General features: G+C 42.3%; 3 protein-coding genes across 3 annotated transcripts in view; 2 read left to right on the top strand and 1 right to left on the bottom strand.

Annotated features, from left to right (window-relative positions):
* Window positions 1-7958: 7958 nt before the first annotated feature.
* On the bottom strand, window positions 7959-20156 carry GABRD (gamma-aminobutyric acid type A receptor subunit delta; the record flags this gene model as incomplete). Its single annotated transcript, XM_079545443.1, has 9 exons — window positions 7959-8258; window positions 8822-9033; window positions 9627-9782; window positions 10693-10830; window positions 12382-12464; window positions 12745-12965; window positions 13796-13863; window positions 14317-14429; window positions 20089-20156. The coding sequence occupies 9 exons, from the start codon at window positions 20154-20156 to the stop codon at window positions 7959-7961; spliced, it is 1359 nt and encodes a 452-aa protein (XP_079401569.1).
* Window positions 20157-23498: 3342 nt separating this feature from the next.
* CFAP74 (cilia and flagella associated protein 74) lies at window positions 23499-61093 on the top strand (the record flags this gene model as incomplete). Its single annotated transcript, XM_079545562.1, is given in 41 exon segments — window positions 23499-23604; window positions 23607-23689; window positions 24626-24634; window positions 24636-24831; window positions 25723-25813; window positions 27080-27226; window positions 28247-28345; window positions 30158-30262; window positions 30643-30816; window positions 31344-31454; window positions 32622-32724; window positions 33488-33645; window positions 35392-35599; window positions 36522-36707; window positions 37751-37921; window positions 38323-38441; window positions 39642-39708; window positions 39793-39882; window positions 40110-40268; window positions 40440-40602; window positions 41442-41554; window positions 42622-42744; window positions 43844-43965; window positions 46639-46767; window positions 49646-49733; window positions 50559-50732; window positions 51619-51752; window positions 52320-52596; window positions 53039-53146; window positions 53653-53807; window positions 54372-54506; window positions 54911-55020; window positions 55395-55450; window positions 55770-55889; window positions 56192-56344; window positions 56764-56893; window positions 57397-57551; window positions 58528-58666; window positions 59115-59242; window positions 59724-59858; window positions 60986-61093. Coding segments are annotated over 41 exon segments (5337 nt in total).
* Window positions 61094-65356: 4263 nt separating this feature from the next.
* TMEM52 (transmembrane protein 52) overlaps window positions 65357-65485 on the top strand; it is a gene marked incomplete at its 3' end in the record, with an annotated part of 2339 nt that continues 2210 nt past the window's right edge. Inside the window, exon 1 of the mRNA XM_079545384.1 lies at window positions 65357-65406. Within this exon, the coding sequence (XP_079401510.1) occupies window positions 65375-65406 (32 nt within the window). The 5' untranslated portion in view covers window positions 65357-65374. The remainder of the gene's footprint in view (window positions 65407-65485) is intronic.

Raw genomic sequence — 65485 nt, 5'->3', positions numbered from 1 at the left:
GGAGGCAGCGCACACACGGAACAGCTTTCGGTTCACCTTCGCTTCCAATTTCCCCGATAAAAGCACGAAGAAAAGCTCTAACAGCCCCAATAAGTTTTCTCCGCCGCTTCAACCCCTTCGCCCCAAGTTCCCACACGCTCCTCCCCCCCCCACCTCCTCACCCCCACCTGTTTACCACACAGCCCCGCCCTGTCGGGGCCCAACCAGGCGGGCTCTGCCGCCCGCCTCCTGTTGTTCGGAGCTCCCCGCGTCCTGCGGGCCCCCGGTCGCGGCCCGCCCCGCCCCACCGGGACCCGGCTCGCCCCGCCGCGGCCTGAAGTTGTGTAAAGTCCCGTCAGGAAGTTCGGAGCCAACTTTCACGCCTCGCCTCCCATCCGGCTCACAGCTCCCGGAGCGCGGCGGCAGTCGCTGCCTCACGGAGCGGCGCGCGGCAAAGCTCGCCCCGCGCTCCCCTCAGCCGCCCCGCCGCCCCCCCGCCCGCCGGCTCCAGTAGCAACGGCGCCACCGCGCCGAACATGGCGGACTAAGAGGACTAACCCCCACAGCCAATAGGATGCCTCCCGCTTTACCTGTCAGCCAATAGCGAGCCTCGGCTCACCTGGAGCCAATCCCCAAAAGGCTACCTTCTACCTACCGCCAATCGTAGGCCAGGAACCATTACCTGGGAGAGTAGTGGCTTCCCGACCAATCAAAAGCCAGGATAGAACCGGGAGCCGAACACCTGCAGCCAATCAAAGAAGCAAGCGGCGGGCGTACCCCTCCCTGCGCTGAGGTGACAGGTGTGGCGCAAAGGAGGCGGTAGGTGGCGATCTCTTCGCGGTGGAGCCGTCCCACCCAGCTCCCCTCGGACACTGTGCCTCTGTAGCACCTCCGCGCTTCGAGCCGCGGCAGCGCTTGGCAGGAGGCGGGCTCAGACCGGTGAGAAGAAACGAGTGCGAGCGACACCGCGCCGGGAGGGCTATGAGCGCCTCCTGGGCGCCCTCGCGGGGCACGGCGGGCAGCCGCGGCTCAGAGCGTGAGGGAGCAGCGGGGCGTGAGGAGAAGGGCGGGCGGCCGTCTGAGGGGAAGCGCGGGAGGCTGAGCTGAGCGGCGGGCAAGCGACGGCTCAGAAAGTACGACAGAGAAAGCAGGGTTCCATTCGCTGCTCTGGCACTTCGTGCTTCATTGCTGTTAATTTAACTGAGTATGCCTAGGATTAATTATGAGGGAGGAGGGCCTCCTTAATTTTCAGAATTTAATGAGGCGTGTCGGGCTCAGGTTCGTTCAGGACATCCGGAGCGGCGGGTCCTGTGTTTAATTTCCCCTCCTTTTGCTCGTCGCACCGGTGTTTCCGACAGGAACACGCGCAACACCCGCGTGCTTCCAGCAGGTGGCGCAAGGCTCCCAGGCAGCGCTCAGCCGAAGGCAGCTGAGCTGCGCGGAGCTGCGCTCTCCAGCGTTCTTCTAACCGTGGCTCCTTACAAATTCCAGCAGAAAGATACAGCTGTGGTGTTTAGGTCTGATGATGGAGTTGCAGGACCTGCGGGTTTTTTTTGCCTTTTCCTTGGTGAAATCGGTTCTTTTAGGTACAAAGTCTTTGTGTGAGCCTTACGAGATTGGAGCAAAAAAATCCAATCCTTCATCCTTTCAAATGTTTGAATTAAGACACCGTTATGACAAATAGTTCCTAAAGACCATTTTTTGGGGGGGGGGGAAAGTACCGTTTGGTACGACTTTTACCTTAATATAAGGAGAAGATTGCTGTCCTGTTTTTACTTCAACTAGTGACTCAAATCTTCAGATATTTTAGGACCGCCAACTTTCTGAGCTTTTAGGGATTTAGTAGGGATCAGAACTGATGGTTTCAGGCTATGAACAAAACAACAGATACAAGAGGACAGAAAGCTGCTATCTTCACACAGACGTGAAGTGTGAATAATCAGTTCTGTGTCACTCAAGAATCAAAATGCACCTCCGCAGAATTTCTTCTTTAGCAAATCAAAGCAGCTGCGCCTGCAGACAGACAGCAGGCTGCCTCCAGCCTACTGACTCTCTTCTTCCAAAGAAACAGCCAGGCTGTATTTTCTGTTGAAATTGATGGCAGTGGAATCATTGGATCCAGTAGGGGCAAGTATGGGCTAAATAGCCCTGAGTTTGGATTAAAAAAATATTACGGAAAACACCGATATATTTTAACATAAACTGGAAGAAGGCATATATCCTGCTTGACACCAGAAATCACTGTGGTTGTTCTTTATTGATTTTCTCACTTGTTGGTTAGCCTCTTAAAATAGACAAAATGAATGATATTTCAAGGCTGCTTTAAGACAATACCTCCTTACTTGTCTCTTTCATGCAAAATGGAAGCACCCAGAAGCTAACTCACTTTTCTTGACCTGGAGTTTCAGGAAGGATTCTATGGGTAGACCAAGCTACATGCATTTAAAATAAACTAAACCAAACCTGTATGCTTCTATATTTATTTTTCCAAGATATTTCGACAGCCCGTCTCTGTGGAAACATATTTTTAACCTGTCTTCCTTTTGCGTGTGAACACCAGCAGACACTGTACTGTAAATCTTTTTTCTCACTGCATACCCTGATCCTAATCCTTCAGAAACAAATTCCCCTTCTGGAAGGTGACAGTGAAAGTGTAGAAGAAAGGAAATGAGTGTTTCTGCCACTGAAGACTTGGAACTGTTGATTCAGAGCATGGAAGAAAATGGTAAAAAAAAATTTTAAGTCAAAAAAACAAACCCTGGGGATCAAATTTTCACCTTGGTTCTTTTAGAGTCTTATTTTGTTTCACTTTTCTTGGACCAGACTAATTAAGCTTTTCTGAATTCTCATTGTTGGTCCAGCCACCATTCAGTTGGAATGAAAGGCGATCGCTCTTAATGCGGTGTATTCCACATCCTGAAAGTGTCTGATGAATCCCTCACTAAGAGTGCCCAGAAACACCACTGGAGGCAATCTAAAAATACTTGTAGCAGACTTGTTAAATGTTTGTTCTTTGTAAAGGAGAAGTTCACTTTAAAAATATGATATGTGATATGGTGTACAAAATATATGAAGAATCCTTCTGGCTTCCAAATATTCAAGCTCATATATGTGTATATATATTAGTTGTACATATAACCTGGAAAGATAAGGGCTGGGAAATCCTACGTAGGTATCTAAAAACTATGGTAGGATGTACAGAAATGGATCTTGTGTGTTTGTCTCACTCTGAAAGAAACAGCGACAAAGGAAGAACAGCCTGGATGGAGAATCGTGCCAGATGTTTTACAGATTACTCTGTATTCCATCCTTCAATCTTTATTTAATCTTAGAGGACTGTGGTAATTCTAATACTGGCATAACCCAGTGGACTATGTATTTGTTTGCAGCTTCCAGCCATGTCTGTTCCCAGCTGGCCAATTATTTATTATATTGTAAAGAAAAATGTCCTCTTCACCCCATCTGGTTACCCAGTGCATGAAAATTCAGGACTTCATGATATTTATGCTAGCAAAGGTAATTCCAGCACTCTTTTTATCTCAGGAAAAGGTGAAGGTATGTAGGAGATCCATGACAGGCTTTATACCAAAAGATGGAGGCTGGACCTGTGGGCAGAGAAGTCTTTGCTTCAATAGCATTAGTCACTGCTGTGCGTTGGCTGGTCCTACATCTGCAACGACCAGAAGTTTTTAGGTACCTGAGAGATCAGGAATGTTTGGAGCTCTTTTTTTGGACCACCATTTTGCTGAACAGGGAACTCCAGTAACATCTGATTAGTTCTGTTGGTGCTGTATTTTCTGACAGAGCGCACTTTGCTGTCTTCTCAGATTTGTTTTTAACTGTGCATGACTTAGTAAAAGGAATAGCCATGACATAAAGCTTGTATAAGGAGAGGACAGATCCTTAATGCATTATGTAACGATGAGCTTAGGTCTTCAAAGTCTTTTCATTTAAGACACAAGCTATAACAGCAGAAAGAGGCAGTGGCTTGCATTTCAGCTGCCAAATTTTTCCAAATAGATACACATCCATTGCCAGAATTGTTCGGTCTTCATTAGGAAGAGCTAGCTAGGTATGCTTGTACCACATTGCACACAGTGTTACTGTATCATCAAACAACCTTTGCAAGTGTTTTAAGCCTTACAACCAAGAGAGCGCAGGGGAGACCGAGGTTTTTTTTTTAATAAATATCCTAAGAAACTTTCAGTAATCATTTGTTATCTGTTCTGCTGCACAGGCAGATCTGCACAGGGTGCTGTTTTCCTCTTAATGTGAAGTGCTTTCTTAGGTTAATGACTGAATATTTAAAATGAGAGTGTTCATATTAAGTGCTTTGTTGTACCAACAGCAGAAGCCTCATTGAGTTAAATTGGTTTCGCTACATTATCTGTTGGATTAGGAACCCTGTTAAGAACTGATGTGAGAGCTTTTACTTTACCTTGAATAAATGCTTCCTTCTTGCCCAGAAACAGGACAGGCTTATCTGTATATTAACCTTTTAATAGTGCTGTCACTGCAAGCATGTCTTTCAAACTAATGGTGCAACGCCTTGTTCTTCTTGTGCCTTCTGTTTCTTTTCAACCTCTTTAGGTAGCAACAGCTATTTTTTAATATAAATTCAGTAGTCTGCAGAAGAGCCCCACAGAAAGCACTCATGAGTACAGAATGGTCCTTTCTCTTCTGTTGTCGAGGCCAAATGAGAGTTTTATGAGCCTCTGGGTGCTGAAAAGGCAAGACTTCATTATGGGATGAAATCCCTGAGGTTATTTTGATTTTCCTTGTAATGTCTTTTATCTTTTGGTTCAATAGCTGGAATGTCTGCTTTGTCCATTTTATGGGAGCTACAACTTCTATACAAACTATGCTTTATTAACACTTCACATTGAGAATGATTACATTAATACGTATCCCTCTTTCTTTCTCACAGACACACCAGGATTTTAGAGCAGTACTCTACTTTGATGAAAGGAATACCAATTCTTCCAGGTACAGCCCTCATATATATATTATATATATATTTCCTTCCTGATATTAGCACAACCCATCCAAAGCTTGCTAGCCTTCCAGTGACATCAGATTTAGCTTATTTATTTCTGTTTATTAAGTGTGCCATAAAAATAGAGTTGATTAGGGCATTGTCCTCAGATATTAATAATGTATAATGGTTTTCAAATGGGAAAAAAAAAATCAAAAATGTGGAACAATCTCAAATGTACAGAAGCTTCAGTTTAATTCAAAATTCCAATAATGACACAATACTCCTGTACTAACATCCCTCCTGTAAAAGAATCTGGAAGGCATCTGTTTTATTTCTGGCTTTGGAAACACATTTCAAAAACTGTAACTTCACAATGGAGGTGTTCTGCCTTGTGCTGCTCTGCAACTGCAGCAGCAGGGACGCCTGTTCTCCCCTCTGAGTCACCTCATTCCTGGAGTGGACACAGCTGCCACATGTATTCTCACATTCTGACTTCCTGAAATATTCTGAGGTTCCCCCCCCTTTTTTTTTATGCTTTTTTATGTGACAGCCTGGCATTCTGGTTTCGGTTTTGGTGTTCTTTGTTTTGTTTTGTCCTGGGTGGTGGTTTTGGTGGTTTTTGTTGTTAGGCTTGTGGATTTTTATGAGGAAAAGACCATAGCCACCCTTTACCTTGATCAGTCACCAATAGCTGTGCACCTTGAAGGTCTGCAGACAAATACAGAATAATGCATTGAATAAACCTTATGAAGAAGCCAGCAGGGTGTGCAGCTGGTGACTGGCACCCAGGTGGAGAAGCAGCTAATTTTGTCCAATAACCCCCTGTGATTACCTCAGTTGACTTCAGGGTAAGGACTTGTGTCAGGTGCACAACTACAGACTCTTACTGCTGAAGTAATTAGATTAGACATTGCCTTTAGAATGTATGCAGCCACTTTCTCACTAATTACCCTGAATAACCAGCCGCTGTACACTTTGAGTGCATGTACCTAGTTGGAACCTGACAGTTTCTGTGTCTCTCCAAAGGATTTTACTTCTGTAGATCTCAAAGACTTAGTAAAGAAATCAGTGTAATTATACCCATCTTGCAGATGATGCAATGAAATGACTCCAGGAAGGTTCATCCTCACATCAGTGGCAAGAACTTAGTGCAAAATCCAGATGTCTCAGTCCAGGGCCAGACTGATGAGAACTTTCTGGAAAAAACATAGCTGGGTGATGGTTTGCACCTTCCAGCACATGGCTGGCAGAAAGTGTTTCCATTAGAACAGAAATAATCCACGTGATCCTCAGCCTGACTTACGATGGGATCATAGTTCATATCATAGCTCAGTTCAGGATCATTAATTTTTCTTCAGTGCATTCTCTTACTTCAGTGATATTGAGCAAATCTCTTTTGAAGTCATAAATTTGCCTTAAAATGTTCTTTCAATTCTGGTCATATGAAACTGAGCCGTGTGTCACAGATAGGTAAGGTGGGAGGGATACGTGAGCCAATGCTTGTTTCCTCCTCCTTGCAGTTCCATCAGCCATGCCCATCTTCCAAGCCCAGCACTGCTCTTCTCTCATTTACATCTTGTGTCCTATTTCATCTTGCACCTCCCCATGCTCCCTTCTACAGCTTTCAGCCATCTCCTTAGCCTCACTCATTCCCTCCTTCTCTCATGTAATATTTTCTGTTGCATCTTCTTTCTCTAGGTTTGGAACAACCTTATCTTTCAAGGCACCAGAATCCCCCCAAAAAGGAAGAAAAAAAAAATCCAAAAAAGTGCCTTAAATACGTCTGTTGTTTTGATCTATATCCCAATCTATTTACTGTGCTTTTTTGATAGAGATTAACTATGAAACTTGTATTTGCTGTGAAAACTGCCTTCATTTGCCAGATCCCTGGAGTTACTCACAGAACAAAGTGTTATTTGTATGAGCGTGGTGAGAGGATCCAGTCTTGAGTTGAGGGGTGCGTCTGAGTTCTCATACATTTCACTGTCAAACAGGGAAGTGAAGAAGCCTAACATTATGTCAGCCATAGAATAAAAACTGCAAAAATATCCAAAGCGACTGAATGACTTAAAGCCATTTATGACACCTTTGAACTTCGCTCAGCTATTTTGTGCCAGGTGCAAAAAGGAGATTTTCACGTAGGGCAGATTGCCACTGAAACTCATATAGGAAATTCTAAAATCCTTCCTGAAAATGGAGTTTGAGTTCCTTCATTACCAAGCTCCTCTGAAATTGTTAGTGATCCAATGCAGAAAGGCTGAGCTTTCCCTGTTTCTGAACCACTTTTGCCTGCGTTGGGGCCCACTGAAGTACCAAAGGTTACTATGCTTGAGTGTTAAATCTTTCATTAGCTTAGATCTGAAATGTAATGCTGTCATTATTAACAATTCAGAAGAACTCCATGTAGTGTATTTTATTTCATGCTGTGACTAAGAGCACTGAAATGTTTTCAATACTTTATCTAAGACAAAGGAAAATTCAATAAACCCCCACTCGCTTCTATTTTTACTTTTACCATGGGATTTTTGTGATTAAAATTGCCAACTTTGCCACTTGCATTGAAGTTAGACCATTCCACAGAAAATCACTTGTGTGGAAGCTGGGAATTAGCTGTTCCACTATGAAAAACGAAATGCTCTGAGCGTGAGAGGCTAAACCTTCATTACTTACCAATGCTTCAGGTGGAGAAAAAACATGGTAGTTCAAGATTTAAACTTCTGCTGTTATGTACATATGAAATGTTTTCTCATGGTAAGAGAGGAAACAAAAGGAGCTGGGATTGTTGAGCAGAGTACAGTCCTTAATGTATCAAATCAGATTGGTAACAAACTGTTTTTCTTGCTGCTTTAGTAGGAATTGATTGCAGGAGTTTCTTGACTAGAAATGTCTCAATGTCACTGGAAAATATTTTGAGAAGAGATGGCACAGTACAGTTTCAGCAAGGACTGTTTAGTGTGTAGGTACTGTTCAATTCTTGGCTCTTCACAAAGTTCTGGGCTTTTTACATAGTGTAGGCAACCCAGTATATAACATTGACTGCTGCAAAGGCTGCTGGGAACACTGCTCTGGCATATATATCGATGGTGTCAGCATCAATGGGCTTAAAGAGGGATTTCAGACCACTCTTTTTATCCAGTTTCATCTCTTGCTGCTGTTTAGTCTCTCCAGTCTCTATTTCTATTGTGCCATATGATCCAGGCAGACTTCTGGGGATTCGGTGGTGCCTGTTGGAAATGGCCAGCTCCTGGTTCACACCAGCGATGGAGAGGGAGAACAGAACAATGGCATTCTTCACGTTTATCTGCAGAGGAAAGAGGAAAATATGTAACAGCAATTTATAGCAATTTGTACTTCATCCAAACTATCCGTGATGCTGACATGGTGAAATATATGCGAGAGTGATAAATGGTATTTATTGCTTGCTTTGGCAAACAATAGAAAGACCTCTGAAAGCTTCTGTGCTACCACATCTGAGCTCTAAATATGTTTTTGAAGTACAAGTCTTGAGACAGACTTTACATCTCCTCTTATTTGTTCTCCTTTATTCTCTATTTCCCATCTTAAACACAGCAACCAATCATGCAAGGCTATGTTGCAGTCGTTGTAGTGCTAACTGAGCATTGACAATTACATTCAATTGTTTGCTATAATAACAAAAGTATCAGAGAATTGGAAAGGGTGTTAGATAACGTAGGCTCTGTTTTCCTATGAAGAGCTGGACCTGATGGCCCTTCAAGGTCCATTCCAACCTGGGCTGTTCTATAATAGCATTTCTATAAAAAGAATTTACTTCCATAAGGAGAAAACTTTGCAGTGCAGAGCCATTGCTTTTGCAAATCTTTTCACACTGCTTGGCTTACTGACCTCTCCACTCTGCCTTCTCGCTTTGATCTTGTTCTTCTGCTTTTTCATGTAGTCAGCATTGAAATGTGCAAAAGCGTATTCTACCAGTGCAGCGAAGACAAACACGTAGCATATCCAGAAGTAAACATCAAGTGCCTTGATGGCAGATGCTCGTGGAAGCGAAGAGCGGGCACTGACCATCAGTGTAGTCATTGTAAGAACAGTGGTTATGCCTGCAGCGCGGTATGAGAAAGCTCCTTTAGGTCTCATAACACACCTTCATCAGCGCGTTTACTGATCTGAAACTGAGGAATACTTTTCACAGCAGAAGACCCTGAATAGTATGGTTTCTGTTTTTCCAAATGGGATATAAAGAGATTGTAAGGACTGTACGTTTGCATGACTAAGGCAGCTTTGAACATCTTATCTTTGGTTTTCTTCTAGTTCTGGATTAAAACCAGAAGACTTACACTCAAAAACTTTTGGGTCTGGACTTGCAGCCCTTACTCAGGCAAGCAGACTAACAAGCTTTAGGAACATCTTTTTGTCATGGTTTCAGTTTCTCCAGATCAGTTCTTTTATAGGACTGCCTCACCTTCGCTATTGCTTTTAGCCATCTTTAGTGGCCCGTGTTCTTTATTGAGGTAACTGTTTTGATAGCATGGCAGAAATTAAAGCAGGCAGGAAGGATTTTAAAGGACACTCTCTTCCGCACACTTAAACACAGTATTCATAAATGCATCTGAATGGAAAACGAGACAGTAGAGAGCATAGTTACACCATCAGCATACCCTTTCCTGTTAGATCCCCGTTCTGTCTGTCTTACCTAAGGACACCCTGGCAGGCACAGCTGACTGGCTGATCCAGAAGGACACCCAGGACATGGCCACGAGCAAGATAGAAGGGACGTAGGACTGAATGATGTAAACACCTCGATTTCGTCGGAGGTGGAAGTGGAGACTCAGCCTGGGAAACTGCCCTGCTGACAAAAAGTGGAGACAAAGAAAGATTCCGACTGTGTGAGCTGCAGCTCGACTGATATGCAGAAGAGCATTTCCTACAGAGATGCAGATTTACGTTCTCAAACAACATTCTTTTGGCCAGGGATCACAACAAGCTTTTATGAATCTTTTTTGATTAGTCCTCATAAACTCTGCATGAGGGTTTACGCAGTTCTCATCAGCACAGTTAGCTAAGAATAGGTCAAATGATTTGTCTCAGGTCATATCAATGCCAGATCTGAAAATAAAATCATGAGTCTTCTCAAATAACAGTATTGCTTCAAAATGTGTACTGTCTTATCATCTGCTGTAGAAAGTCCTCCAGATACTAAATTTAGATTTTTTAAAAGGCCAAGTTAATTTCAAACTCAAAAAAGAGCTTAGAGGAGATGTGCAGCATAAATGAGGATCTGAGTACATGAAAGAGGATGAAAAATCAGCAGGAAAAAAATGACTCCAATCTTTTACAAACACTGCAATAAAGCCAGTGATGTATGTACACACCACTGACTTCTACTGGGTGGAATTAGAATGATTTGACTGTACGTCATAAGCCTCGTAACATTAGGTCTAATGGAAATTTTCCTTATCCAAAGTTGCAAATTAGGTCAGGAAAATTTGAGTTATACCTTATCAAGCACTGTCTGACTATTCCACGCAGTATTTTCTCAAGCATATAGAGCTGAAGAACATAATATGCTATAGTGTGACTACCTGAAAGCAAAAGGTTACCATTTTTGCAAACATGAGCTACAGAAAATTCATGTTAGAAACCTGACAGATTGTTTAAATTAGTTACTGAGGAGGAGGGATTCTCTATTATAGAAATAGATTTTCCTGTATGAAAAGAATAACAGATACTGTCCCTGAATTGAAGACAGATCCTGTTACCAGATTTGAAGTTCATCAGTTCTGTTGTAAACTGGTAGTTAGTAATTGTGAATTGAGCAAGCTGCAGCTTATCCAGCCCATGGATCTCATCCTGGTTTTCTGACCAGTGGTAGACAATGTCCTCTGAAGAGTAACCATCTGCCAAAAGAAAGCAGATTAAATGCAAAGCATGGGGAAGAAATTAAGAACCTAGAGGGCTCATTGGGGAAGTGCTGTAATTCCTCTGCTACACTGATTTTCATTGGTCCCATTGCAAACATGCTGCGATTCACTCCAGATAATTCACTATCCTGGCAACATCAGTGTTTCCAGGATCCCATCAGGGGTAGCTTTCCTACAGGGAGAATAATCCGAGTTGATTTGCACTGACTAACAGTATGTGGTATGGCACAGTGCACTTCAGTGTCATGAGAAATGCCCATGTGCCTGCTCACAGGAGCAGAATAACTGCTGTTGTAGTGCTCAAACAAGGCTACCTGCTCCAGTTAGAGAACAGCAGCACAGCACAGACCCGTGTCCATCCTCAAATGAAGTCGCTAGCTTCACAATCACCATGTATATCAGGCTATTAATTGCTGTGGTTTGGCATGGGTGCCAGCTGGAAGAGAGGCACAGGGCACCAGGGTAGGAGAGAAGGATGGGAGATGCATGAATGAATTTATGTAACATGCAAATCCATAGGAAATCAATCTTTGCTGGTGTTGTTGTTAATGCACAACTTGCTGCAAAACCACCTTGTTTCCTTAAGGAGTCTTGCTTCTTACTTGTTTGTTGCACTGACATCAAAATCCTCAAATTCAATTAGAAAAACTCAACCACCACCAAAATTCCCTGCAGAAGGAAAGAACTGATTGCTGGTTCAGTGTCTGCTGCCTCTACAGTTGGTGATTACATAAGTAAAACTGTAGATTGCTATTTTTGACAGGATAAAATGGTATTGTGGTTAATTGCCTAGAAAACAAAGTCAGGGCTAAAAAATGAAAAACAGAATCTTAAATCAATAGGGCAAATGAATCTTAATATATATATGAATAAATGAATCTTAAATCAATAGGGCAGTGCTGCTTAGAAACCACTACTCATATACCTAGAGCCCCGAGCTCCTCTAGGTTTCAAAATATGCATTCATTCTTCACTCACCTTTTTGAGCACAAATGAATTTAAGCCATTCTCTGAAATATTCTGATTGATTTTTGTGTAGCAGATGGCTATGCAAAGGTTAGGCACAATCACATTCATTACAAAAAGGGAAATCTTTCTTTTTCCTGTGTTTTTGGGTTTGTTTTTTTTTTTGTCATTTTTCACAAAGCAAAAATAGCACACCAAATTTTGCCCGTGGGCTTCTTTACATCTTGCTGGACTTGATGGAAACCTCAGTAATGCTAATGAAAAGACTGTCACAGTGCCACTAGGCTTTACATAAAACACAAAGTTCTGGACATTTGTTCTCAGCAGGACTGCAGGTTGTTCAGCTTCACTGAATTAAATCCCACATCTTTAAACTGGAGCTGAACGAGTCCATCTCTGGCACATAGAGTAAGGGATGTGTTTTGTACCCTTTCTTTCTAAACCTGTTACATTTCACCGATTAAAGCAGAATCACTCCAGCGAGTTCCCTCAAGCTAAGAACCATGCATGCAGGCTTCAAGCAAAATACAGGTTAGATGAAGTGCTGCACTCAGCCCTTACAGCTCTCCAAGTCCAACATGCATTCCTGCTCATCCATCGGGTACTTGGAGAGGTCCATGTCACATGCCACCGTTGAGGTAATTCTGTCCAAAGCAAAATGAACACCAGTTAGTGGTGTGCAGACAGAGCTGTGGACTTGCTTTTTCCTCAGAATTCAGAGACTGAATGGAAAATGTTGAAAACTTAATATTACAAGAGACATAACATTAATATAACATTAACAAGAGAAAAACATTTTCTTTGATTTAAATTAATAATTATTTTAAGAAATTTTCCAGGGGCAAAAAAAAAGAGCGATTATTTTTATGGTCTGTTCAGCAGGTGAACACATGGCAGAGGACAGTGGCCCCCCGTCCTGCTTACCTTATGCTGTATAAGATGACTCCATCTGGCTGGAGCCTGATCAGTTTGTTTTCCACAGTCACGTCATGGAACCAGGCAGACTTGGCGTTTACTATGAAAGTATCTGGCAACCAGAGCTTGTCCACAAAGCGGCTGTCCAGCCCCAGGGTCTCATTGGTGTGGTTGTAGGACAGGCGGTCGTCCCGCCAGCTCTGGTGCAGAAATACTGTCATGGTGTATTCCTGTGACAGGGAAATCCCAGTTAGCAAGAGACGCTAAACAAAGAGGGTAAAGCCTCAGGACTTGGTCAAAAATAACCGAATTGGTTTAGAAATGTCCCCTGTGCACACAGGTATTTTTAGCCTCTGCCGTAGAACTGTCCGTGCATCTTAATTTGTTGTATGCTTTTACCTTGGGTGGTCCCAAGGTATCAAAGAATTACTCAGAGTCAGTGGTACAGATACATGTCAGGGGAATTGCATCTGTTGTGCTGGGGAAACCTGTTCATTTATCTCTGGAAGCACTGCCTTTGGTTTTGGAGGATTTTTGTAGCAAAACTAAAAAAAAAAATCAGGTGAAGTTTTATATCGGTAGTAATGGGAAAGGATGGAGGGAAAGTTCTGGATTTCAAATTCAATCTGTTGTGTTTCAGGAATGCAATCAATTCATACAATGGTTGGTTGTGAGATTTCTAAGTTGTTATATTCCATTGCTTTACTGAAAGGTCTTCATGTGGAAAGGAGGCACATCTCACAACCAATGCTCCCCTTCGCTTTTCAAGGGAAGTATGTGTGGTGAGAAGGAATGTGAACAGCAGTTGGAGCTAAGGCTTAAAATCAGGCTGTTAGTGTGCAGAAGTCTCAGTGACTTACACCTATCTAGAGTCTTTTCCTTGCCAACTTCTGCCCAAACAGAATCTGCCTGTGTCTTAAGATGCAAAGTTTGTTCTTTGTGGTATCTTCTGACAGTCTTTCCACTCCAGACACACAAAGGATCACCTGTCTTTATTTCACCTTCTGCACCTGCTGTCACCGCACTGCAGACATTCCCAACTAAGTGTCACTCAACGTACCATGTTCACTTCTGAGATGTGGTCAATGCTGGCTACTTCAATTGCAAGAGCAACGTTAACAGGAGGACCTGAGAAAACAAGTTTGAATGACATGATTTACATCATAGCAAGATGAGTATGGAGATGACCAAAGGCTGTTGACTTTTGTATCAGTGATAAAATCAATCAGTGATAAAGGAAATGAAATGCAGTCACAACTACTGAAACTTATGTGATCTCTCCCAGAAAACATGACATCTCGTTTCAGACAAGATGCTGTGTCTTCAAGCAAACAGATATTATTGCCACAATGTGAGCCAAAATGACTTCAATTTAGGTATCAGTGGTTTAAGAACTGTAGCAGCAAGAAGGCTGCAGTGCTAATTTGTGTTTCAAATGGCAAAATAAACACATTGTTTGCTACTGTTTTCAGAATCAAGTATAAGATTAACACAACTCTTGAATCAGAGGATGAAGTTCAGATAAACATCAGAGGGTAAAATAATCGTAAGAAATAAAAGGCATAACTCTCAGTTTCTCACCTCCAATCCCAGGCCTGAAATTACGTGCGTAGCCTTTCATCAAATCATCCAGGTTGGGTAACCAGGATATTTCGATGTTGGAGCCTATGTAATCTCCAATGTCAGTCATAGCTCTAGGTAAAGAGAATTGGAATCTTTTAAAACTTGCCCACATTTACAGACATGAAAATAACATCAGATGGAGACATTTTCCTCTTCTACTCCCTGACCACCGACAGTCAAACCAGTAAGCATGAGTGGTACTTCAGAAGAGCAGTGTTGTTTATGGTAGAAGAGCATTTCAGATTTTTCTGTTTAAATCAAAACCTATTCCAGGAAATCCTGCGGCTCCTGTCTGCAGTAAAAGTCGTTACTTTCAAAAGTATTTTTTTTTTCTTGAAGAGAAGAGTTTTAGAAATGCAAGGAAAGCATAAGGAAAACCAGGATACTTTGTATACTGCATGAAGTGCAGCTATCTGGGTAGCTGGATTGGGTGGAGAAAGTGAGGACCGAGGAAGGATGGATCTTCTCAAATGTGATGAGAAAAAGTGTAAAAACTACTGAACTGGAATTTGGATTGAACATCTTTGATGCTGTGAAAAGCCCTCAGATAGTGAAAAAGCAATGCTCAGTAGGTGTGTGGATACCTGTGTGATGCACGTACATGGACTGAAAGGAATTTTAAAAGTGAAAACAGCGAACCATTGAAAGTGGCATCCCTGCAGTCTTAAGTAACGCTGTAGATATTCCATAATCTCTTACTAACAAGGCAAGCTCAAATTCTCTTCGAAACTGAGCTGGCAGGCTTCATTTGCAGCAGATCTGCGCCTGCTCACATAATCCCTCTTGCCAGCGCTGTGATTGACACAGAAGGAATAGATAAACAGAGGACTGTGACAACGTCTGCCACAACTGTTTGCAGAGAATTGCCAGTGGTTGGGAGAGGCATCTGAGTGCAGGTACTGAATCAGAGCTGTCTGAGCACTGTTTGAGCATCTCCACCTGAGGCCAGCAGTAAATTTGAGAGATCCATGTCACCAGTAACAGAGGAGAAGGTTGTTAAACATCGACAAAAGACTGCAGAGTAATACAGCATAAATATATTCTGCCTTGTACTTACATAATTTTCTTAGAGTGTTCATGTGACATTGACCCAAATAAAGCACATGGTTTTTCTCTCCAAAACATGCCGGTCCGGGCGTTCAGCTCTGCAGTGCCATTACTTCTGCTCTTCTGAGTAAGGATCGTGGCATATCCTTCTGAGTAAGGATCAGAGCCATATAATTTGGAATAAAATTTAAACAAAGGCTTTGAAGATTTATAATAGAGGGGGTCATGTTTCTTTTGTTCTGTATCACATCTCACCAACCACATAAATGCTTCTTTTCACATTAGGTACACGGGTGCACCCCCAGATAACTGATCTGTGCTCAGTCACTTGCTATGAGGTAATGGCATCATAAGGACTGCCAGGAGCCTCGTCTTTTTTATTCAAAAAGCATTTATAGTGTGCAGCAATTACCCTGTGTCAGTATTGTCTTGTAATGGCATTTTGGAGAGTCAGAAAGCTAAAAGGAAGTTAAAATGACAGAGTTGGGTTAAAAAACTGTGGACCATAGCTTGCAGTGTTTTAAGCAGATTACTATCTAGAGGGAGTTTTACTTAAATATCCATGACACAATTAAAAAGAATCTGGTTTCTATTATTAATAAAGCCTTAAGGTCAGATCAGTGTAACAAATCTGTTGAAGTTAGTCGAGCTATATGCACTTAAACCAGTGGGAGTCACAGAAGTGTTACACTGCACCCAGATCCAGTGCTTTAAAGTGACATGAAGGATGGTGGGAGAATTTCATTCATCATTCACAAGCAGTGGGGATTACATATGGCCTTAAATATTGTTCGTGTTTTTTACCTGAAGAAGGAAGTCCAGCTAGAAGATGTTCATTGGAAGGGATTAACTTTTTGTAACGTAAGCAGTAAGGATTAAAAGAAAGGAAACCACTAATAGTGGAATTAGCAAATTTGCATCCTAATGTAGGCTGCTGTCAAACTTGTTTTAGTAAGAAAAGGAATTTGTAAAAGTAAGCTGTTGGCTTGTAAAATCCAAGGGATGTAACAGCTCATCAACAAGCTTATCTTTACGTTGCACCAGGGCAGAGCGGGATCCCAGGTGGCTGAACAGCATTCTCATGTGTACTGAAGGCACTCGGGAAGGCATTCTCAGATCTGGAGCTGAGGGAGATGGTTGTTATCTCAACTCTTTAGACACATCTCATTTCAAGCAGAGAATATATTTTCATCCGTACAAATGTGGGGTTTCAGCACTGTGAGAAGTTCCACAGAGCTGGTTGTTAACAGCAGAAAAAAAATTAGTTCCCTATATAGTAGGCAAAGGAGAGAGGAAATCACTACTGGTAGACCTGGAAATACTGCAAAGTTCTTCTTTGCCTAACAGAATTGTCCTTGTCACAGGTTGGGAAAGCAGCACTAAGCAGCAGATCTCAAACAAGCAGAGAAACTCATCTCCTTTAGAGCTAAGTATCCTCAGTTTAGAATCAAAATACATATATACTAGAATCCTTCCTTTTGAAGCTGACATCTATCTCCCAGCTGCTATGGGACTGAGATATTCTATTCATCTGGACTGAGCTGGAGAAGCATCAGTCAACTTGGACAGCGTGTCTTGGTAGAGGCTTCAGGCAAGTGAGATATTAGCCTATCTTCACTGCCTTCTGGAACACGGCTTGAAAATGGTTGCTAGATATTTATCAACTTTACTAGAAAAAATCAGTACTTAAACTGAACAAAGGAAAGAGGCAACCTGTATATTCTGTGTGAATAAGTGCATTACAATGGCTCAGTAAGATACAACATTAGTAATACTGTTTTTGCACAGCAGTGCCAGTAGCTCTAGCAGCAGTGCAGAAAGCTCAGCAGCATCTCTGCTTGTGGCCAACAAGATACTCATCTCAGATCACACTTGTAGGGAGAGTGCTGTAACCTTGTGGCAAAGACATACTGCAGTGGGATGAGGAAAATCACTTTTTGCATCTCCCACTGCTTCTTTAAGCCTGCTATCCTGACTGATTCCACCTGGGACAGTGGCACAGTCGCTATGATCTGAAAGATCTTGTGATTTGAAAGATGGAAATATCAGTTTGACTGATAGTAAGGACTGGGGTGGAGTGTATTTCCTTTTCTGTGAGATAATCTTCTGGGGCACATGGCCCTGATGTCACCGCCGCTCAAGAAAACTTCTTTCTTGAGAAAAAGACAAGGAATCTCCAGCAAGGTCAGCGAACAGTCTGGCTTCTGTCAAGCTCCAGGATTATCCAGGGCACCGTGTGTATCCTTCCCATCTGCCATTCCTGACTCTAAGTGAGGCTCGCTGTAAATATGTTCTGTATTTTGAAATGTAATTGAAAAGGCATTAGGCTTAATTCACGGCAACCTTCTGAACATCAAAGCTCCATCAAAGCGCTAAAACTCTGTGAGTTTTAAGCAACAGAAAACAGACTGCTCTGCATGCATTCACGTGATAAAGCTCCTCCATTTCCATGACTGGAAGTAAAAGACTGAGGAGGTTACACTGCAGGAGAACAACTGTATGCAAACATACAAAAGCCATTTAATATTGTAGGATCCTAAATATGAAAGGCACACCTATTTTTAATTAGAGATTCATTATGAGGCTTCTATTATTGCAGCATACCAAACTCTGATAAAACAGCCTTTCCCCAAAGAGCTGGCAATCAGAAATGCCAAATTTCTTGCCACTTATCACGCCTCAAGCAGACCCAAAATCTTTTCCAAAAACGTTCACCTGCAAACAGCACTGGCATAGGGAGAATGTGCTGACTGAGGTTGAATCAGGCTCATTCAAACAGCACACGACAGAATTGCTCCAAATGCAGCTCTGTTAAGCACTCTCACAGGGTACTCAAACACAGGAAGCAGGCTGTGTGCGTTCCCCTCTCCTCTGCCAAACCTCAGCATCCCTTTAACAGGTAGCTCTGCCTTTGGGAACATCTCGTGTGGTGCCACCACGTTCAGAATTCTCTGAGATTCCTCTTCTCTTGCACACTGTGCTCCCAGCTGTGCAGCTGCCCGTCGCACGGGGAATTCCGCGCCTTTGGACGTCCTCTGTCACCAGAACCGTGAATCAAATCACGTTTAGTCAACAAAATCAGAGCAGTAAAAATGTATCTTTGATAGCACAGCCTGTTATTATAAAACCATGGGATCAGTAAGGCACTGCTCCCTGTAAAACCAATAAATCATATGCCAGGACTCCAATAAGGAAAAATAAGAAAGTTAATGTGCTGCTTGGGCTCCTCCAAGAATTATTATTTCGTGCATCAAAAGCCACCTATGTGAGTAATTTTAGTGATGCAAAGGTAAAAATCTGTTTTAATCCCATGTAATAAACTCATCAAAAGGACACTTGCAAGCAAGATTACTTGCTCTAGGATTAAAGAAGGTTCTGCCATAGCCGTGCTAAACCCTGAATCATCAGAAAACTGCTGTACTAAACAGAGCAGCTTTCTTTGAATATTGAATGTCTTACACTTGGGCATATTTGGAAAACTACTGCAAACTGAACAGCCCGAAATTTGAAAGCTAGACTTTGCCTTCCTGTGCTCTGTGCCATGAGTCTGTATATTGCTAACAAACAACATCACTGTGGAACTGCAGGAAGAAAACCAAGAAACAGGCAATTAACCCAGCATAATTTATCTAAAAAATTACAGGTTGCACATATCCTGGCAGTTACTGTGCCTGGAAACACATCACGAAGACAGAAGCTGAGAAGACTGACTGCTTCTTTTTTTTTAATATCCAAACACTACTTTTCAACCGAAATCCTCAGTCCTTGTCCGAGTTCAGACAGTTTGGGATCACTGAAGTGACGGGCAAGATCTCCATGCCTTTTGGTCATAAGAAATCTTCTCTGCCTCCGGTGTCACACTGCTGGCTGCAGGGCACGGAGGTTTGGAGGCACGGCCAAGGTCGTGGGATGCACCACTGTGTGAGCCCTGGACAAGGGCAGCTGACACTTCCTCTGAGGTGAGGTCCTTTTCCTTCCCAATGGAGAATGATAAGATCTCGCTAATTAATCCCAAAGGCCATGACTGCATCGTTAGTTCGTACACCGCTCTGAAGTTATTAACAATGTCTATGATACAGAAGTGGGAAGACCCCTTAAATATCACAGCCACGCGTGCTCTGGGTGATGTAGGCATGTTTTTGCATGCAGCAAGTCCTTTTTAACTCCCCCTCTGCTTTCATTGCATAATCCGGCAAGCTTTTTCCAAATCCAGCCTCCAGATCAGAGAATATATAGAGAACATAGCTGGTTGCCTAGCTAACACCTTCTGACTGACTGCGACTGCGAATCGCAAACATTCAGCTTTGCAATTTATTATTTAAAAAGCGGCGTTCCTCAAACTTTTCCTGAGCTGCTCACCAGCCCCATCCCTTCCCCCGGAGCCCGCAGGAGCGCTGACCGCCGCCCCGGCCGCAGCCCCGCTGTGCGCGCCGCGCTCCGAACGGCTGCTGGGGCGCTCGGGGCTGCACCGCGCGGTGCGGAGCCGTCGCCAAAAGGATTGCCCGTAATTTAGAGCGCGTGCCGCCAGCAGAACTCTTCCCCAAGCGTCCCGTTCGAAGCACGCCCCGCGGTTAACCCCACAAACCGCTGCTCGGCCGCCCCGCGTCCTCCCGTCCGTGCCGCCCCGTTCCCGCTGTGCGCCGCAGCCCCGGGGCAGCAAAGGAGGGAATGGGAAGGGATTACCTGATGCACCTGTGCTGCTGGGTGCACAGCAGGACCAAGGCAGGAAAAACCCAGGTGAGAAATTCCATTTTACTCCCACGTATTAGACCGCGGCGCACAAAACCGAGGCTCCCCGGCTCCTTGGGCAGCTCCGAAGCTCCGCCGGTGTTGCCATCCTTCCTGCGGCAAGTTGAGGCTCAGTTTCAGCGCCGTATCGCCGCCGGGCAGCGTTGACAGCCCCCGCCGTCTCGTCGCCCCGCTCCGCTGCGCTCCCGTGCCCTGCTCGGTGCCGCCCGGCCCGGGGCCGCCCTGCCGGTTCCGTCCCGCCCGGGAGATCCGGATGGGGGCAGCGGGATCGGCTCAGCAGCGCCGCGCTCCTCCTCCGCCCGGCCGCTCAGCGGGCTGCCGAAAATAGCCCCTGCAATTACAGCTCCATCCCACCCAGCGCGGGAGAAAGAGAACTAAAAGTGCTGCCGAGACTGCGGGCATGTCCCGTGCAAATCGCCGCCGGGAGGAGAACGAGGAGCCCGGGCTGCACGCGGGATGGAGGTTGCGGTAGAGCCGCCCCCGCCCCCGCCCCCCCGGCAGCGCTGAGCTGCAGCTCCGGCCCTTTCCCCGCGGAGCGGCGCGGATTGCGGGTGGGAGCTGCGCCCGGGACGGGAGAAGCCGCGATCTCTGCGCTCTTTGAAAGCTGTCCCCGACCGCAGGTGCGACGCCGAGAGCGGCGGAGCCCGGGCTATGCGAACTTCTGCCTCAGCGCTTTTGGCGCACCGGAGCGAACGCCTGAGCTCAGCTGACACCGCCGTGCGGCCCAACCCGGACGCGTTTCGGGACCGGGCGGCACCGGCCGCGCTGCCGGGGGCTGCGGGTTCAGCCCGAAGGTCGGACGCGACCTTCTCCTCCATCTTCGCTCTTTTCTTCTCTCCTCCTCCTCCGCTTTTTGCTGCTGTTCAGTCCAGAATGGCAATTTTAAAACCAACCCACAAAGGAAACAATGTGTAGGAGACATTTTAAAGAAATTGTACCGTAAAGCGAAAATGAACGCGTGGATCCTTTAATCAAATGAAAGGATGCCCACCAGGTTTGTAAAGGGCTTGGTTTACCCTTTTGTAGGGTTGGCTTTTTTTACTGACGAATGCCATCAACCTAAATGGCAGCAAAGGCACGACTCGTTGAGGGCAACCACAGAAGTGACTGGGAGGAACAGCTGTGCACATCTACATGTTGTGTGCAGATGCACGCAGCACACACATATCAGAAATGTGTAAGAATGAGGTGGGGTTTTGTTTGAGAACTTTTCTTTGCACACCACATTAGGTCACACCTGTCCCCAATACACCAGGAGGACAAGACCTACATGACAGCTCTAACAGCTGGGCTGTTGGATAAAAACTGGTTTGTTGGAGGAGGGAAACCAAAAGATCAATAATGGAACCTACAGGATGAGATACAGAACAGAAAGATTTTGTCTCTCTGTGAAGCAGAGCAGATTTACACCTTTCAGGATATTTTCAGTTGACATTTTCTCCAACTCCTCAGGCTGACGTTCAGTGAGCTGTGTACCTACTCTGAGAATTCCTTGGTGCTGCTTTTCTCTGGCTAGACAGCTGTCATCAAACCTACCAGTAAAAAATGAACACACATTTCTGTGCCTCCAGAATACATCTGTTAAAAAAGCAAAATGGACATGTAGACTTGTGGACACGCAGAGTGACTTTGTATGGTAGATATCTGTGTGAGCCTATAGGAAAACCACAACAGTGTAGGCTCCAAAGGGAAAGATACTGCTAAGAGTTTGACCATTGCAACAAGTGAAAACAGAACGGCGGTCCCCTAGAAAAATCACTGCTGTTCCTCCACAACTGCTCTTCCAGTGCCCATTGACTTGGGGTCCATGAAGAAAGCTCTCTGCTTCTGGCAGCGAAGTGACTGCTCACAAAACCTCCAGTGGCATTGTGATGGGAGAGCGTTTGCCTTCAGGACTGCAATCATTTTCTGGATAATCTCTGATAATCCAGGTGTATTATCAGGGTTTTGATTATGCCCATTCACTTGACCAGGAATGTGTGCTGCTGGCATCACTGAGTGAGCCGGCCTCGTGCTGAGACTTGGATGGATGAGAGGAACCTACACAGCCAATCTCCCAGCAGCACAGCGCAGCGGTTTAACAAAATCCTGGGTTATTTCCACAGGACTCATTTAGCTACCACTGCATGTCTGTGCTTCAGAAACAGATGTTCTAAGACCTGTTTGCACAAAACCCTAAAATAAATGTGGAACTTTCCTCAAACAAGCACACTACATTTGATGCAATGGGCCACAATTATATTGGCTCTGTTACACAGAAGACAAATGCGTGGTCACTGGCCATGTTTTCAGTTGATTCTGCAGTCAGATAGAAATTTCAGCCTAACAGTCTGTTATATAGAGAAATATATGGATTTACACCCCCACTCAACAGGAGTAATTCCTATTAGCCAAAGGAAAAAGAGAGGATAAAATAATAATGATATGTTTAATTTCCTACAATTCTAGCAGAATATCCCAAATTCTTTAGAGTCAATGGCAGATTAAAATTGCTCAAGAGGGAGATTAAAAAACAATTAAAATTGCTATTAAAGCATCAAAACAAAACAAATAAGCTCCCCTCAATCTTTCTCATCTAATCCTCTTGAAAATAATTGAAGCTTTCCTTTAGGTGCTGGCTTAGAACTGTCAAATAGTCTCACAAAGACAGCCCCAACAGCCATTTCTCCTTAAGCCTTTTGTCACTCTGTCGACTCGCCATCACTCCTCCATCCTTATGGCTGCAGGCACAGCTTTTCTGGGAGTGCTTCTGCCTTCTGACCTCACACACGGAGCTCAGGTGGATCAGCGTCCTCACGGTGGCCCAGAGCTGCAGCCACAGCCGCTGCCTCCTTCACACCACGTGCAGACAGGGATGGCTGGCTCTGCTGCCAGTGGTGCCAAGAGCTCGCATCGCCACACCGAAGTCTTACAGGCAAGAAATGCACCCCACAGATCATTAGCTGAATTCTCCCACAATTCCACATGAACGGCTCGTGGAAGACTGTTGTGGCAACGTCGCCAAATGTCTCTGGAAACACAAATTACACACATATGCCTATTTTTATAAATGAGATTTGGAAATATCCGCAGCAATCATATGGTGGGAATATTTAGCTTCTTTCAGAAGTTGCACAGAAATGATTCCTCGCACTGGATGGATGTCCCACAGCCCCAGCTCTGAGATGCACGGCTGGTATTTAAGGACTGGACAAGCACAGCATTGCAGTTACTCTCAGTAAGGCTTCCATCGATGTTCTGCTGATATTTACACTCAGACATTGCTCTGTGTTGTAGAGCAGAGATGGAGAAATCGTTTTACATAATCTGAGACGCACTGAAAAAAATAAGATTCCATTATTGGCATGTCTTGCTGCCAAACAGCTAGAAACCTCCATAGAGGAGCTGCTGTCACCTTGGAAACGTTCGGGAGGAAGAACCGACTGCCTGAAGAGCAGCATGGAGCCACGCAGCGTCCAGCCCTCCAGCAGCACTGCGGTGCCCAGTTGGTGCTACAGAACTTCACCAAAACGCCTCTCAGTTTGGGATTTCAGCAGTAGGATTTCAATCCATTCGTGCTCACTTCTCACACGTTATCACCCACAGCTGTGCCTACGGGACCTGGGCATCAGGGAGCGCCTCTGTACGCCTCCTGGAGCTTGCAGTGGGGGTGGATCCAGATTCCCAGTGGGTGCAATGGGAATCGAGAGAGAGGAGCTTGTCTGGGGAACTGTAACTCGGCACCTTCACAGGGACTGCCGATGGCTTCTCCCACGTGCACGTGAGAGCAGAACGCTGGCCCTGGTGACAAAGGTTCACCAACACGCACTGCACTCACAGTTGATACGAAGGTACCAATTAGCCGTTCTTTTTTGACTCAAGCCGGTTCCGTTCACAGGAAGCTTAGAGGTCACGCTTGTCTTTATTGATTGCCGAGGCTGATCCTGGGATGCCGTCGCTCTGAAAATGAGCCGAGCAGCGTGGAGCAGCCACGCACACCCACCGCGGCGCATCCCACGCGGGCTGACCGCCTCCAGCGGCTGCGGCTCGCGGTCCCTCCGCTCCCCCGGCGCCGCGTGGTTCGCTCCGTTGCCGGGGCAGCGGCCGGACGTCCTTCCGTCGGTCCTTCCGCCGCGTCCCGGGCCGCGGGGCTTCGGCAGCGCTCGGGATGCTCCGGGCACACCGCTCGTGTGGGGGGTTTGTTCTTCGTGCAGCTCCGCTTTGCCTTTAAGGTGGCTCTGGGCGTTTAGCTCGGTATATCCCACACTTCGCACTCCATTGCGTACCTCTCGTTCCCTAACCAGATAAAACTGCTTTCTTCTGGGCTTCTTTTATTAATAAGCCAATTACTATACATATAAAAACGCTTTGGCAGCGTCTTTATTCCTCCACAAGAGATCTGTGGAAGTTAACGCTCAATTTGTGGCTGCACCCTGTCGCTACATATACCTTAAGCGCTCACCGAACGCTGCCGATTTATCTCCTGACACAGGCACCAACTTGAAGGCTTCCTGGAGATCTGTGTACTCACCGACTCTCAGCCGTCTCCATGTCAGCCCGCTTGCTGTGACGGAACCGCCGGCATGGCAGGCAGTGAGCCCGGGGGTGGAGGAGAGGAACCAACTCTCATCTCATTTCTGGAAGAGGAAGGAAACGGTGCAGCAGCTCAGAGCTCTGACCTGAAAGAACACGAGGAAGGTGAATGTGAGAAACCACAGCCATAACTTGCAGAATGCTGGGGTTAACTTCCTGTCTATGATGGAACAGTACGGTTCTAGGGGCAGTGTGATATTCCAAACCAATGAAATGATCCCAGTCGTTTTCTTCTTAGCATTACACTGTAACAGGTATAGCTACTTCAAACTTAAACCATTCTTTTTTCTGCAGCAGTAAATTCCCTACTTAATCTGTGCAGCATTTTGACTCAGACTTAATGATGGTGAAAACCAGTGTTTGACTGTAGGGACTCAGTTCAGCCTCTCAGACCTCAGCAGCTGCTGCCAGGGGGGACTCACCTTTGGTGAAGGCCTCTGTGCCTGCAGAGGGGCACAGGTTTCCACCCCCATGTTGGATCCCCCATGGCACCAGCTGCCTATGAGCAGGTGACTGACTTCTGTGTCAGAACACGTGCTCAGTTACATCATGAGTCCACATATCTACTGTTTAACATTGCCATGCATCATTTAGTGCTGAATACTGACCTCTGCGTTAAAAAGCTGTTCTTAGGTTATTTTCTTACTCTCATTTTCCTTATTACCCAAATACACAGTAATACATACATAATTCATATTGAATAATGCTTAATGAATACTTATAGGATTCCATCTTCGCTGCAGGCTGGAGTAATGAGGTGTAGAGAAGGGTGTTAGTGTAATGTGAACACGCTGCAGGCTGTTGGCATTCTCCTGCTTTGGTTTCCAGGTGTACAGCAGCAGCCTTGTGTGGCTGACTTTTAATAAACACTGCAGTAATGCTATAAAATATAATCTCTGATCCTCCACATACTTTGACTTGGCAGCAGGTAAGTTAGTGCTCTGCATTTTGAAGCTCAAAGTCTCTCCAGTAAACTGGAGTTTTAATTTCTATTAGAATACAAGCTTGAGGAAGATTTGTCTGACGGTGGCAAGATGGGGAACGAGGTCACTTCTGAAGAAGCTGGAGACAAGTCTGAACATAGCAGGTAAATAATTCATGGCTTTGTTAGCAGCTCCAGTAATGACTTCCTTTGTAGTGGTGATTTACCTTTTCAAGAGGAGGTTTGGGTAACACAGTTACATGTTTTTTGTCAGGTGAGCCCTAGGCAATATGCATACATACAACACCTGGCTGCACCACATTCATATGGGCTTATCAGACCTCAAAAGAGCATTTATTAGCCTGGGTGGTGCCACACCAAGCAAAACCAGCCAATGCTCTGTGATAATGTGCTGTGTTACATTCAAATCCCTCTGTACTTACAGAGCAACAGGAAATACTGGAAGAAGGGAATAATAGCAGTGTTGGATTGTAAGTTTCTGAATAGTTTTGTACCACTGCGTACAGTCGATTAGCACAGAACTGGTGTGATGATAGCCATCCTTTGTAAACCATACTTTGGTTTTACAAGTAGGTGGTAGAGTGAATTTATTCCTGGAGAAATAAATATGCATGTAGCAAAGGTCATGCATGGAAAATAATTCAGTGGTTTGAATGGGGCTTGAAGTAGCTGCTTCTCTCTTCACAAATGAGAAAGCACAGTTTGGCCTGTTTGACTGACTGCTGATCTGTGCCCTGCAGTGTCCTGACACAGGGTTGCAAGGCATGATGAAAAGCTGGAACACAGTTTATTAACATATGTATGTGGGAAGTTGCATAGCACATATGCCTGCTGCCAGTAAATGTTGACAGTGTTACCATTATCAGCAGAGAAACTCAAAATACACCAAAGTGATTAAAAAAGCCAACAACAACAAAAAAAATCACCAAATAACACCACCACCCATCTTCTGATTTCTTCTCTCTGTATGTTTAAATAGACAAAAAAGTAAGAGAGAGCTCACTCGAGATGAACAGTTCTACACAATGTTTTAGACTAGTTTAGAATGTTCCCTTCAGTTTTAAAGTAATGTTCAGGAAAAGTAAAACCTGAAAACCATGGGTGTGATCAAGAGGCTCAGACATTTAAAACCAAAGGTATTTGGTAAAGATATTGCAGCAATAAATGTGAGTACGAACACTCGGTATTAGATACTTAAGACTAAAAATCTTGGCTTAAATGCATGTACTTAAGATTTCTGTACAGATTACCATTGCTTTTTCCTGACTTACACTGCTGACACTCACAGCATTTTGCTGGAATGAGTTAAACCAAAATGCACTCACAAATGCATAAATGATTGTGCAAACTTTGCAGAGCTTTTCAACTTCTTGTTGTGTTTTCATGCTCATCATTTATTTCAATTCAAAGGGACAGTTTGGAACATTGCCTGGACAACATTACAAGCAGTCAGGCTCTGAAGTCTGCAGATAGAATTTGCTTATTTGCTTTACCCAGGAACCTAAAAGAGCTCAGCTACATTGCCAAAGAAAAGGAACGTGTGGTTCAGAAAACCAGGTCAGTGTTGAAGGAAACAAAGGCCATCACCATAAATGCACCATCAAATACTGGGTGCTGTACCTGTTACATGTTTATAGCATATATAGTTTTGTCATGAGAGTTATGTGATGCCAACACCTGCTTGATTTGATGAATCCAATACATTTTAAGTCCCTTGTAAAGGATTACAGATAAAAATGGAAAGCTAAAACACTAATAACAATGCTAAAGAATAGAGTGCTGGTCTGGAATAATTAGACATTAATTCCTCTCATTTATATTGGCACAGTTCTGCTGGTTCAACAATCAGTTAGAAAAATTAAATGGAAAATTCATTATAAATATTTTCTTAACTGCAATGGAAATGTTACATTGCAGTCAGTGAAGTCAGCTGCAAACTTCAAAACATACACCTGCTATGAGCAGTTTGCTGTGCTAAGGTGCATAATCAATGAACACACAGATGCTATAATTACAAAATAAACAAGAAAGCTTGCTAAGCAGACTACGACACCAAAAAGGGAACAGACAGAGCGCTTACCCTTGTCCTGGGCTCACTGTAAAGTTCCAAAGGAGAGATCTCCAGAAAGAAACCATTCCTCGCTCCTAGTCAGCTCTTAAATGGGTCGAGGAGAGATGCAGCCAGGCTCCACCCCTCCCAGCAGCACAGGTGAATTGCCTGCACCTGTGCTCCAAGGTCCCCCCAGCTGATCAATCAGTTCAGCAGTTCCCATACATCAGATAAAAGGACCTTCTCTAGCAGAAGATGGATCTGTAGAGCAATAATGTTAAAAATGCTGTTTTCTTTTTCTTTGGTAACATAGCTGAAGTCAGACTGAACTATGGTTACTTTTCTGGATTTTTAGAGAAAATGCTCAAAATAAATATGGGCTTTTCAAGAACCTCATTGTAAAGTCTTAGAGAAAAAGCGGTGGGGAGGTGGGGTGTTTGAGGAATCCCAACAATCTTCTCCTTCAGAAGGAAAAGTTTCATGGTTGAGGGAACTTAAAATGTAAATGATGTGTTTGTTTGTTTCAGAGATGAGCTGAGTGCCTGCCAGCTGCGGATCACAACACTGGAAAAGCAGCTGGAGAACGTAGACATTGAGACAGAGGAGGAGAAGGAGGCTGGCAATGTGTAGGTAGAGAATATTTCTGGGTGCCAGAGATACAGGCATCCACTGTGTTTGTCTGGGTGTAATTAATGCATTTACTTTTTTCACCTTGCTGTGTTGTTGACAGTGAGCAGAATTTTTCAGCACACGCATTGAAGATGTTCATAGGTCAATGAAACCCAACAGAGTTACATCTTATGCTGAGAACAGCCACAGCTTGGAAGGCTGTTCTGACAGGAGTGCTATTCTGCGTGCTCAGAGCAAAGCTTTCGTTTCTGTCTTGGTGAATGCTAACGCTGCAGTTGCTTTTCATGTGGTTGGGGATTTTCAGCAACAGCTTTTCCCCTTGAAATAAATAATGGTGTGTTAGCATGGACACCCCTGACCTCTATGCTTTCAGGCCTGGGGTTCTGTCAGTTAAATCAGAGTGCAGAAGGAGGTGGAGACTTAGGAATGGATAGGAAAGAGGCATATTTCTAAAGGAGCATCCAGCAACAACAAGTTATTAGTCAGCCTAGCTCACTGCTGTCAGTTATGTTTATCAGTTCCCCACTAAATTCTGTTCATTATGATCAACCAACACCAGTGTGCCATATCAGCTTTAGAGGTGATGCTTTTTTCCTAACAATTACAACCAGGATTTATATGTATGCTTTTTTTTTTAATTAATTGTTTTATGTTGTGAAATGCACCAATGCCTTTCAGGAGCAGCTCTGCATGCAGGAGCTGTTCTGAAACACTTGTGAGGAAGTGGGAGGCAATTTACTGTACTCCTCACATTTGGTTTAAATAGAAAGAAGTGGGTGGCTTGTGTACCAGGAGCCAATGCATTGTGAACAAACTTTGCAGCTGCATTTTTATGACCTGTGTTATTCTTCAATAAGAAGAATCTTGGTGCATCAGCAAATGACAGAATAACCCAGGTGGGTTAATTGCCAAAGTAGAATAACTGATTAAACAAAAATGAGTTTAATGCTAATCAGACTTCTGTGGCAGGTATTAGACTCCCTGTTCAGGATCTCAAAGAGACTCTTATTAAGAAAAACCAACAAAGACAGAAAGGCATTGTGTGAGGTTTTTATACTTATGACAAGTCAAATTGTGAGGTCTAGAAATGTGGAAAATAGCAATTTTCACAGTCTATTATATTTAGCAAATTAATAGTGAAGACTTGATAAGTTCCTGGCTTACAAAGCTCAAGTGCATCATTTTATAGCAATAATGAAAATACTGTCTGCCACAAGCAGTATTGGAGCCTTAGAAAAATTGTGAAATCCAAGTAATAACTTCAGGTAGAAGATCCATTTCCAATTTTCACTTCCAAAGATGGAATTTATGTTGAATAAATTCCACCTGTTGTCTATTGATTCTGCAGTGTGCTGTGCAGTCATTTTCCTGGGTAGAGAAGCCCAAGGAAAATAAAGAGCTGCGTTGTTACACTGCTGCTGTAGCCAAAGTGCAAGGGGTATTGTAGTGCCATTCTAAAGGTGAAATCAATCAAGGTTCTCTAGGTTTGCTTATACTTACTAATGCTTCTTTTATCAGTGTAAGAAATAATCACTTGGAGCCACCTGCCAGTGCTTTTACAGCAAACACTCCTGTGCAAGTATTGACAAATTTGTAGCAGTTCATAGAAAGCTGCACCGCTGACCAACAAACGGACACTTAGGGAGCTGAACAAGAGACTCTGTATAAATTGATGTCATTCTAATACATAACTCTCACCCCCCAAGCTATTATTTATTGTTGCTGACTTTGTTTGGAAGGAGTTTTTGATTTTTTTTAACATTAATTAGTTCCAATTGCTTTCTAATTGTCTCTTTTTTATGTACCAGCCCAGCCGTGTTCCGCCTACAGGCAATGCATAGGCGACTGTGCACTGAGCTGGAGGGTGAGAAGAATTTGGAGCTGAAAATTGCTTTGACACTGAAAGAAAACATGTAAGTGATGGAATGAGAAAACTGTGTGATGGGAGTCAGTCTTCATTATTTTCTTCCTGTGCTGTTTAATGGATCCCAAAGTTAATCTCTGCGGAAACTGTTAGTAAATATTGAACTACATAATTGGAGGACTGCAATGGTTTACTACAAAGCAAAGGATCTTGAGAGCAACTTTTAGCCTAAACAATTAATTGCTTGGGAAATTGGTTGCTGTGGCTCAGATCCTGAGTTAATTTTGCACCAATAAATGAAATTTAAGTCCCAGTTTAATTGGAAAATAGGATGGACTAGAGTAGACCTGTCTGCAATAGCAATGAATAAGCATAAATACTTCTAATTTATGCCTCAGTTGTGAAAGCAGCTCACACTTTGTTTTAAAGGCTTGAGATGTGGCAGATAGAAACCCAGCAGGGAAAATATGAAATCCTCCACAAACAACTTCAAAAAGATGAGGAGGAGCTAGAGGTGCAATACCAGGACCAAGCAGAAGTGCGGATTCGGAAGGAAAAAATAGCAGCACTGAAAGCAGAAGAAAATCAGCTGTCTTTAAAAAAGTAAGTGGGGCTCTGTTTCCTTTCCCCCTGTCACTTGTAGCCAATTCATTATTTCATGTGTTGAGAAGATTAGCTAATGGAAGTAATCATGGTATTGTATTTCCGAGCTGGATTTTGGCTCTGAAATATTTGTGTGAGGAAATAGAATTAAAGTAAGAATTTCCCCCAGTCTTGTCACTGTTCAGATAAGGATTTCTGACATGATTAACTTGCTAAAGACAAAAACTGTGAATGCTTTTTGTCTAAGGAATTTAAATCTATCAGGTCAGACTAAGCGCACATGTCTGCATTGCTGCTGGGTGCCAGGACATTCTTAGGATCTTCTCATTGAAACTTGGAGAGAAAAAGGATCCCAGGTTATCAGTTTGTAGCTTTTGTGAAGACAAGAGCCTGTACAGGGGGGAGAAAATACTGCCCCCATTTCAAGACATACAGATACACTCCCTCCCCACCATTCGATATCATTTCCTTAGTTAAACCACAGATAATCATTTCCTTAGTGCTGTTGGCTTGCCTGTCTTTCACAGAAAAGAAGAGAAAGCCCAGAAAGGATACGAAAAAAGGCGTAAAAAAATGCTTGAAGATGCCAAAAGGAACCACAAAAAAGCAGTCTACTTCCTGAGAAAAAGCATGGCAAGGTAATCATTAGCTCCTGTTCTATTTCCCAGCACTGTACATTCTCAGTATGCAGTGCTCTATCCTGTACTCTTTGAAAAGTAATCATTTTTCTGCTAGATTATGTCCTGGTATTGCACTTGGAAATCTGCTACAATGCCAATGCTCTGAAGCTCTCAAATCTTACTTGGCACAAAAGCGCATGAAAAAAGAAAATCCACCTCCTGCCTTCAGATTCCTTGCAGCTGAAGGGACCATTCTTTGATGGGCTGCATGGAGCTCTGACCACGTGTAGGCACTGATAGTCATTTACAGCTCTTCCCTATATGTGTCAGATAGCACAGCTGAATTCCAGGTTGGAAACTGGCCTTTCTGCATTACCTCTGAGATGCAGTAAAACAGCCTTCTTGCTGTCTGGTAACAGTGACTCAAGAGGGCATTTCTGTGTGCTCCTGTTCTCTTATGGTGGGTGGTAAAATGAGTATTGCCTTCCTAACTCCATGTTCATACAATTACTGTGATATTAAATTATTTTGTTACTCAAGGAACTGAGCGTTTGTTACTTTTACTTGTATGTTAGGACTTAATTGAAAAAGTGATTGAAATAATTGTACTGTTTTTATGGTGTTTTATGTTTTTCCTTAGATAACATGTACAAACTTAACAGTAATTAAAATTAACAAACTGAACCAAATCAGTTGATCTTTTTTGCTCAGTATCTTACTGGCTTTTTTTTTCAGTTCACCACTATATTAACTGGGATACTCACAGACTTGATTCATGCTCAAACATATTTCAAGGTTTTTGAATGTCTGGGGTTTGTTTTCAGTGTGGTTTGCTTGTGTCAAGTTCAATATGTCATTGTCTAGATATCAATCTCATGATCAACATCTGAATTCTTACTTTATTTTAGCAACTAGACATATAATGGGAAATGCATTTCTGAGTTCAAAACATACAAAAGAAAGTTGTTGAGCAAACTGGTTGGAAGCTGTGGGCACACATGTAATCAGAGGTATTGTATGTAGAAGGCTTTCTGAACAGTTCTACCTCACCCACCCAGTATTATTGTGAACAGAGACATGCAGGAGATGTTTGGTGACTTTACACAATTACTGTTTGTCTGGTTAAACATTCTAATACTAAAAGCTTTCCAGGATATAAGCTGAAAGATTTCACTGTGCTTACAGAATTCATGAGAAGAATGCAAAGGAAGAAGCGAAAACTCAGGAGCATATGGAGAGAAGGATACAAGCTGTGCTCTCCCTGAAAAACAGCATAACTTCCAATAGGGTACTGCTGCTGTGGCTGAGCTGGGGAATGAAGAAATTGACTTGTTAGATTGCTACTGCTAGCTTTTATTGAAAGTAATTCTAGTTTTCACTACAGAATGAGTGTCTGATGCTGCCATTCCTTAGACCAAATCTCTTTTTAAATGGAGGAGAATCTAACTACAGGACATAATGGTATTAGATTTGTATGGACAGATTTTTGACACTTCTCCTTAGGGAGCTTTTTGTGCACATTCTAGCTGCTATGGCATGGTAGCTTTCTTGAAAGCAGTGCACACTACAAGCAATCCTCCAAAAATATGGCTGAAGTATTTCTAGTTATTTAGATCTCAAAATAAGAAATACTTCATATGGAGAAAACACATAGAAAAAAGCAGTTACTTAAGTGTCTAAATAATGTAAAGTAAGAATTTCTGAGGTGAGCTACTTCCCTCATCCGTTTGTGTTCTGTAGAATATGAGGGAATGATTTTAATTTAATACTGATCTGATGAGAGCTGTAAATATTCTGTAAACATTGCTTCACTGAAGAATATTTCAGAGAAAAACTAGAAGGGGAAAGAATTAGTGCTGACCTGTCAGAGCTTCCAGCATCTCCAGCACACACAAACTACTGACAACTTGCTTGACTGTTGTGTATATTAAAGACAGTCAGCTGTATTTCAGGTAAAGCTACCACAAATTAGATAAGGAGACCAGAGTCCCTCTTCCATTTTCTTTAATGCGTGAATCAAATACGAAGCTGTGGTTTGTTTGGCTCCATAGGAAAAACTCCAGGCTCTCCAGGCTTGGAACCAAGCAATGGCCTCTGAGGCAAAGAAACAGGAGATGACAATGAGGGAGGCTATCCTGGCAGAAGGAGGCAATGTTGCCAAGGAAATTTTACTCCATAAACGTCTGCTGCAGCATGAAAAGGAGAAAGAGTAAGTATTTGTTTTTATATTGTGCTCTCATTGCTCACTGGTGTTCATGCAGGAGTATTTTGGATCTCTTCATTGGATTCCAAAAGCATAACATATATGGTGCTGTCTCAAGAGAGTGACCTCATTCTTATACTCTGGAAGTGTGAAATTCATACAGCCAGTTTTAAGTGACTTGAAATTCTAGCTTATGTATTATTCAGAGAACCAAAGTTTGGAGCCTGTGTTCTGATTTCTGCAAGGAGGATAACCCACCCCAGGAGGGCAATTCAGTAAACCTAAACCTGATGCTCGAAGTAGCAGCGCTCCTGCATTTCCTCAACACTCTCTGTGCATATAGGAAACTGCAGTGCAGTTACAGCAGCAACAGTGCAGTCTCCTCCCTGCTGCTTTGATATGGACAGAGGTGTGCCTGTATCTCTACTCTGGTGCAGAGTTAATTATTGTTTCTAACCATGTACGAAGATGAATCTGAGTCAAGGTGTTAAACGGAAGGCGGTTGAGGTATGCGTTTCTGCATGCTGGCTCTTCTAACCTATAGCAAATATTAAAAGAGTTGATAAGCAAAGATTCAATCAGTTTTGATAAATAATGCTTCACCCTTGATAGCTGCATAATACAGCTATCACTGACAGCATTCTAAAAATCCTGTTAATAGAATAACCAGTTGGTAGAGATCTGCAGGAAATATCTAACTTTTAGAAGTTTACCCTTTTTGCCTCTTTCTTTCTCCTTGCTTGACTTCTCCCTCTCACTGTTTCCCTTTGCAGGCACAAGGGAGGCAGTTTGTTAGTCTTAATGTTAGCTGTGACACGGCTGCACTTTCACAGCAGTTCTTTTCTAATTTCAGTACCGCTCCACCAGGCGCCTGAGGAACTGCTGAATTACCCCCCCAGGGCTCTACCTTTCTCCCTTTATGTGAAGGGATACTCTCTGTTTTCTCTGAGCACATTTTAGCCTGAATAAATCTTTCTGAATTGCCTGCAAAAAATTAACTCTTTAGTCATTAAAGCCTCTAACTTCGTTTGTACATTGCCTATGAGTAGAATGAAAAAGTCAAGAACTAGTAATAGGAGCAAAGGATGGCTTTATACCTGGAGCAGGTAGCACTGGGAGTCAGTGTACCATTCCTACATTTCATAACTGCCCTGTGCCTTGGTTTTCACAAAATTTAAATACAGTGCCATTCATCTGCTGTGGTGGCGTATCATGAGGCTACACTAAGCCACTGAAGTGCTTCAGTGGGCAATAGCCTGTATTTAAATAAGAAAGGTGATAATATCTTCTCTCCTATTTAGAATCAGGAGTGATATGAATTATTTGAAAAGGTGAAAATCAAGATTTCTGTATCAGAAAGGATCATTAGCATGGGCAATGTCTGTTGCAGAAAATTGTATATTAAACTGCCAGTATTAAAACTGAGACTGAATGATCTGCCCCATACATCACAGAACTGTAGCTCTGAATTCACACCTTTCATGTTCATTACGTGTGGCCTTACCTTTAATCCTTTTTTGCTTTATTACAACCTACTTGATTTCAGATAGCCAACTGTCATCAACTTCTAAGACACTCAAATGGAATGTTTAGTCTAAATATACTTGCCCTCTGAATCCCATTGTGTCTTGACACAAATTACTGCTGCTCCCAATTTGAAGACTTGACGTTGAGCTTAAAGGCTCAAAAAATGAACTGTAATGTTATTAACGAACAACTTGGTTTAACGTTTCTTATAACATCTTCTTACAGAGCTTTTAGAGAACAACAAAAATCAAGAAAAATTGAGATTGTATCTAAAATTCTGCAAGAAAAAGCTTCCATTTTCAAGCAGAAAAATCAGCAGTCCTGTACTAAGGCAATTAAGAGTGGTGGTAAATGTACGGATTCTTTACTGTGGAGAAAGAAAACATGGCGCTACATTGAGAAGACCTGCAAACATCCAGCTGGGGCACCACAGGTGAACAAACAGAAACATCTCTAGGTTTATTTTCTATTGAAGCTGTAGGAAAGTGAATTTTGGCTGTACCTCTGAATAGCACGGGCTGCAGCCAAACACCAGATAGTGCAGCTAGTGGAGAGTTGCACCTCCATCAGCCCGTCGGATCTCTTGACGACCATTAGTCGCTCTATTTTTGATGGTTGGTACTTTTATTCATGACAGTTGCTGCTTGGTACGGATGTTTTTTTGTTTCCATTTGTATTTTTAAGGGTATTTGTAAGAAGTGTACATTGTAATGTACATTGTAAGACACGTGAATCACAACTGACCCCAAGAGCAATAAAATTACCTTCACCCCCAAGTAAGGATTCGGATCAGACTGTCAGCACAAGAGAAATGTTTTCAACATATCAGAATGGAGACCACAGTGTTTTCATGACAACAGATTTGTTTGGGTTTCTTTCATGTATTTGTTTTGTTTTAATTGATCTGCACAATATTACAGGCAGTACTTGCCTGGAAAGGAGAGGTGGGATGAACTGAATCCCAGGAAGCCTGTGTCTGCCTGCAATCCTTAGGTATTTAAAGAAAGGGAGAGAAGGTTTGTGGAAATAGTCATAACATAACAAAGCAAGAAAGTCCTTGGTCATCATACAGTAGATATAACAAAAACATGTACAAAACCCAAAAATGTACACAGTCACTATTCACAAGCCCACCCTTCTATGGAATACAGTTATCATCCTATAGATGCTCATTACTGCAATATTGTCTGAGTTGTCATTTGAAGAAGGGATTGGCTTAAGCTGTCATCTTCAGCCTTGCAGCTTTATAGACCAGTCACTCTGTATTAAAAGATATCCTTGGAAACTGTTAACTGCTCATGTAACTGCCCTCTAGTAATTTCAAATGGTATTTCCAAATTTATTTTCTCTCACAGAAGTCGTGGTGCTCTCCATCAGTTTGTTCCCCAGCTGGTGAGAGAACTGCTTCTGTAGGAAAGTGTTCTGAAAAAGTCCCCCACGATGTGCTCTGTGAGAGTGATGAGGATGAGGAGGAGAGGGACAAGATCCCAGCAGAACCAGAGCTCCCAGGACTATTGAATCAGGAATGTGACTTGCACGAGGTAAAACCTGTGATGATTCCTCTTAAAAATAGGGGAAAAAAAAAAAAAAAAAAAAAAAAAAAAAAAAAAAAAAAAAAATGGATATGTGTATTTGTCCTGTTGTTACGTTGAAGTCTATAATGTTCTGGAATTATTCATGAAAGTGTCTAAATGGATTCGAAAAGTTTCAGTTCCCTCTCTAGTAGTTGTACGTATCTGAAGAAATGACACTGGCAGGTGCTGTTCTATGAATGCAGCTTAAAATCACCAATTATCTATTCTGCAGTTAACGTGTCATTACTGCATAGATACAGAGATTCAGATGTGAGAATATCAGAGGGTAATTGTTGTTTGACTCTGTCATCAGTGTTTTCTCTTCAGGAGAAAACAAAACTTCAATTTTAGTTTGGAGATATGTGAAGACACATCACATCGTGTTCACTTGTTTGTTTGAGTTAAAAAACACAAAACCCTGAGAAAGCTGAACATGACTTTTTGTTGTGTTGGAAACACAGATTGCTTTATGTGGATTGCTTTATTTTGTCCCAGACTAGACAAAATAAAGCATAATTTTTATCAAATATTCTGTACTCTGTAAAGAAGTAAATAGTGCCTAGGCATTGTGTGGCTAAGGTCGTGCACGCTATTCCAAAGTATGCTCCCATACTCCACTTTTTTCAGATGTAGGCCTTTAAAAGCAGACTTGAGAATCAGTCAGAAAGCAGTGTGTCAGTAAATATCATGTGCTGTATGAAAGAAGCACTGGACTATAACAAATGTTAGTGAAGTTAGCTGATTTTCTCTAAATGGTTGCTCAAGAAGTGGAATATAACCCCTTCACTGCCATTAAAACAGAATCTTCTAATGCTGGATGGTTGTAGGCTAGAGAACAAACTGATTTGTTCACATACAAGTTGGGAGGCTGAGTTTAATCTGGAGAATAATGAAGGCTGGCCAGAGACTGAGATTCTATTCTACCCGTAGGCATTTCTACTTTGTTCTGGAGATCCTGTGATCACAGTGACTTACTGCCACCGTGTTTTTTTATCAATGTTCCCTGTTAGATATCCAAAGAAGAAATGGATACAAAGCATCTGGCTACAAAGACAACGAAAACAGAGATTTTACAGGAAAAGGAGGACTTCCAAACTAGAATTTTTCATAAGGGAACAGTGTCTGGTCATGAACATCAAGGACGAACTTTCTATACTAAACCAAGTTGTGTTCATTTCAAGGTTAGTGGTCATTGCACACAGATCTGTAAAGATGATGGATGTTTCTGCTAGACTCGTATACTGATGTCTTGATCAAAATGCTGTGGCACTGAAAAGATCCTTGTTGGCTGCTGTGGGTTAACACTAACAGACAGCTAAGGGCCACAGAACCCCTCACTCACTCTCTGCTCCCAAGTAGCAGGAGAGGAGGAAAATTTTCAGTAAAGATTCCAGCCTGCAAATGACTATAATATTATACTTACATTAGGAAGAAAGTGAGCTTATCAGTTTATCCCTGCATTGTAATTAACAAGCACACTGTCAGCAAGTACACTGCTGTGCCAAAACTGCTTGTTCTGTCATTACTCGTGTAAATGTTGCTTCCTGTAATTGACACCTCCTGATATGTTTGGTATTTCAAGGATTTCGATGTTGGTAAAATCTACAAAAAGAAGATAGTTTTGATAAATGCATCCTACAGCATTAACTACTGCAAACCAGTGGGAATCAGTGAATGGCTGAAGGACTTCATCAGCATTCAGTATGTAAAACTATCTGTAGATGAGTTTCTTGCTTTACATTTGTATTAGAACAGGAGGCATAACTCAATTCTGTAGTAAAATTAAACAATTTTGATTAGATACATCTGAACTATTGTATTGCATTCTTTTATAATGAGGAAAGGAAGTGTCTTAGAGCAGAAAAGAAACTTGAAGACTGAACTGCACATCACTGGTTTATGTAGTGGTGACAGCAAGGGCCCAGTCCCTAGTATGGGAAAAGCAGTGTACACACAGTGTCAGTACTTCTTCGAGGTATTACTGGAAATAGGAGCTATTCCTTCAGGCCCTTCTTAGGAGAAACTGCCAGTGACCTGCTCTGAAGCTCAGTGTACTGAAGTCATTTGCCTACTCACATTCTGAGCTCGTGTTTTCTGAAAAGTATTTCCTTCTCCATTTCAGTTTGGAAATGTTTCATCTTTGTTGATTTTTAATTCTGTTTTGATAAAACTGTGATTAATGCACGTGTTCTGTATTACAGTGGGGCCCAGCTTCCTAGGTATCCCCCTGGCTAATAACATTCAGTCGTGTATTTTGTCTAGCCTGTTTTTGTCAGGCAGAATAGGGCTCTAGTTGTGCCTCAGTAATTTCATTTGGAGTGCAGCTGTGAGACTTCTTGTCTTCTGATGGGCATTTTGTTTGCATCACAGACACCATGAAATGAGGCATTGAAGTGACTGGCAGTTTCTATTCAAGATGATTTTGATACAGCTTGCAGCAAGCAGCACGTTCTCTAATCACTTGCAGCAACCTTCTTTTTTCCTCTTCATTTCTATTTGGATAGTGGGATGTTACAGATCCATGGTTAAAACTGATAATGGCAGACTGCTTCCCAGGTGTTAGAACAGGTGATTGGTCCACTCCATTTTAACCATGTTATTGAGCCACAGCTCCACCAGTTGCCTTGTTTGTAAAGTGAACACAAATTCTTTCCTCTTAAAAATATTACAAGACTTTCTGAATAAAACCTCAACAAATCAATCTTTGTTGTTTTACAGTTGCACCGGGGTTCTGCGGCTTTTCCTTAATCTGTCCCTCATTCTGACTTTCCAGATGAATAAATTAATCTAAATGGAAAAATATATAAATATTCTTTGCTGTTCCTACCAGAATCAGAACAGGGGGTTTCATACATTCACACGTGTCTTTAACTGGGAGTTTTATGCTGCTTCTCTACACAGGTTTGACCCGCCTGGTAAAATGTCTGCTGGAATGTCCTGTGAAGTGGGGGTAACCTTTAAGCCTGTGGTAAGTGCACCTCAGTGGTAACTTTGTCAAATAGGCTGAATCTTTGCCAATGACGTGGCTGGGGGGATTGTGTTTGTTTTTTAGGTAAATGAAAATCTGGAAGGAGAAGTCATGTTTATGGCCCAAACAGGATCCTTCTCAGTTCCACTGAAATGTACAGCCAAGACGTGCATTGTAAGTGACTGTTTAAAGTCAGAGTAACAGCAGAAAATGCAAGACAGCATAAACGTTATTGCAAATATTTACCAAGAGGTAGGCAGGAGAGCACCCACAGCTGGCAATTATTGGACACTCTTTGAATTGAGAACTTAAAAGTCCTATTCTTGAAAAGGTGCACGCTCATTTGATGGACATCACTGACTATCTAGGACAGTAGTAATTATTGGTTTCTCTTCTCACAGCTGGCACTAGATAAAGCGCTTGTTGACTTTGGCACTCATGTCGTGGGAGAGACAATTTCACGAACTGTCAGCCTGACAAACACTGGAGCTTTGGGAACAAGATTCAAGGTTCAGACATCAGCAGGTGACAGCAGTAGATGTGGAGCAACAGCAGGAACAGTAGGTTCAACAGCATCACCCTAAATTAATCAATCCCATTTATAACGTGAAACAGTTACAAGAAAACACATCTCATTTGCAGCTCCTTGATGAAGTTGGAGCTGGATACAAGCTCAGTGATCAAAGTGATCAGATCAGTAGAAATTACTTTTTCCCAAATATTTTTATTAGGTTACTCAACCATGCAGTGACTCTGCTCCTGAGAGGAAAGATAACAATAGTTCTGTAACATCTGTGCTTGAAAAGAAAGAACAAATTTGTCCTGATGGTAGTGAAGAACCAACCTGCTGTGTAGCCCAGGTAGAGCAGCAGAGGACTGAGACAAGTTCTACAGGTGAGCTGATTCTGAGAAACTGCAAGTGCAAGCTTCCCAGACTTAACCAAATTAAGTAGTTCATCATGCTAGTAGCAATGTTGCATCTCTTTGTATGCTGCCTCAACTCCAAGTCCTCCAGAGCTCAAAAAAAAAAAAAAGACTAAAAATAATGTACTGGCACCATTATATCAAAATCAACAGAGAATCTTGATCCTCATTAGTGATCAACAATTCAGCTTCAGAAGAATATAGAAACCAACTAGCTTACAGAGACTGCAAAAATGTTATCTTTTTTGTCTCAGCAACCAAATTCCCACCCCTCAGAAGAGAAATCCACATGACAGGTTTATTTTTATAGTCTTTAATTCTAGTAACAAGAAAACAGAAAGATGAACCTCACAAGGCTTCCTTCTCATTCCTAATGTTTACTGTGTACTTTAAAAGATCCAATACCGTAGAAGAAACACTTCTTCAAAATACGTGTTGAATATTCTTGTGTATGTTGATCATTTCCATGGCAGGAAACCAAACGTCCTGGACAAGGCGGTGGGTTCTTTTTTTTTCCCCTGGAATCTCTGGAGTGAAAGTGATTAATGGAATCACTGTACCTGCCTCCACAGAATTACTTGTCTCTAAATCTGTTTACAGACCAGAGAGGTTGTGGAGTTACCTCCTCTGGAGCTATTGAAAACCTGCATGCTCACAGCGCTGTGCGATGAGCAGGGGGATTTAGGTCACATCATCTCCAGAGGTCTCTTCCACCCTCAGCCATTTTCAGGCTTTTTTTTGCTTGCTGCTCTTTTTGATGCACACGTCCAGCACTTTGTGGGTCTGTTAGTGTTGCTTTTTTCTTTCAGAACAACTTGCTCAAGATGCATTCAATCTCAGTTCAGATAAAGACACAAACAATGCACATCATTTAACGGAACGCTCACCTGAAGAAACACCAATTGAAATTATGCTGGGAAAGGTAATGAATGCCCTGAAATACTACAAGATTTTCAGTAGTCTAAGCCGCCTACATCAAGTGAATTGCTTTCACTCTGCTGGCAAATGTTGAAGTACATAATCAGTTTCAACCCTAGTGGAATCCACTGTTTTTACAGTTAATCAAAGAATCATAGAATGTCTTGGGCTGGAAAGCATCTCAAAGATCATCTAGTTCCACCTGCACTGCTGTGGGCAGGGTTGCCAACCACTACATCAGCCTGAAGTCAGGCTGCCCAAGGCCCGTCCAACCTGGCCTCAAAACCTCCAGGGATGGGGCATCACAAGTTCTGTGGGCAGCCTGTTCCAGCACCTCACCGCTCTTTCAGTGAAAAATTTCTCCAGCATCTAATCTAAATCTCCTCTCTTTTAGTTTAAAACCATTTAGTTTACGTCCTTAAAATGAAATAACATATTTGCCTCTTCCTTCAGTCCATAAAGGGTCTGTGAGCTGGAGGAGACTTGCATTTCTCACAATTTCACTTTTCTTTTTGTCAGATTGATTATTCTCCTGTCATTTCTTTGTTATGCGACATCTAGTGACAACACGAAAGGCGGGGCAGGAAGAATGTGCCACATTAAATAATGCAGAGATGAGAGTTCAGAGAGTAGTTCTTAGTATTTATGGCTTCTACCTGTGTGTGAAAGAGCACTGAATTCAGTGGTGCAGATCTTTGAATGGTAGCACAAAGCAGCTTCTTCGTGTATTTGTTACACCAATATGAATTATTCACCAATATGATGGAAACTCTTTGGTAAAATACATAATCTACCTGTCAGAAAAGTCTTGCAGTAAAAAGGGACTCTCTCAATAAGATTCTGACCATGTCTGCCTGTGAAACCACACCATCCCAAGCTTTTTCCCCCAAAACAAACCTTGTAAAGACCACTGATCCATTTTTCCCTGTCACAGTTCATTCAGTCTAGTGAGAAACTAGGCATAGTGGTGTGCTTGTACACTATGAGCACATACAGCTTCACTTCCATGCATTTTTGTAGCCAACCACACTAAGAGAGTTTCTGATTAAAAATGTGTTACTTCCTGTTTAGGTTACTGAAGGTGAAATTGGACCCTTCAGCTCAGTCAAACTTCAGGTTATATTTATGCCATCCATCCCTGGGGACGTACGGGCAGAGTTTGTGATTGTGTTTGACAACACAGACTGCAAACCAGTGAGTGATTTTGTGTAAGACTTGCTTCAAAGACTGTTGAAACTCTGCTTCTGCTTCTACCAAGAATTACAGGAGTGCAAATCCTATACTAAAAGCAGGAGAAACGGGCAGAGGACAAATAGGTTTACAGACATAAGAAATAACAATGAGGTAACCTATGATAAACAGTAAGAAGCCTTGTAAATCAGGGCCCTTCTTTCTGATGGACTATGGTTGTTAAACCTGTAGATTCTCTCATATTTCTACACAGCTGTTTATCAGACACCCTGCTGGAAAACATCTATTGTCCTGTATATAAACCTGAAATTCTTTTCTTCTGTTCCCAACCCATGCAGTTTATTTTCTTTCTGATATATCAGCACTGGAATTATTTAGCACGAAGTAGTGAAACTGATGTGTGAAGGCTGGGACAGATGACAACTTCAGTTACCATTTCAGCATACTTTAATTCTGCATTTCATTGGAAGCCAAATTCTGCCTGGGAACACTTCACAGAAGCTTGCCAAAAATAAAAAAAAGAAAAAAAATAAAAAAAGAAAAAAAGAAAAAGGAAGAAAATCTTCCAAGCTCAGTAGGCCAGTCTTGGCTCTCCCCACAGTCTACAGATGGAATAGTCTACAAAAGAAACTGCAGATGCATACTGCACATTCCTGTGGGTACCCTTTCTTTCAGCTCTGGCAGGGAAGGATCATTTTTGTCCAAGTCTGAGCTATGTAGCTGCTGAAATTTAGACTCGAGGTCATTATGTGGAATATAGCACCACACTGCCCTTTTGTATAAACATGCTGCAGTCTCCTGACTTTCTGAATGCTTGCACATTCACTTAACTCTTCAACTACTTATTTCCAATTTCTTGGGCAGCACGTTATTCCTTCACATTCTCTGGAAAGGAGTCCAAACTAAAATATAATTCATTTCTGTTCTTGTACACAGTAAGATCTAGGTTTTATTTTATAAATTCTATAGCTTTGTTTAATTAAGGTACCTTTAACAAGTACATATTTTAGCTGTAGGTTATAGCTGTTTAGATCAGTAACAATTTGAGACTAACAGAAATAAGTATACTCTTGATAAGTATACTCTTGGTTTGTATTAACAGCTGTACTTCAGTGCCATTGGAGTCTCTATTGACGTGCCAGTTTGGGTGCCCAATCCCAACATTGATTTAAAAATCTGTATGTATGACAGACTTTACCAGGACTGCGTTGTCATCCAGAGCAGGTGAGCTGCCTTCCACAGCTGACTGATGAGATCTTAAGTCACCAGGTGATACCTCGGGGTCTGTTATACCTCTATATATCTCTGATACCCAGAGACATCTGGGTATCACAGCAGGCTGAAGAACAGTTTTGCACTTTTTATTTTGCCTTGGTGTTCCAGTAGGACATCCTGATTACAAGCCCTCCCAGTTTACACTACTGTGGAAATTAGACTTGGGTATACTGCTATCCTAGATTCCCAAGAGCAGCAATAGCTGTGAAGCGTATGAGTTAATACGCACCTTTCCACTTCTACCAGGTTCCTTGTGCTGTGCCTGTTCTGTGATAGAGCTGTTAAGTCCCTAGGGAATAGCAGCCCCAGTGAGTTTCATCATAGGGAACTGCAAGCTAAATATTAGGGAGATAAATGTGCCTAAAACTGAGTGCTGATTGGGTATAATTGATTCAGCCAAAGAACTTTCTGACAGAACGATCTGGAAGCCAGCTTCATGCCAACTGTTCCTTTCTGAGAAGGTCAGCCACCAGTCTCATAGACACGTGCAGTGATGCTGAATAAATCAAGTCAGTCCTTTTGCATTTCCTATGGCACAGGAAAGATGCAACCTTTCCTGAGCCATACAGGAATTAAGAACTGCACTGGAGTGGCAGATACTTTAAAGTAACTAGATAGTGATAAATTATGAATTATACTGATTACCCAGATATTTTTTGTACATATGTATTTCCATAGTTTGCATCAATAATGTCTGAAGATTCCTTCTGTTTGCACTGTAGCAGAAGGACAATATTTCACCCATTTGACTCCCAGACGTTTCTTGCTGTAACGTTCTATTATGTGAACTCTTACTCTACTAATTGCCTTCAGGTCTACCTTGGATATCTTTACCTAATGCAAACATTATGAAACACTTAGCATTCCTATTTCACCAATCTGCATATCTTAGATTCTATTTAAACAAGATTGGGGTGGTTTTGTGGGAGGGTGGGGGAGACTGGTTCTGGAGAAGGCAACCATTCTAAACCTCTTACCAGAACTACAGACTGCACAGATTCTTCACAGTTGGAAAGAAATGAGTAAAGCTGTTATCTCAAAAATTCAGCCTACAGATATGAGAAGCACAAGTTATGTAAGGGGTTTTACTCGGTGAAGATAACCCAGGGATAAAAGTTACAAGCATAGAAGAAAAATAACTATCCTAATGAAAACTTCAGATTTCAAAGGGCTCCAAATATAGAAGCTGTCAAATTGCTTAGGCCAAAATTTCTTAACTGAGAAAACTTTATCAACTTCCCCTAAATTATAAGCACTTCATACGTATTATGCTGTCCTTAGCACCTTGGCAAATCAAGTCTTCAATTTATCCCCCCCACCTCCTTTGTTAGGAAAAGTTGTCTCTGTTACACAGTCACCAGTGCTGAAATTTCAAGTATCACACGTGCAAGAATGTTCTGTCTCAAAATCTGCCAAAGTAAATAAATGGAATCATTCCGTTAGATGCAGTGCCTGGCAGATCTCTTCCTCCATTGGCCATTACAGTTTTTCTGTTGCTTGTATCAGAAAGTTTTCAAGTTAAGTAAATAGCTCTGGTACTTGAGCTCTCCCAGCCAGCTCTGTAGCGTTACTAAATATTAACTTTTTTCTTTCTGGTCACATAGAATACAGTGATTGGGAAGCATAGATGTGCAGCATAAAGGGTGAAAGCATTTCACCAGAATCCTCTCAGATATAAATCACTTTGACAAGTAATTTCATTGGCAAGTTATAATCTGCACTGACTTATAGAACTACTATGTAGTTCTCTTAGATTGTCAACAGTCAGCAATCCTTCCAAGCTCCCAGCACCTCACGCTGCAATTGTTGATTTAGAGCAGGCCATCTGGACTGACAGCTTGTAAACCAGTCCAAGAGAAGGAAAAAGACGAGAGAAATGTTTGTAAATTGATTGGCAATTCTACACACAGGCATAAAATTCCAAAGCAGGGTATGGTTTGTGGCTATCACCCTGTTGCAGTGTGGCCAGAATTCAGAAAACAGGGAGATGCTCACACGGCGTTTAGATATTCTTGGCCCCACGCAGCAGTTGCTGGTCTTCATTTTTCTGCTTCTCAGACAGAAGGCAGAGTAAGTTTTTCATTGCTACATTCTGCCTGCCGCCAGTCGTTACTGAACAGAGTTTGTGCCTCACCAGAGGACTGTGCCTTCTCCTTGAGCAGGCTCTGTGCTGCAGTCAGCACCAGTCAGATGCCTCAAACACTGCACGAGTCATTTCTACTGGTTCAGATAGAGAGGATGTATTTTAGCAGCAAATAATTAGCTGGTATTTCACAATAATTTGGCTTTGACTTTCCACTGACCTGACTTATCACTGCGCTGCACTTTGATAATTATGTTCCAATCAGCTATGTACATTTGCCTGAAATACAGCTGGGTTTACTTACAGTAATTCCAAAATCTTGTTTTCTATACTTAACTTAAAAGAATGCAAGTGTGTGATTTTGCTGTAGCAGTTTCACTTGCCCTTCATTTTCAAAGGAAGCTTGCAATAGTTATAATTGTAATGTAGAGCAGAGATGCAAGAAGGGGAGGGAGGAACAAACTGCAAGAGCAAATGTTGCCGAGATGGCAGCACCAGTAGCCCTTGATGCCACTTGAGCTCATCTGATCTGTTTGCAGAGCAAAAACTACGCTGCATTTGAAGTTTGAAGTATGCAAAGAATTGAGCAAACACATGAAGCTGCTTCCAAAAACAGGTTACATTCAACCTCGGTCATCCTTCAGTGTGCAGTTGAAGTTTCTGCCCAGGTAACCCAACAGCATTAATATTTTTGCCATTTAAATAACATCAGTAGGAGGCTGTCAGTGCAAAATCTGAGCAAATCAAGTATTTTTTCCTTCCTTCACCTGATGTCTGTAGCAGGCTGGATTTCACACTGCTGGTGTCAGCTCAGTCCTACTCTCCCTTCTCCCTCTTTAAAAGATGCCAGATGCACAAAGAGGAAATTAACTTGGATCGCATACCTACTAGGAAGTGCTTTTCCTGCAGTGACAGCAGCAGTGTCAAAATCCTAGCAGTTGTACTCCTGCTAGACTGCTTCCATTTCTGTGGGGAAGCTATTCTTACACACAAGAGAAGTTCTCTAGGCAGGTGGCTACTTCACGGATCAGTGATTAAATCATTTCTGGACAAGCACTCCTGTCTTGGTAGGTAAGGTAGGAATGGCTGGACTTCCTGTACATATCTTATCCAGGTACATTTTCCCTAAAATGTGAACACAATGATTTTGAATTTCATGTAGGAATTCATATAACATCTTCAGAGATGCTGAAAGCCTTATCCCAGCAAGTTTTGTCTTTTCTACTTCACAATATGTCTGTGTACAAACATAATTCAGTCACAGAAACAAAGAATGCCATTTTTTTCATAGTTATATATTTGGATTTTCACTGATGTGCTCAGCATCTCTGTAAATCAGACCCAATTCCAAAACGAGAGACTAAGCATTGGCATCAGAGTCCTCAGCAGGTTATTTAGCATTCAAGGAACTAGAAGTATTTACACTTCTTCCAACATATCAAATCCTATCAGGTCGCTGTAACAATAACCACTATCATGACATTCTTCCATTCCTAAATTTCAGATGCTGCAAAGCACTGTTATACTGAGTGGATAGAAGCATAGCTTGGATTTAGAAAATTAATCTGCCTTTTGAAAAATGAGGAAGCTTCAGAAAGGAGATTTGAAGAGATTAAGGCTTTTCTGACACACAAAATAAGTATCTGGCTGTTTCAGTATATAGATCATTTTAAAAGGCCTAACACACTGGTGAGTGTGTATGACAGAAGATGAGCTTGCTCCAAGCTGATGTTAAGTACTGAGCTAGTGACACATTTCTGTAAATGCCTGCTCATCGACTTAAGCTCAGTTTCCTCAGGAGAAAAAAGAGCTCTATTAAAAGCAACACAAGTGAAAAGAAACACTCATTCAGCGAGGCTAAGTGAGCAGATAAGATGACTGAAGGCTTGGGAAGCTCCCCCAGGTATTCCATGCACACTGAAATGCATGGTCAGATGTTACAGTGCTCACATAACTATCTGGGTGCTAGAAGCAAAGACCTATTTTCTGCTCATTTGAAGGCAAATTCTCTAATCTGCTGACTTTCAGCATTCCCAAATACAGCATCTTCTCCTTTTTTTTTTTGTATTTGGAAGTAGTCCTGCAGATGCTGGCAGTCTAAATCTGATTGGTCTCTCATGCTTTTCCTTAATGGCTTTAAAGCACGAAGATGCTGTTTTCAGAAAACGGTCCAAAGGATTTCAGTGTCTCTTCCCCAGGGCACAACAGCTACTTTAGAACTGTGTACGTACGGTGACAATTATTATGTTTTCCCCCAGGATCATTTTGTAACACGTGAATTCCTTCTGCTATTCTAATGTCCTGTGACAGAGTGGAAGCTGATACTTTATTCCTACTTTATTTTTATCTCTGTGTTCTATTTTTGAACAAGTTAGCAATCACATCTCAGGCTCGCAAAATAAAAGCCAGCAACATCTCAGATCAGTATGATGATCGTGAGTGGGTGCTATTTATTTTTTAACTATCCTTTAATAATACATTAAAAAATTGCAAGCAATTCCAATAGTAGTAGTAGGAATATTATCACTGTGAAGTCCTAAAAACAGGAAGCAACTCGCTCTGGTGCTGTAAGACACCATAAATAGACCAGCAGAGCTAAAAATGTTAGCTTTTGTATTGCCTTGGCTTGACGCTCTGAAATTAAGCTTACGATAGCAAGATGCTGCAGCAACAGAGCACACGCCTATTATTGTAAATGACTAATCTGGTACATCATCAGACACTATTGGTCTCCAAGTGTGTTTCACCTGATTGATGTCTTGGTGCTGTGTGATCCAACTGGTACTGCCTCAATTTACTGGTAATTAATTAGCATGGATGTCAAAAGGAAATGACTGCCCAGGATGGGTTGATTATGTGCTCTGGCTGCAGCAAAGATGCTGAAGGTAATCAGCAGGTATTGTGTTTAGAAGGTAAACTTGAAATTGTTCAGAGTAGTAAATGACTGTGTTTATAAGAAAGCATAAATGGCTGCAGTTTTCTGTAAATAGCTCCCTTAAACTCCCGTGTGCCCCAAATCCCATCTTTAAATAAATAAAAAGAGTCTGTCATTAGTAAACACGGTCACTGATTTGAACCTCATTGCTGGACATCCCTGCAATCCATGCACCCCTGCTCAAAGCAGGCTGCCTGGATGTGTGCCATCCTATAGGAAATCTGTGACAACTCTACAACATTTCTCATTTGTGAAATTTTATCTTTTTGGATTAAAGGCAGAATTTCATAGGTCACTGTAATTTCTGGATGGTATTTTCTTCTGCCATTCTCCCTGATACTTGTATATGTAAGGCTTACAATATTTTAGTTAGAGCTAACTTCATGGAAGCACTGGAGCTGATGTTTAACCAACTCTGTATGCGAATACTCTGTAACATAAATGTGATGTGAAAAGTAAAAGCTGTAAAGTGTGAACTTTTAGACCTAAAGTAACAGATATGTTTTTTCCTTTGGTTCAGAAACACATCCATCAAAAGTTTATTAATGCCCTTAGCTCGAAAACAGTCACAATATTTTTATGAAGCTGAATGTAACTTTTTTTAATTTCAGGCACTCCCTCCCCGAAGACGCAGGGAGCTGTTTTAATGAAGACACAGGTGTTCTGGAAGCTCCAGTGATGATACAGATTGCAGATAATGTTAGTTGCTGTGGGTTTTTTTGTCCTGTAGATCTATTATTTTAGCTTATTTCACTCAGTGATACCTAACTGTAGCAGCAATGCTGAGTCATGGCTGGCAGTGATGGAGCACCTGGCAGGGCCAGCCCAGGGGAGCTCAGGTGCATGCAATGCACTGAGTGATTGGAAGGGCTGGAGCCAGGATCCACCCCTTCCCAGCCCTCCTTTAAGGGCTGGCAGTGGAGGTCAGGGGATTTTGCTGGAGATCCCTGTGTGCTTGAGGTCTTTGGAAGGTAAGCAGCTTCTTTTCCTTTGTTTCTGTGCCCATGGCTGTTGCAATTGAGCAAGTCCTCATTTGCTGCTGTATGAGATTTTGCTGCTCTGCTGTCATTGCTGTGCTTTTCGTCACGGTGCAGTGTTACAACTAACCTGGCTTTACAACTGAAGTCCTATGATAACAGCAAAAGCCGTTCTCAGTGATGATATAGATTTCATGATGTTTTTTTCTTGTCAGCATGTTTACAACACAGACAACTTAATCCTTTGTAATTAGTGTTTGCTTATTACCTTCTAGTCTCTTCTGTAACAGAGTTCTTGCATTCCACAGCGCAATTTCTTCATTCTTCTTTCTACTGTTGTAATGTATTCTTAGAATCCACGTTTTCTGGAGATGCAGATGTGATTCCATTATAACGTACAGAATTTCAGATTACTAAAAGGGTGGGTTTTGGCAATTTTGCTTCCTAACCTTTTGTGGTTTTCTTTTCTGATGACGTTTCACTTCAATTCTTCCCACACGATGCTGTGGATAGAAGTTTATATCCTTTGCTTTTGGATTTGTTTCAGACTAAACAAATTAATTTTACTGTCCATGCAATTATTACTACTTCTGACTTGGAAATCAGTCCAGCAGAAATCAATTTTGGGTACTGCACCATCTATGAAGCTGTAAGGACAAATGTCACGCTAACCAACAAGTCCATCTTGCCACAGGAGTTTGGATTTGTGAGACTCCCAGAGGTAGGTTGTTATCCTGAATGCACCTCTTCTTGTGTTATAATATATCTAATTATTTAGGAATTGTATTTCAATGCAAGAATGAATAAATCAGAACTGGTTTCTGGAAACCAGTGGAAGTATTAATCCTGATTAATTCTGAAGGCTGGGGCCACTGGATGATTTTTCTTCTCAATTTTTGAGTAAATAAAAGTTGTTTAAGCTTCACAATAGCATGATGACTGCAGTAGGGAACAGCTTGGCATATTGGGGTTGGAGCTGGAAGGGATGTGACTTTTTATTAAATGTTGTCCCTTTCTCTGCTGTTTCAGCAATTAAAATCAAGTAGTTAGAATATTTAAAAGGCTTTTTTAAAATACAGCTGCACTTTTCAGGATGTGTTTCACGATTAAACTGTGATGGGAAGGCATTCCTGAATCATTACTAACTCATAAACACAGAGCAATACACATATGTAGATGCTGAACTCGTGTCCTCGTCATCATGGTACCTGCACAACACAAGTATCCCCTCTTCAAGTGCAGAGGGAAGCAGTTGAGATTTTTATCATGCTTCATTCAGTTGTCCGTGAAAAGAATAAATAAGCATCATTGGAGAAAGGTGATTACTATTGATGGTAACAACCTAAGGGAAGAGATTCTGCTGAAATAGGAGTTTATGGGTTTAAATTTCTGCTTTTCAAGCTACCATAAGAATAATAAAGCACACATCAGTCAGATCCTAGGCACTGTAACTCAAATGAAAGCTTCTTGATTTGGTTTCCTGACATTTGTGGATTTAATAACAACATTTGTATCTAACTTTCTGAATTTATTATTAAAACTAGTAATATAGCTTTATTTGTTAACTTATTATCCTAACAATTATTTCTTATCTTGCTACTTTAAAGTTTGTTGAAATTCAGCCTAATGATGGATTTGGAGTTCTTCTTCCTCTTGAAAGTCTGACATTGCACGTAGTCTTTAAAGCCAACAAGGCAAAAGAGTACAGCTTTGAACTGACCTGCAAGTCAGAGCTTAATAGGTATGTGAAGAAACTGCTTGAGCAACATGTAGTTCAGAAGTCATAATCACACTTAATTTCTACCATTCACGTAAGCCTGTCCAGTAACAAAATCCCCCTCACTATGAAGAAGTGAGGCTAGGATAGAGCTGTGAGGCAGGTATGGATTCAGCTGACAAGAGTTGTTCATTGCCATCAGTTTCATCCTTAGTTTGTGTCTCATTTGCAAGCTGCTAGCTTGCTTCAGGTGTTAGCCTGCAACGTTTTGCTTGCTTTTACAGTAGAATTACTGAAGTTTTTCTTAATTATTAGGGCTTTTTTTTTTTGTCAAAAATGCTTCATGCATTAAGCTATGCTACTAAAATAATGATGACAAAAAATATGATTGGACTGGATGTATTTCTTCATAGAGAAAGAATTCAAGTATGGTTCATTAAAAACAGTATTATTTTCCATCTTTATGCAAAATTTCCATTGAAAGCTTGAGAAATTCTTCTTAAATAGGGACTACAAGATCAGTTTCCTATTTTTGGGGCTGATGAAGAGACTATTTTATGCTGAAACAATTTATCATGTGTTTATTTTTAGACAATTCAAGTTGTCATGCAGAGCAGTTGGAGTCCACCCACCTCTTGAATTGTCTCATTCCTTAGTTCAGTTTGCTGCAACAGCTCTAAATGATGTGTCTACAGCAACACTGTATGTGATGAATTCCCATGTGAGTGCCAACCTCTTTACTCATGCAGTCCCAAGAATTGGCAGTGGGGAAGTTGCCCCTGTTGGACCTACTTCATTTGAATTCTACGTGCCAGAAGACTGTCCTGTGACAATCATGCCTTCTGTTGGAACTGTGTTGCCTGGGAAGGTACGTTCATTTTGAATGTCAAGTGTTCAAACACGTCTTTTGATCATCTACATCCCTGCAAGTTCTGTCACTTGCAAATGATGTTGAAAACAAATTATTAGCATAGTTGGAAGACTTCACCTAAAATAGCTTTAAATTGGACTTAAGGTTAACCATCAAGTCTAGTTTATGGGAGCTGTCCCCAAGTGTTCTTTCCCCACTGCTATCACTATGACTTACTTGAGGAAAGTTTAGATACCAAAAGTGATGGCCATGTAATACCAGCCCACTGGGATGCAGTGGACTTCAGAAAAGCTGAAAGTGACCTTATTAAGCTTGTCTCGTTATGGGAGAAAAAATGTTTTGCTGTCAGATATATGCTCCTATCAAGCTCTGTAGGTATAACACACGTATGTGGGATGAATTCTGCCTATCGTTCTTGTGTATGTTCCCTCTTTCCCAGAAAAGCTTCATTCAAGTGTCCTTCAGACCAACATTGTCAGATCAGCTAATCAGAGAAGAGGCAGCTCTGAGGCTTTGTGAAGCAGCTGCAACAGGGGCAGAAATACAAGTAAGGAATGCTAAGAAGCAGCACGTGCTGTTGGTCTATTACTTCCAGATATTTGTTTCTCTAGATGGTATTTTTATCACAAAATAATTTCCACGTTGAAGTCCAAACTCCTGATTGCTGTAAGACCTGCCTTACAGCACTGCTGTACAGGAGGGCACTGCTGCACTTATTGCTCAGTGAACAGACTGCACATCAGTTTTACTTCACTACCACATTTTCATTCTTATAGGGTTTTATTAACAGTTAGCTTATGTCAGCACTGAGGTTTGCTTTGATTATGAGGTCAATAGCTAAAATTGCCCATTTTACCTGAATGTTATTAGAACTGTTTGTAATAACTACTGCATCTGTCATCTGTTACCACAGTTCTGTTACCTTGCTTCATACCCTGCAGGGCGCTGCCTCTCAGGTGATCCTTGGGCCAGGGACTGAATATTTGTAAACGAATGCCTTGATTGCATTGTATGTGATTGGTATTAGTGTGCAAGTTTGCTGTGTGTTTGCAGAAAAGGAAGACAGATGAGAAGAGAGAGGGAAAGAGATTAAGTGTTCCCATTTCCAGACGGCAGTCTTCCAGACAGGTTGTAAGGACTGGGAGTGCTAAATACCTGAGTTCTTCATATAAATCTGAGCAACCAGAATCCAAAGAGATAAAGTCTGAGTAAGTCAGCAAAAGCATCTTCTATTAACTAAACAAATTTTCTTTATAAATCTGCTGAACCTACATGTGGAGAAAAAGCCAAACTGTAGTGAAGAAATAACTTCAGTTCTATTGCAAATGCTGCTTCCAAAATTAGCTCTGCTTTTACGCCACGCAGCTGTAACCTCTCATGTGAGGCAAAGAATCCTTTTATATGCACCAGAGAAATAGAAGACTTCAAAGAATCTATCAGAGAGCACGAGCTGTGGCTGCCCTGGTAGATGTGGCTGGGGATACAAGTGTATCATTTTAAGGGGCAACTCCACAGCTGAACCTTGCTGCCAATGGAAATGACTGAACAGTGCACCTTTTCTAAACAGGTCTGATGGAGCTGTACAAATTCAGCCCAGCTGGAAGCTGTCCGTTCTGGTGTACTGAGTGATTTAGTGTCACTGCTATGCTGTATTTTGAATGTCTAACAAAGAAAATATAAGTGCAAATTGTTCAGTGGGTATCTTTTGATATTTTTTTTCTCTTCCTTTCTCTCTGACTTACTGAGATTATTGTTATTCCTGGTTTTTCTAGCTCAGAGGCTTACATAGCAGCGCAGACATTCCTGACAAGGAATTTCAGAGGAAGGTTTGAAAAATACACCATACCATGCTTTGTTGCAAGTGGAGATATTGATGAGAAGAGAGGCTTAGAAAGTCTAAGCTTCAGGTACTCCCCACACACATGACTTGAAGTGAGATCTTTGCAATTCTTCATATTTCAGAAGGTTTGCAGGGAAGTGGTAGGCAGGTTAATTTATTCCTTTAGTTTCTTTTCAGAATTGCTTCATAGGTCAGTGGTAGAAATGCATGCTCACAGCCCGCTGGTTGGGTAAGAATCTAACATGCAAGTAGGAAAGCAGCTTAGAGAACAATTGTGTGAAAAATGCCATAGCTTGATGTCCTCCATCCTTCTGTGGAGGCAACACGCACAAAAATCAGCCACTAAAAATTGTTTTCTTTGGTAATACCAGCTTAATGATACTGTTGTGTGAACAGAATAGGAACAGATTTCTGATAATTGCTTTTTGTCTGTATAATTTTAGAACAAATATCCTTTTACTGTCCCCCCAGCCCTTATAACACCTTGTATTTGGAGCTGCATTGTCCAGCTGTAGCACCATCTGTTGTGGTCACTTCAGATAACGGAAGAAACACGGTTGATTTTGGTGATGTGGCAGTAGGTATGAAATCTGAATTCAAACACTGACCTTTTTTTCTGTCTTTAATTTCTTCTGGTCGTAGTTTTGCATTTTCTTTTTATTTTTAATAGATTTTTTTGAATGTCAGTATAGAAAATAGCCCTGTGAAAGGTATTCAGGTGGAAAATCAGGAGCCTATCTGGACCTCTGAGGCATGAAAAAAGCTAACTTGATACTGAAATGTGGAATCAGGAGCTGGGCAATACTGTCCAAATTTGAAGCTTTAAACGGACTCTATTTGTTAGCCATGGAAGTGGAATGAATGTTTGACATGGGTAGAAACATGACTGAAATGAATTGATTGTGTTGGGAGTAAGCTTCATCATGCTTTTAAATTTCATTTTCACTCATAACAGGCCAAACAATACTGAAGCAAACTACGTTACAAAATATCTCCCCAGAAAAGCTGGAAGTATCCTTTTTCAGAGTTAATCTGTCATTCAGGTGCTGTTCATTTTGAGCCTTATCTGTAGGAGCAGTTCAGTGCTCAAGGAGGAGATTCCTCGAGTCTTGCTCTGAAATCTGGTGACACAAGAAGTGCGTTACCAAGAATATTTAACCAATTTATCCTTCTTTCCTCTTCATTATTGATCTCTCACATTTGTTTGGAGATGGATGGTTTACACTTTTTTTTTTTTTTTTTTTTTGCCAGAACAATGCTTACAAGCTGCTCTTCTCTCTTTTCCCAGTGCTGGTTCATAAACTTTTTTCCTTGAGTTGCACTTCTTTAGCTACGATTCTCAGTTCTGAATCCCAGCGGTCCCTTCCTGTTGGTCAGACCAGTTAGGATGCTTGAGCCAGGTGAAATCAGAACCCTCGTCATCTCTTTTTCTCCAAATGAGGACAAATTGGTGAGTAAGGAGATGTGGGGTAAAAGAGGGAGATATGAAGGGCCGCATCATATATATGTTCTGCTGAATAGGCGTGTCTGTATAATAAGAAAATTCTGGCTGTGCACAGCCCCTTTCAACATCTGGATCGTTGTGCACTAAATTCAGAAGTTCTGTAGTAACAGCCCCCAGGGGCTGGGGGTGCAGGGCAGGAGGGTTGGGGTGGCTGGTGGGGAGGCTGACCTGGAAGCCAGGCAGTGCTGCTGAGGGTTGTGGGGGTGTTTCCTTCAGCAAACGGGCTGATACAGGCATCTTCTCGGCAGTTCTTTGAAATGCTGCACGTCCGGACTGTAAAAAACAACTTGCCACTACGGATCACTGGTTATGGGGTGATGCCATCGACGGTTTGCTCTGTGGAAGAAGTACTTGATATGGGCTATGTCCTAACCAGAGAGAAGGCGACGTCCACGTTCAAGGTAAAACCCTCAGTACTGAACCAAGGAAGCATATCAACAGTTTCTATAGGTAGGATGAAGAGTTCTATACTTCCCAGACTGGTGGAACACAAGCTATAGACAAAAGAGTGGAGCTTTAAAGGCATATCTGGCAGAATGAGTTGGGCTGAAGGTAACAGGGCTGTGCAGAGAGGATTGTGTTAGCTGGCTCTGTGCTGCCTGCAGAGTTCTGCCTATGTAATATATAGGGATGTGCTACCTTCTATAGAAGAGAAAGGGCCTGTTTCAACTCTTCTGTAGATCTAGCCAGTATGTAGAGTGTATACAATACTGTAGTAACACAGCAACATAAATTCAGCCAGTTTACAAAATACAGCTCCTACAGGCCTGAGAATCTATTTACTTCATAAAAATGCTGTTGTGTAAATTCATGTTATCAGATACAGAACACTTCCACGCTGACCCTGCAATGCTCCATTCATCTGGATTCATTTTCATCCACGAGGGAGAAAGATCAGCAGAGGATTCCATCCTGTCTTATGTCCTCTTTGCAAGGAGCAGAGATTGCTGGTAACTTTCACACAGTATCTAACAGCAGCAATGCTTTGTCGTGTTAGACTTATACAACTCTGTCAAAACCTGGGGCCTCGCATGGCTGAAATTAAAGGCACAGTTTTGTCTCCCCTACAGGAGCTGTACTGAATCTGTCAGTGTAGGTAGCTGTAAGTCTATGCAGCCTGAGCAGATATTCAGAAGGAGACACCAGGGTTTGAATCTAAATAAGCCCATAGAGTGTTTTTAAATTAGAGAGCATATTCTGGGATGTCCTTCCCTGTAAGAAAGATGCGGAAGGATATAGGAAGGGTTTGATGATGCCTCTTAATCTCCACTGGAGATTAATGCATCAAACTGATAAATGGACTTATCTACAATTTGTAATGCTCTGTTTTGCTGCAGAACCATTTATCAGATTTTGTTTTGTTATAACAAAAATGAAATGAGTTTAAAATACATGTAGAACTAAAACTGAACTGTCCTCCTATCTTACACACGTCCTGGTTTTCATTTACCAGGATCAGAGAACTACAATGGTTTAAGCGTGTTCAGTGTCCTTCCTACAGAAGGAGAAATTCTTGCTGGAGAAAGCCAGGACTTTTCTGTTACTTTCAGTCCTGAGCGTGAAGGTCTGTACTACTCTGAGTGTCTCAAGGTTGTGCTCTTTGGCAAGGTAAGGCCACCAAGATTTTATCAGTATGGATCTTAGTAGGGGTTGTAAATAATTGTATCTAGTGGACAGGATTTGTAGGCTGAAATACTGCCCTTATCAGATTAACTGATATAAATAGGAAATGGCAGGTTTGGGGCCCACCAGCTTTCTCCAGGTTTTAAATATTTAGTTTCTCATTTATGACAATTGTAACTTCAGTCCTGTGCACAGCATGAGCACAGCGAGGTGATGGGAGCTAGCTTGCTGCCACGCTGCTGAGCACTGCTCCAGCTGGGCTCTCTGCAAGTAGTAGTTAATTGTAGAAGGGAGCAGAGCTATGCAGCACAGTGCAAACTGGCAGGTGCACCAAGCACCAGGAAGCTGCTTCTGCATTCTCTCAGCATGAGGGATGAGGCTTCCATCTGTAGAGCAGCAGTTGAGCTTAGATGGAGCCCAAATCAGGACACACAAGCTGGCAGCGTGGCAGGTAGCTTTATGCCACGGTCCAAAAGAGGCTAACCAAAAGTTAATGAAGGGTGACCACTAATGACCATCAGCATGCACTGCAAACTGCGTGGAAATATAGTGACTAAATAAGTACTGTTTCTCTCCTTCCATGTTTTGTATTCCTAGATTATATTTTGGAATTGCAGGTAAAAAGAAAATCAGAATAAAATGAATAAAGGCTGGTTCAAGTTTATTAACTTTAAGCTGAGTTTGGCAGCAGATAAGTTTTGCTTCTTTTAGTGGCTTTAGTGTAAATAGTTATTCCAGTCCCTTCTGAGGCACACAGCCCAAGAATGAAAGCTTTAAAACAAAAGTGCTTGAGCAGACAAGACAAGGGGAAGTTACAGAGTTCTTGTGCTATTGTCTGGTAACTCCTGGCACTGAGGGTAAGCAGATGATACTGTTCTTAAGCAACTGAGGTTGTTGTGTGTTCCAGTTACACTGGTGCTTAAGCTGTAACCTGTATCCAAAATATTCTTGTCCCATATAGAAGACTGCCCATGTTCTCCAGCTTAAAGGTGCAGCAAGAGATCATCCCATGTTTGTGGAAGGTGGAATTCCACTAGATGTGCCCCTTGAGTCCTTGGCTGTGACGTCACCTCTGTCATCAAAGAAAGCACTAAAAGAAGGTAGTGTGCTGCCACTTTGTTTTTTACAGAACAGTGAGCTATAAGCTATAGGCATGTTCCTTGTCTTTTGAGAGAAAGTATGCTAAGGATAACCTTTTCACAGGGAGAACAAGAAAGATTTACGGTATAACCTATATTCATAACCCCCCTCCAAATCTGTCTGAAACTTTCTCTTAAGGTTTTATCTGAGTTCTAATGCAGTTGAATCCTAATGAAGATCATATGTCTTTGCAACTTACCTTGTAAATATCTACTGTAATTTAATACTAATACAGAGAACTAAGCTGTATTGATTTTCTGTCACTTCTCTGGCATGCACTAAATACTTACAAAATTGTTTCATCTGTTTAGCATATACTGGATTTTCCTGATTCTGCTGCTATGGAATAGACGTGCTTTCAGGGGTTTGAACTTATTCTCAAAGTTTACTTGATTCATGTTTCTTTAGAGCTGCAAGAACCAGTGAAGTCCATTCTCCTGCTTCTGGAGCACGTGGAGGGAGAGAATGCCCTACTGCCAGCAGCAGCAGAACTGAAAGTTGGAGCTATACAGACAGCTCAGTTAGCATCTAAGAAGGTGAAGAAAATGCAGTCTTATATGAGATGCTGTTAAAAATACTGGTAGAGTGCAAGTGGTTACGAGTGCCTTCTGTCAAGAACTTGTTCTCCAAATTAAAAATGACTCTCATATTTTTCTAACAAACTTTACACAAAAACATTGGTGAAAGAAAATAAAAGATGGATTTTCAGGGGTTGATAAGAGGCGTTAGCATTATCATGTTAAATTAGTTTTAATAATTTTCTTCTCTAATTCTGAAATACAACAGTTTGAGCACAGAACTGAATTGCAGTTCTGAGCCTCATACTAAAATGAGGATCATTGTTTTATGATTTCTTGTGACAGTGAACAAGATGGCTGTTTTCAGTTTCAAATGGCAGAAGTAGCTTGGCAAACAATAGGGCTCCATGTAGTATCCTGGCAAATTAAGTGAACAAATGGCTATTATGTATAAAGAGATTGAGTTGACTGTGATGGAGGCGTGTTGTGTTTCTTGCAGAATGTGGAGTTCAGTTTTGATAACCTGTCACACCTCCAGAAGAAGGGATTTGCTATTGAACCTGTGAAGGGAAAAGTTGATCGTGGTCATGTAAAACGCATCAGCGTTTGTTGGGTGCCACCTGCTGACTTTGATGTAAGTAACAGTTGCACATGGCTTCTTAAACCGCCAGCACTGCAGCTGTGTTTTCACTGACTTAAAGGATCAATACAAAAGCTGCTTTGACACATTAAGATGCAGGAACAAAAGCCAGTAACTATACGTATGATTTGAAGGCTTTCCGTCTCATCTTTGACTTCCATTCATCTGTGTGATGAGAACAAGCATTAGTCACTTGCACTTCATAGGACTTAAAATAAATTCTTAGACTACTGCATTGTACAGTGCCAAAATACTGCTCCTGTTCACCAAAGGATACTGCTTTGTTTGCATCCATGAAGTGACTTTCTTAATGCTCCTTTTCTAAGGAAACCTGCAGTCCTGCTGATAGAGAACTGTGTTTCCATGGATCATTCTGCCACAGTTTCACATTTCTTTTAAAGCCTGGGTACCTTTTCTTTTAGTATATTCCTAGAAGTCAGTGGGACCTGTTTCATTTCTGCTTTATGAACTGCTTAATGAACCTTGTTTCCCTGGCATCTCCTGCTTTTTTTGTATTGCAGTCTTAGTGCGATTTCAAAACAGCCCTAAGGCTGTAACTGCCCTTTCAAATTAATCTTCTTGGGTACTTGTGGAGACTGAAAGAATCCACTCTGCTAATTTTTGTTGTCAGCAGTGTGTGGGACGGCAGAATGAGCGGCCTAATCCAAAATTAAAGGGATGCTGTCATTGCTTGGAAAGAAGGCAGTAAAGATCCTGGCACGACACACGAGGCTGACATCGTTCCTCTTGGCAACCACTAGCTGTTACACAAGATTGAATGCTAAATCATGGCTAACGGGGTTCACTTCTTTCCTAACCCTCACCGCAGCATGCTCTATTGCTGCCTTGCCCAGTTGTCATGGGTGCAATGTGGTGGCAGCATCCGTAGTGCTCTGTGGATAGAGCACTTAGTCTGCTTTGTTCACTGCAGTATGAACGTTGTGTTCAGACAGGAAGCAATCAACCAAAAGGAAAAAGAGGTGACTTATGGCTATAAGGGGTGCATCTTACACCTGAGCTGAAAAACAGCTTAGAATTTGATTGACTCATCTTTTCAAATCTACAAAAGAAATAGGCTGATTCTGTGTGTTGTTTTTTTTTTTTTTTTTTTTTCTTTGTAGGCCAGTGCCCCCCTGGTTGAGACAGCCTTCCTGAACTTAAAAGGTGACATAAAGGAATCTTACCGAATCCTCTTTGTGGCAACAGTTATATCTGCTCCCACTGGCTGAGGGCCTGAAGCCTGAAGGTGAACACTTAATATTTGGGAAATCACTGGATCTCAGTTGGAACCTGGGAAGATTCTGAAACTGTTGCAAACATGTGAGGGGAGGAGGAAAGCGAAAAGGATTAGACTGACCTGGTGATGCTAACATTGTAGTATAGGGAAGAATAAATGAGAGGCACCAAGTAGATACATGTCTGTTAATTGCAGTGTCTTCCAAAGGCAGGAATTCCCTCAGGAGGAGTATCTTTTACCTCTAAATGAGTGAGTTTCAAACAATGTCTGCTTCAAACTTCATATGCATTTTAATGGCCGAAGTGGTTTTCTTTTTTTGTTTTTCCTACTAAGACCAGAATAAAGCACTTTATTTTAAGCTTCCTCCTGCTAGTTTGGGCAATCATTTCTACAGTACAGCGTGAAATCTTCACGATCAAGAAGAGATGGTAACCATGCTGTCTACTAATCGCTGTCTATGATTAGACACCAGATCATGGCTGCCCAGGAACTTTATTTTCTATGTTGTTTTTCATTTGAATTCTGACTAAGAACAGATTCCTGCTGGTTACTGGGGAAGCTGAAGTGCCTCATAGGTTTAACTTGGGTCAAGAAGTGGTATCTGGTTCAGGGGAAAGTACAGAACCAGTTCAAGATAGGGAACAAGAGACCATGGAGTCAGCAAAGATCTGGAGCATAGGAATCCCTTAAATCTTGCATTATCTTTCATGAATCACAGCCTGTGATAAAGCTTCCTGACCACCACTCCAAAACCCTGTGTCACTTGTGTAGTTGTTAAAATTGCTCATTTAGCTTAGCAGTAACAAAACGGAACTAGACCACTTGTAAATGTCACTATGGTAAACGCCTCATGTTTGCCCAACTACAAGGAGTTTGACATGGCACCTCTAGCCTTCATGTACCTTATCTCTTGAAATCTCTTGAAGAAACAAATAATTCTGTTCAACACTTCACCTCCAAAGCAGGTTAGCAAAAATTACTGTACATGAGTGTTAAAATTGCCAGGAACTGCTACACATATAACATCAAAACAGAAATGTAAGTTCACAAGACTTCAGTAGGGATGGGGCCCGCACTGTGAGGAAGATACGAAAATGTGTTGTCAGAAATACACTGAGTTTTCCAGAAGCTTAAGTTTTCTCTTTCTCTAACTGTACTCCTGAACATCATGCTTTTACACTGAGTGTTGAAACTGTGGATTGCTCTTGGATCGCCAGATGTGAACTCTTAAACTTTCAGAAAAGTTTGGATCTAAATGTAGATATACTTCTTGGTTCTAATCCAGCTGTAGTTTAATAGAATTTAAAAGAATGCCATTTACATCCGTTTTATATTCCTTAAAAGCTACATTAAGATAGAAAGTGAGAGAGTAAGTCTGTGCCATGGGTCTGTGTTCTCTTATCCAGTGACTTCAGAGATTGCTCCACACTTATGAATGGTGCTTTTTCTAAATGAGCTGCAGTCCCATGACCCTGGTTGGTCCTGTAGGAAAATATTTCAGTCAACAGCACGTGACATCTCTGATAGAGCAAAGCCAGTGACTGCCAGCTGGAGGGAAAGCTGCTCAACTCGGTATTTCCATGCTATCAGGTCTGCTGTTGCTCTTTATTGCTTCTTACAAAAGAAACTTCTGCCTGCAGGAGTCCAGATGTATTTCCTGCTGTTTCAGTAAAATCTCAGGGGAAAAAAAACCAACCTGTATTTTGTCATGCTATAAGTACTGTCAGAGCTCTCAATAAGATGTTCTTCTTTTAGTTATTCTTCCCCTTTGTTCTCCAGTTGAAATCTTTCACAACCCAGTTAGCTTCCCTGCTTTACAGGTCTAGTTGTAGTTATCTTTTTTTTGTTACTTGCTCAGGCTTATGACCACCCTCGTTCTGATCATCTGCATAGTGGCTAGTTGTCCTGATTTCAGCTGGGACAGTTGGTTTTCTCCAGTGTCTGGTATGATTGTGTTTTGGCTTCTAAAGAAACAGTGTTGATAACACACTGATGATTCAGTTGCTGCTGAATGGCACCGCACAGAGCCAAAGACATTTCAGTTTTTCAGCATCCTGTTCTGTCCTGCCCACGAGGTGCCAGGGGCACAAGGAGTTGGGAGGAGCCGGAACCAGGGCAGCTGACCTCATCTGGCCCAAGGGATATTGCATGCCATACGACAGCATGCAAAAAACTATAAAACTGAGGGGAAACAGGCTGGGGGTCAGCTGCTCCTCGGGCATCACTTGGTGAGTAATGAGCAACTGTTTTGTGCTTCCCTTGATTTGTAAATATGTATAGATTTTGTTATTGTTGCTGTTACTCCTCTCTTTCTTTTCTTAGTATATACTCTTCATCTCAACTTACAAGTTCTGCCTTTTTTTTTCCGCAATTCTCTCCTGCATCCCACTGGGAGAGGTGAGGAGGGAGAAAAAGGCTGAGCGGTGCTCAGCTGCTGCCTGGTTTATGCCCCAGCACTCGCATTACACTTTTCTGCCATGCAACTGACCTCTGCTGTACCACTGCTTCAACAGCAACTTTAAGTCACCTTCAGCCCTGATGCAGAAATACTTCTTCCTTCATATGGGTACAGTTGTCTTTTGATGCATGTTTTCTTCCTTCCTGATGATGGTGAAACAAGCAAGGGGAGCTTCTTAATGCTCTGAGTATGTGTGATCCGCCTAAAATAAAATGGCTAGGGTAGGAAGGGACCTCAAGGATTATGAATCTCCAACCCCCTGCCACACGCAGGGCCACCAATCCCCACATTTAACACTAGCCTAGGCTGCCCGGGGCCCCATCCAACCTGGTCTTGAACACCTCCAGGGATGGACGGGGCATCCACAGCTTCTGTGGGCAGCTGTTCCAGCACCTCACCACTTTCATAGCAAAGAATTTATTCAACCTAAATCTTCCCTCCCTCAACTTCAAACCGTTTCCTCTTGTCCTGCAGTTATCAACCCTTTCGAAGAGTCTCCAGCCGGGCTCCTTTTGTATCACGTTCCCAACTTCACGGCTTCCCTTGTGCACGGCCATCCCGAATCACAGCCCCGCGGCGGCTGCAAGAGCCGCGCCGGCATCCCGGGAACCCCGGAGCGCGTAAGAGGAGCCCGGAGGGGCCCTTCTGGGGGAGCCCCGCAGGAAATCACGGCGCTGCGGGGGCCCGGCTGGCTCGGCCCCGCCTCGGCTCCTCCCCGCGGCGGGCGGCTCGGCTCGGCTCGCAGCGGTACGGAGCCGGACGGCGGTGCGGGACGGAGTGCCGAGGGGCCGCTCGTACGCAGCGCTGCGCGGGGCGGGGCGGGGCGGCTCCATTGGGGCGATCCGTGCGTTGTTCCCCCCGCAGCGCAGCGGCCTGGGCGCGGAGCCGCTCGTCCTTGGGCAGCGCCGCGGCGCTCGGCCCGCCACCTGCTGAGGGACACGGCGGCTGTCCGTCTGGTTTCCTGATCCCCTTTTTTTCCCCCCTTTCGTAGGCACTGCTTTGCTCTTCTGGGGATAGCAGGAAGGACTCTGACCAGTGAGTAATCGAAATTTTTCAAATGTCCGTTTCCCAGTCTGTTCCCTTTCTGATCGAGTGACAGTACCGGGGCAGAAGGAAGATTTACTCGCGCTGCTGCCCAGTTTGTCTCCCGACTCCGGGCCGTGACTTGGCTGCCCTTGCTGCACGCACGGAGCTGCACAGCGCTCTTCTTCCTAAGGACTCGGAAGTGTCAGCTGCTGGGAGTCAGCCGGCAGGCTCCTCTCCGGGGCCAAAAGCACCGCTCTGCATCAAATCCATTCCAAGTCTCCACTTGGAGTACTGCCGCGTCTGAAATGTGTTACAGCTGATCTGCTTCTTATCTTGTGTTTTTTTGTACTGCGAGTAGATCTGAGTAAGATATTCCTGCTTGTACTGCAACTATGAAAAAGCAATTTAAGAATAAGCGGGGGAAGTGGGAAGTTGTCTTAAGCTGGGATTGTCAGACAGCTGCTTCATGGAGGGTAACGTGAAAGAACTATTTTGTAGTGCCTTGGGAACCCAGCGTGTGTAGCTGTCTCTCCATGAAAGCACTTGTTCACCCAGAGCCCCACTTTTACAGTGGGGTTTGCGTGTTCTTAGCTGGAGTAACGCTGCAGCTATGAAGAGCAGTCCTCTGAAATGAGATCTGGCGGATTTTTGTTCCGTATTCCTATTAATCGCTTCCCTTTTCACACCTCAGAAATCACATGAAATTGATTCCCTGCCATGTATTGGCCGTTTGAGTGCGGATTTTAAAATCAGTGAATTATCACCTTTCTTCACAGATGCCCTCAGAACATGTCTAATTGGACAAGTCTGTGGTACGTCTGGTAAGTTTATTATTAATCTCACTCAGTAAATCGACACACAGTGAGCAGGAATTGCAGTAAGGTAAAGGGAACGCTCCTC

Source organism: Tetrao urogallus (assembly GCF_951394365.1).
Source record: "Tetrao urogallus genome assembly, chromosome: 21".
Classification (NCBI taxonomy): Eukaryota; Metazoa; Chordata; class Aves; order Galliformes; family Phasianidae; genus Tetrao; species Tetrao urogallus.
The sequence above is the reverse complement of the archived record's forward strand: the minus strand, read 5'-3'. Positions and strand labels throughout refer to the sequence as shown.